Below are 72,089 nucleotides of genomic sequence, written 5' to 3'. Positions count from 1 at the left end.
GATAGGGTGGTGACCCGTGTTGTCATTATCCCGACGTCTCGATTTTTCCGTGTCCGTAAGTGGGATTTGGGGGCGTCACAGGTGGTATCAGAGCGGCTCGACTCTGGGTAAAATCACATGTCCTTTAGGTGTAGTACCAGAAAGTTTTTAAAGTTATGATTTGAAATTTATTTTAATTAAAGTTTGCTATTTGATTTGAATTTATTTGAGTTAACTTGTTTGTATTTATTTATTTATTTATGTTATTGCATGCTAGTATATTTTATTTTCTTGTTATGTGGTTTCGGCTTTGGTTTTGGTTTATATTGTTGGTTTTATTCGTTTCTTAAAGGGGGTCAAAGATTGTGTTGTGGCAGGAAGATGGTTAGGTCAAGAAAGTCTACTCAAGAGCCTCAGGACAATACGCCGAGAGATGATGCCATAGCCCAAACGCTAAGGCAAATGACTGAGTTCATGCAGTAGAATTTTAGGCCACAATAAGGAGGGCCTAGTGGAGTGGTGCAAGCTGGATGCACATATGAGCGCTTTCTAGCGCATAGAACTCCACCCTTCATGGGAGAAGAGGATCCACTTCGGGCTGGAAAGTGGGTTAAAGATTTAGATAGAACGTTTGAAGTATGTGGTTGCACTGGGACACAACAAGTACTTTATGCCAGTTATCTGTTGCAAGGCACGGCTTCTAAATGGTGGGATACAAAAAGAGTAATGTTGGAGTCAGAATTGGGATCTTTTGCCGCTGTGTCCTGGCAACGCTTTAAGAAAGAATTTAATGACCGATTCTTTCCCGCTTCCGTAAGGCGGCAAAAAGCAAGAGAGTTCACAAGTTTGGTCCAAGAGAGTATGATCATGGAACAGTACGCTCGAAGATTTATAGAGTTTGGGCGATTTGCTCCCCACCTCATCACCACGGAGGAGATGAAGGCCGAGCGTTTTCAGGAAGGTTTGCGACCAGATATACGCAAAATGGTAGTTTTTCATCGGATTACAACTTTTCAGGAATTAGTTGATTTGACCACTCTAGTAGAGCGTGAGGTTAGTTTGAATGTGGGCTCCCCTCTAGGTCAGAAGAGGCTGAACATTGATGGTGAAGGAAGCAGTTCTAGATCACCACAAAAGTTTATGCAGAGGACAGGAATCCGATCGTTGGCAGCCCCTGGTGTGTGTATGGGAGGCCGAGTTCCAGTTTGTGGCAAATATAATAAAGCTCACTGAGGCGAATGTCGTCTGGGTAGTAACCAATGTTTTGAATGCGGTCAGACGGGGCATTTTGCTCGTGAGTGCCCTAGTCGAGTTCAAGAAAGCCGTGGAGCTCGTCGCAGTGGTAGAACTAACCAGAGGCAATTAGTTAGGGCTCGAATGTACATAGTGACTCTTGGTACCGTTGGAGGCGAGGTTACGGAGACTCAGAATGCTGGAGTCATGGCAGGTATGGGTCTAATCTAATATTTCGTGATGAACGCTTTCTGTGGTTTGTTTTTTTTTTTTTATATTATCGAGGTTTGGAGAGAATGGCATGATCTTGGTGATCTTTTAGGAAAGTAGAATAATTGAGTTCTTTGGTTCCGTGGAGTCTATGAAATGGTCTATAACGTAGTAGGTTGTAAGTTCAACAAATTTCAAGGATAGATTTTACGAAATTTCAGCAAAGTTTTAAGGTTTTGCAATTTTTAAGAAATAATTGGTTATTATTTAAGACTTTAGATTTTGAAAGTTTCGGGAGTCGATTGTTTTATTATTAGATATAACTTCATTGGCCTAACGGATTTTGGGGAAAGGAGTTTTGCATAATTTAAGGTTGTAGGGTCGCAAATTTGAAGGACTGATTTTTAATGAGATTGAAGTTTTTAGTTTCGCAGGATTGGTGTGCTAGTATGATTTATTTTGGAGATTAATTATGCTGTAACATTAAAATGGGGTTACCCATTGGGATGATGGCTTGAAACAACTGTTGTGTTTATCTTGAGAATTAATTGTGACTTGAAGTCATAAGAATTTAAATTTGTGAGGCTATACTTTTCTTTGGAGATCAAGTATTCAGTTGGGAGAATTAGGGATATTGTTAAATTAACTTGAAAAGAGATTGTTAGGTCACCATGTGTGTTGTATGGAAAAAAAAAATCTTGGAAGTTGAAACTTATGCATCAACGGTGGATAGCATAATCATATGTATGAAATAATAAAGTATTAGGATCCATGAGTGTTGTTTAATAGTTTTTGATGGATTGAAGATTTAAACAGCATGTCTTGTCTTGAGAGTTATTTGTGAAGTGCTATCGAATGAATTAGTTGTACTAAAACTAGAGTTTTTGAGAGTACAAGTAGGTGGGTGAGTCACTAAGAGCGTTTCGATTATGTCTAGGTAAAGTCAATGGTAGTTTATAGTGAGTTAGTTATTACAAGATTAGATGTTATTCAAAATATAGGTAATGAGCTTGAAGTGTGGGATATCGGATAGAGGTTATAGGCGCTCTCGTTGGTTGGCCGGGAAGGACTTGAGCCTTTTGGATATGTTCCTTATTTTTAGAAGAGACAGGTGTATTTTGAGATGATGTTATGTGTTTTCAATTTGGAGCCTGGAGGTTGATTAGTACTGATTTCTATCATCAATCAATGAATGTATTTTTGCGGAATGTTGATTTTTTATTAAAGCAACAATGGCCAACTGAGGAAAGAGTGGAGATTTGTAGTTTTTGGAGGTATATTATTTTCTATGAAAATGTGGTAAAGGTTTTCTTGTGATTAGGTGTGGATTGAGCTTGTACTTGATGATGTTAATTTATGAGGATATAACCTTTATGTATTTTGACGAGTTATTAGAGTGCGCGCGAAAGCATGATTTTTGGAGATACTTAGAAATTCAAATTTTGTATTGATTTTGAGGAATTAGTAGTGATTCGAAATTTTAATGGGAGATTAATCTTTTGGTCGTGCAAATTTTGTTTATTGATGGTTAACTTTGGAAGTGGCTATTAGGTTATCAGGTTGGAATAGGATGAAAGTTTGGAAGTTAAAGCAGAGATGTCGTTGATATTAGCAATTTATGGTGTAAAGATTATAACTATTGGAATTTGTTCGGAGTTGTATCTTGTATCTTATTTTGGCGCTGATGTTTGACCTCACAAATTTCGAGGACGAAATTTTTTTTTAAGGGGGGAGGATGTGACATCCCGTTTTTCCGTGTATTTTCACTGAATGAGTATTTTAATTTAATTAATATATTGGTTCTTTTATTTTAAATTATTGTATTTTAATTGGTTTTATTTTAGTTTGATGTGATGTTTAATTTATTTTAGTTGTTTTATGGTTTTTAAAATTGTTTTCGTCGGATCAGTTTTTGGACTCCGGAAGTGAGGACTTGACTTCATTTTCTTTCTCCATCTTTTCTTTTTCCCTTTTTCCTTTTTTTTTTTCCTTTTCTTCTTTTCTTCTTTTTTTCTTTTCTTCTTCTTCTTTTTCCTTCTTCTCCCGCGCCAGCTGCTCTCTCTCTCTTTCTCTCCCATAGCCGTCCGATTGTGCAGCCCAGACCCGTCGCTCGCCGGCGACGTGGCCAACACCACCCACTCAGAAAAATCTCCCTCCGGCCGGCGCACCTCCCCACCAAAAATCAACCTCATCCGTGCCGCCATTAACCCCCTAGAGCCCATCTAAGCCGCACGGCTTTTGGCCATTTCTGGCGCCGTCGCTCCACCTCCGGCCATCACCTCTTCACCACTTCATCCCCTACCTCTTGCCGTCCTAACCCACCCATTTCCGACCTTGATCCGTTGCCGGAGCAGCTCCCACAAGCTCAACTCCGATTTGCTCCTTTTTTCGCTTCTACCGCCATTTCCACCGCCACCCACGACCAAAACTCACTTCCATTAATTTCATAAACATCTCTAGACCATTCTCTATCAATTCCAAGTCTTGATTTGTCCCCATTTGAAAGTGGGTATTTTATAACCCACGGCCACAGTGTATTTTATACTGTTACGTTGTTTTTTCTCCGCCGTTTGCAATGTTGTGATCCTTCAAAAAATACCTTATAGCGCTGTAAGTATTTTCCAAACTCTATTTTAGATTTAAATATATTTTTGCTCTTATAATAAATTATTGGACTGGTTAGTTGATTCCGGATTGAGTCCGAGGAGTTCGGGGGTCGGATGGATTGAGGACGGAGTTGCTTGGTTTTTGTTGTTTTTGTGATTGGTTGGATGTTTTGTATCTTGAGGTGTGCATTGCATATATATACATGTGTTGAAACTTGAAAACTGGGCTTTCAAGCGATAAATGTTTTTGATATATGTGAACGATTGGATTGACTGATTTGAGTCAGAGGCACATGTAGGGATGGTGGTAAACGGTGATAGAATCCCGCCTACGGTGCACGCGGCGTAGGGATGGTAGTAAGCAGAGACGGTGGTAGAATCCTGCCTGTGATTCCCGCTTACGGTGCACGTGTAGGGACGGTGGTGAGCAAGGATGGTGGTAGAGTCCCGCCTGCGATTCCCGCCTACAGTGCTCTGATAGCTTAGTTTTTGGGCCATTATCGGGGATAATGGTGAAGTTATGTTTAAAGGATATGTTCTGGGCCAAAATGAGATTTTGGCGTCATGGAAAAATGTGGTTTTATGGGATATGTGCAATTGCATTCTTTTATGCATATTGTTTGAGTTTAATGTGTTTTTATCTTGTGGCGTTTGGATCTTTACTTACCTGCGGCACCATTTTGGTACCATAGATTTTGATGCAGAGGTTGAGGAGGAGAAGGAGGCTGAGCCCAAGGAGGCGGCTCTGCCGGAGTATTGATTTGGAGTTTATGCCTTGTAGTTGGTTTTGAAACAATATTCGTAGCTTGTAATATTTTATTATGTATGTTTTGAACAGGTTTGTATTAAACATAGAAAAATTCTGGTACGTAGTTATATGACTTTATTTATCCGCTGCATGTTTTCTTTTGCACACTTGTTGTATGTACACACTCTTGGCACTTGGCGATAGGGTGGTGACCCGTGTTGTCATCATCCCGACATTTCGATTTTTCCATGTCCGTAAATGGGATTTGGGGGCGTCACATTGAATACTATACCAGATGTCGTGCCAGTCAAGGTACTGGAACAAAATATTTTGGTACCGATATCGTTTCGGAATAGTCAATATATGAATAAATTATGAATAAATACATATATATATATATATATATATATAAACTATAAATTGACTGATCTGAATTGGGGGTCAACAGATAAGCTTGTAGTGTGAAGAAATGAAAAAAAAAAAAGTAAAGGCTGAAATACCGGTCGGTATGGGCCAGTATGTAATCCGGTACAGGCCGAAATATCGGCTGGTACAATCGGTATTTGGACCAATACTAAATAGATACAATTTTTGTACCGAATCAGTGACCGGTACGGTATAGTACGAAATTAAAAACAGTGACCCTGATACCATGTTTATGAAGTTGAATTCAGGAACATCTCTAGTCATTTCTTATCTCTAGAACTTCATTAAATAGGAATACATAAATCTAATTAGAAAGGGGCTTTTCCCCTAGCACCGAAGGCCCAGAACACAAGTCTAAATGTGGGGAGTCCGACCCAGTTGGACAACCCCTCAGCCCATTAGAGGTCCTCGATCTTGAAGTTGAGATCGGACCATAGCTATAATCATGCTGGAAGTTTTCAAAATACAAGGAATGAGGGGATACATCACCCTGGCATTCCCCTACGATGCCTAGCCTTAGAGAGTACTGTATAGGAAGGTAGGCGAGAAACGCGAGAACCCCTTGATCTTTTGAAGGTAAGGGAGGAAGAGCTTGACAACATACACCTACAGAATAGAAGGGACATGGAGCCACGTCGCATTAAAAGAATCTAACTAAATGAATTGTGGAGAGGAAATATCCCCCTGACACAGGGTATGGGTTGCCCACCCCCCGAAACCTAATATTAAAGCCAATCCACATGTACGAAAAACTCTCTCGGATCCCTCTTCTCTTTTACACCAACTACTAAAGTGATACTAACTTAAGTATCAGAAACTTCCTAGTCTCCACCAAGGCCCCTGCCTCTCTGTGTTTTCTCTAAATATGCAGATCTAAGACCAAAAACTTGAGTCACTGGAGCCTAACTCAAAGGCGTACAAACATGCAGAACATGCAGAACGATCTGCGAAACCTCAAATGAAAGTATGAGGAAATGACGAGGAAAATGGACACATCATCAACAATAGACCAACTGCTCACTAGCACGGCTTGCCTTACATCAAGGAGGTGATGGTTATGCCCTTACCAACAAAGTTTCGGGTCTCCCCTTATGGAAATGAATAACGGGACAATGGATCCCCCCAAGCAGTTGGAAACCTTCAGGACTCACATAATCTTGCACGACTTCCCAAGGGAGGTGGCTTGTAGAGCTTTCCCACTAACATTGAAGGGCCAGTGAGAGTGTGGTTTTGGTCCCTGGTGCCTGGGTCCATAGACAGTTTCGAGGAACTAATCCACTTATTTCTCACGCAATTTATGGCAAGCAAAAGAAGAAGGTGCCCTATGACATACCTCCTCACCATTAAATAAGGAGAAGACGAGAGCCTAACATTGTACTTGTCTAAGTTCAATAAAGAGCGTATGACAACGAATGACCAGGAAAAGAAGATAGCTCTAATAGCACTCTTGGGAGGAGTATGGCCTCTGTCCCAATTCATTATTCTTCACTATGTCTAATTAGTTGGGTAGAAAGCCTTCCTTCAATTGAACCACATCCCACATGCACTTGTGTGTAGCCTTGTTGCTGTCACAACGTATGACAAACTGAGAGTATTTCTAAATGGGTATTGCTAGTGTTCCACCTAGTTTTGACAATTGGGCGTGCCCATTAGTATAAATGGTATATTTTAATTTTTTTTCTCATAATTCTTAAGCATTTTTAAAAAATAAAAAATATATTAATACACTAAAAATTACTTTTTTAACTATTAAGCAAAATAAAATTAAAAAAAAAAATTAAATACAGCAGCAATCAAAACAAGGGAGCAAACTCATGGAGTATACTAGTATTTTCCATTTTAAATTTTGCTAAAACACTCATGGGGCATACTAGCTTGGGATTATGTCGATCAAGTTACAGGCATTTTCCATATTTGGTCCGAACAACGTGAAATATTATTCTTATTTCAGATTCCTTGTAAGACAAGAGAAAGAGAGTAACATGAAACTGTAGCCATTCTTCTAGAAATTACATTTCACAAATTAAAAAAAAAAAAAAAAAAGAACTCATGATTATTAGTGAAATTGTTTGAGTTAATATGTTTTATTGGGTTTTGGAAAATGAATATTAAAAAAGTTGAATAAAAATATTATATAGTTAAAAAAATTTTGAATATAATTTTTTTTTGAATTTGAAAAAGTTGTATTATTTTTTATGTTTTGTTTCAAAGTTTAAAAATGTTGTAATGATTAAGTGTATATTTGGGATTGTGGTGAAAAATATAGTTTATAGCTTTAGGGTTTATAATTTATAGTTGAAGTAATAAGTTCTACTAATAAAAAGTTATTTATTATTTGATAACTATATATTTAAAGCATATTCAAACATACTACATTTATTTGGAAATAAATTAAAAAAAAATCCTTTTTGAAATAAAAATGACAATCATTTGATATTTTTAAAGATTATGATCATATCATTAAAAGTTTAAAAGTTATAATTATCTGAAAATTGCATGAGTATTTTCATCCAATGACAATCATTTCAAAATTTGAACTATATTTTGAATTATCCAAAAAAAGGCATTTAAGGAAAAGTGATGTTTTTATTTAAACGTACTTTTTAGCTTATTTGATATTAAAAGTACTTTAATATATAACATTCAAACAACCTAATTTTTTTTATTAAAGTTATTTTAATGCTATTTAAGTATTTTTTAATACTCCTAATACAATCCAAAACAGACTCTAAGTAATGATTCGATAAAAAAATTGAAGATTGAAAATTGAAAAATATTTTATATTTGAGTGATATGTAGAAAGAAAATATTTTTATATTCCCAAACAACGCCTATTTCTAAGGCTAGATTTGGATACAAAAAACATTTCATCTTATCTAATCATTACGATTTTTCCAAGATCTCATACAAAATATAATAAACAATTCAACATTTTCAAATCGTAAAATAACTTTATTATTTTCAAATAATATTTTATTCAAATTTAAACTTTATCTCAACCTATCTCATTTCAACTCACTATCCAAACCTCCAATAAATATTTGAATGCCATCTTGATTTTAGTGGTCTTTCATGCTTTTGCTCTCTGCTTTCCTCCTTACCTTATTAAAGGATTTTAATATAAAATTGTGATAATAATTTCCTGGTGCTTATTAATTTTACAATTATAAAATAAATTTGAACGGAAATTGTGATATGTTCAAGGTTCATGAAATAACTTCAAGAGTAATGGTACTCTCTCTTCTAATTTTTGTTCTTCCCACCCATAATTGTTAGAGAAATTATTTGCACTATAGAGTATAGTCCCTTACACATTATTTTATTATTATTATTTTTTTAAAAAAGTATAAATATGATACTCACATGAGAATCCTACATTTAAATGGTGCTCTACTATTTTTTAATTAGAGTACGTGAGATTTGTATAGAGAAAATCTACTTAGCATCCGGTCTACCTAATCTACACCGCACACCTAACATGAAGAACCCAGTTCAGGGGATCAACTCGAGTTCCTATAGTTCCACTTTCGCACGTTTCATCTCAACTTCATCTGCCCCTCTCTCACCAAAGCTCAAGCCTATCTCTCGCCTATTCTTGCCAAAGCAAGCTCCTCTCACCCAAGCCGCTCTTTGAGTCATCAAAGTTTCCCTCTCACCAAAACTCAATCCCCTTTCTTGCCCCTCCTTGCCAAAGTAAGCTCTTCTCTGAGTTGCCCAAGCCCCTCTTTGATTGTAGTCTGATTGTGTAATTTTTTTTCCTTTATTTTTTTTTAAATCTTGGGCTTTTTTAATTCTTGAGTGATTCTAGTGATTTTTGTGTGTGCCCATATTGTGTTTGATGGAATGATTACTTCACTAAATGGTTCATAGGAATCATTCCCTTCTGTATAAAGTGTATTCTTCTGCTTGATTATGAAGGAAATTGTGTTGCAGTCAAGTATATTATTCAGATGATTGGCAAACAAATAGTTCAAAGTTAGCTTTTGAAAGATCCATGTTTACTAAGATATTGAAGTCTAATGCTCGGGTAGAAGGTATGCTACAATAACATAACTAACATCTTTAAGAGTAGAACATGGTTTTTGCAATTAGTAAAATGCTTCTTACAACCAGCTTGTACAACCGGTGGGGAGTCTCCAAGTCATTAATGAAATGTAGTGTTTCATTTTTGCATTGCAATAAGTAGGAAGAAGAAAATCTAGCTAACACTGGCAGAATTTCATCTTCTTCTCCACGAAGCCATAGAAGGCCACTCACCCCTTCGTGTCTCCACGAACCCACGAAACCATAGCCACTCCCCTAGAGGCACTTCCACTGGTCGACTAAATCCGTTGAGGAAGAGAAAAAAGAAGATGATAGGTTGTCGGGCCGAGACCTGTAGCTGCTGTAGCCTAATCACAAAGGAGAAAACTTCAAGCTGGGGTGGTTTCGAGGGTTCGATCAATAGATTGCACCGCATTTTCGCGTGGCTGGTTCTACCTAGCAAAATTGTTACAATTATCATGGCATGAAGGTTAGCAAGTTTTGTTAAGGATATGTTGAGGGTCCAACCCATGTGTTGATGATGTCCATCCATATGATTGTGTTCCTCCCATGTGCTTCCATGTGAATTGGGCATTGCATTTCCAGTTGTATCCAACGCATATGTGGAGGGAGAGGAGCTCATCATCCCCTATAAATAGGAGAGGACGCCTGAAGTAAAACTCATCCCCAAGAAGAGAAGGAAGTGTGTGAGTGTGTGTAGTGCCATTTTAGATAGAGAGTGTTTGTAATTGTGTACAAACATATTGAATATATTGTTTCCACTCCAGTGGACGTAGGCAAATTGCCGAACCACTTAAATATTGTCTTTATCTATTTTGTATTTAATTTCTGGGTGGCTCTAGGCACAACCAAAAGGTTTTAAGGAAGCTGGAAAAGCAAATTGGGTTTGCAGTCTAAAGAAGTCTCTCTATGGCTTGAAGCAGTCGCATCGGCAATGGTATAAGCGTTTCGACCGCTTTATGATGGATCTGAAATACACTCGTTGCCAATACGATCACTGTGTGTATTTTAGAAAACTTGCAAATGGATCTTTCATTTATTTGCTTTTATATGTAGATGATATGTTAATTGCATGTAAAAGCAATGGGGAGATAAATCGCTTAAAAACTCAGTTAAGTCATGAGTTTGAAATGAAAGATCTGGGAGAAGTACGAAGAATACTGGGAATGGAGATCAGCAGAGATAGGGTGAAAGGTACAATTCACCTTACTCAGAAGCAGTATCTGAAGAGAATACTGCAACGTTTCAACATCGACTTGAAGACGAAACCGGTGAGTACTCCTATGGCCCCATATTTCAAGTTCAGTGCATTGCAGTCTCCTAAAGATGACAAAGAGCAGGACTACATGAGGAATGTCTCATATGCAAGTATTGTTGGAAGCTTAATGTATGCATGGTGTGTACACAACCTGATATCTCCCAGGTCGTTAGCTTAGTTAGTCGCTATATACATAATCCTGGAAAGGTTCATTGGCATGCGGCTAAGTGGATTCTACGGCATATTTTAGGAACCGTAGATATTGGTTTGAAGTTCGAGAAGAGTGAAGATAGTCTAGTAACTGGATATGTTGACTTAGACTATAGGTGATCTTGATAAACGCTGATCGACAATTGAATATGTGTTCACTATGGCTGGAGGACCAGTTAGTTGGCGATCAACTCTGCAGTCTACAATTGCACTATCATCCACTAAAACTGAGTACATGACTGTAACAGAAGCAGTGAAAGAAGCCATTTGATTACATGGATTGGTAACAGACTTGGGCTTTAAGCAACAAGAGGTTACCATTTACTATGACAGTCAAAGTACAATTCATTTGACCAAGAATCAAGTGTATCACTCTCGAACAAAACATATAGATGTCTGTTTCCACTTCGTACGTGAGATATTGGAAGAATGAGACATTTTACTTTAGAAGATTAGCACTGAAGATAATCCAGTAGATATGTTGACGAAAGTCGTCACTGGGATCAAGTTCCAACACTGTTTGGACTTGATTAATATCTCACACTGCTAAGCACCTACGGGTGCATTGGTGCCTTAGGGCGTATTTGATAGCAGAAATCTCTCATGGCAAACGAATATTTCGATAAAGGGGTGCAATCATTGGAAGGATACAACATGTAGTGTGACGCCCCCAAATTCCGTTTTGGATTGGACGGACATTTGAAGCGTCGAGACATGTAACACAAAGTTACCTGCCCCCATTCATGACATATAAGATGCAATGTTCCTAATATGCATCTAACATTATGCAATATTCGCAGCAGATAAATTATTTCTTTAGCAATACTATGCACCAAATTGAAAATATCCCAAATGCTTAAAGCATACTTGATATATAAAGACTCATTGAACAACTAAGATCATAACACTGGTCCAAAATGATTATGATCCAAAAAGTACTGGATATGCTTTCACGAATCCACTAATCGCATAGGTTTTAGCCTGTCAACATAGTTAGTGTTATCACTCACTGTGGTGCCAGAAATGCGATTTTAATTATTTGAGATAGTTAGAAGTGTCAGAATACATTATAGTCCACACCACTAGGCTTAATTGAATATTTAGGATTTTTCAGTACTAAGTTTATTACGTTTATTTTTGGAATGAATAGTAACCTCGGTAAATGTACTAAGCACAGTGTTTTCAAAATCACAGTGTGAAATGTCCAAATTAGGTTAGCGATATTTTCTTTGGACACTTGGCAAGATCTTAACCACACATAATGAATAGTATTAGATACTTGGCACAAAGAGAAACCATTAGATGGAATTGTGAAGGAAATCAAGGTGTGAGATCATGACACCTAAGCAAAATACACATTTGGAAAATATCTTAAGAATAGAGATTTAAAATACACATGGAAAGATTTTAGCTACCTTACTCTTCCAAGTCTACTCCACATTTGGAAAATATCTTAAACTGATTTTTGTAGATATTATTGGATAGAATATTTTGAGATAATTTTTTATAGATATTTTGGGTAGGAGAAAACTACACTCAACTCTCAACTCCAACCTTATCATCTTCCTTATCTCGTCCATAAGCATATCCAGCCATCACCCACGAACTTATCTTCATTTACATGTTCCTTTAAAAGAATATCAAACACTTTCTCTCGGACAGCTTTTAGGAGTTCTTTTGCATGCCTATTTCGAAGCTTTTTTCCTCGTGATCACGCTTGAGGTTTTATAAGAAACGCGGAGATCGAGGTAAGTTAGCTTTTAACTTACTAGCAGTCTACTGTGTATGTGTGCTAAGTAAAAGAACTACAGTGTATGTATGTGTGTTATCATATATGTCATGCCATGCCAAGTTATCACGTAATTGTCTATTATACAGAATTTATTCTGTCATCAATTTTTATCTGTTACATAATATATTCTGTTATGTATTACTGTACATTACAAGTACGTCATGCTAAGTATGCCATCTATTACATGTATATCAAGTCATGTAATATTTACTGTTGCAAGTATGTCATGTTAAATATGTTGTCTATTATATGTTATGCCATGTTACGAAATGTTTCTATTTCAAGTTGATCATGTATTTCAAGTTATGTTCAAGTCACATTATGTTACGTCAGGGCTTCAGTCCTTTCGTATTCCAGTCACGTTTCATCTTAATTACTTATGTATGGGGTCACAGCAATTGTGACACGTAGAATACATTATGTCACAACAACTGTGGAGTACGTATTTAGGCAGTTAAAGAATAAGTTTCCGTATAATACATGGGGCCACAACAACTGTGGAGTATGTATTTACACGTAGAATACATGGGGCCACAACAACTGTAGAGTATGTATTTTTCATGTTAAGTCAAGTTTGTGTAGAATACATGGGGCCACAACAACTATGGAGTATGTATTTTTTCATGTTAAGTCAAGTTTGTGTAAAATACATGGGGCCACAACAACTGTGGAGTATGTATTTACACGTAGAATACATGGGGCAAAAACAACTGTGGAGTATGTATTTTTTCATGTTAAGTCAAGTTTCTGTAAAATACATGGGGCCACAACAACTGTGGAGTATGTATTTTTTCATGTTAAGTGAAGTTTCAGAACAAGTTCATGATAAGTCAAGTTTCAGATCAAGTTCATGTCAAGTCAAGTTCAGTTCATGTTTCAATTTAAGTTATGTCAATTATGCTATGTTGTATGCTAATTTATGCTTTAATTACTTAAGAATTTGATTATGCATTTATGTTTTTACTGTCATCCATGCATCATTAGCCTGTGTGGAAGTTTTTTTGTTAACTTGCTGAGATTTGTAATCAAATCTCACTGTGGTAGTCCCAACTACCATTCCCCCCGAATGGTAGATTTTGTTATAGGACCTAAAGGAGAATCAGGAGCTGACCAACTAGACACAGTTGACTGAGCGACGATGCGACGTCAATGTTAATATAGTAGTTAACGTAAATTACTACTTGTACGATGGAGTTGCATCTCCAGTACTTTTTGGATCATAATCATTTTGGACTAGTGTTATGATCTTAGTTGTTCAATGAGTCTTTATATATCAAGTATGTTTTAAGCATTTGGGATATTTTCAATTTGGTGAATAGTATTGCTAAAGAAATAATTTATTCGCTGCGAATATTGCATAATGTTAGATGCATATTAGGAATATTGCATCTTATATGTCATGAACGGGGGCAGGTAACCTTGTGTTACATGTCTCGACGCTTCAAATGTCCGTCCAATCCCAAACGAAATTTGGGGGCGTCACATGTAGTATCCTAGTATGGCACACTTGGGTGGAGATGATGATTGTTGAGGGTCTACCCCATGTGTTGATGATGTCCACCCATATGATTGTGTTCCTCCCATGTGCTTCCATGTGAATTAGGCATTGCATTTCCAGTTGTATCCAGCATATATTTGGATGGAGAGGAGCTCATCCTCTCCTATAAATAGGAAAGGACATCTGAAGCCAAACTCATCCCCAACAAGAGAAGGAAGTGTGTGAGTGTATATAGTGCCATTTGAGATATAGAGTTGTTTTGAGAGTGTTTGTAATCGTGTACAAACACATTAAATATAGTGTTTCAGCTCCAATAAATGTAGGTAAGTTACCGAACCACTTAAATACTATCTCTATCTATTTTGTATTTAATTTCTGGACGGATTTAGACACAACAGGATATGTAGTGCAACTCTCTCCTTGTCAAATAAAAGTAAAAGTGCAATTTACACTAAAAGCACACCCAACGATCAAACTTGGTCGACATAATAGCAACATCCATACTAAAATATAAATTAATGAAATTTTTTTATTTATTCGTTTTATCATGTCATATGCTCATTTGTCTCCGCAGAATATTTTTAAGGATAGTTACTGCTGGACGTATTGTTAGTGTATTTTAATTTTTAAAAGTTTTTTTTAACATTCTTAATTATTACAAAAAAAATATATACAATTTAACTAATAATTATTTTTTTAATTATTAAGAAAAAAATTAAAATACTCAAATATTTTAAACTATAACTGTAACTTTGTAGGCATTTTCTTATTTTTAATAATTATTTTATAGAATAAAATTAGATCACATTCGGACTTTCTCATTTGTTTATCTAAAATATGTCATTTCATTTTATTTTATTATTACAATTTTCATAATAAATTATTTAATTTTTTTTAATTTTAAAATAAAATTAATATAAAAAATTATATTATAATAACATTTTATTAAAATTAAAAAAAAAATATCTCATCGTATAACCAAACGGACTGATATTTTTTAACAATCTCACCGTCTCATATACTCATACGTATAACCGGGCTGATATTTTTTAACAATCCATCACTGGCTGTACTTACAGGTTAACATGGTCAGATTCAATGGTACGGTAACGTAAAACAACCATGGTTACCTACTTACCTGAACCGAAATTGTCAGGAATGAGTGCTTGAGTCAGCGACGTGGCGCGTAGTGGACCTAACTGTGATTTACACACCAGATAACGTTAATGTAGCCGACAACCCTATTTTGTGGACGATAACTCTCCGTCCCACTCCTCCGTCCACGTGGACGGCTGATCTTCCTAGTTGACACTTGTACAGTAACACCGGGCGACGGCTTTGATAGTTTGATTATGAATAATTGAGAATTGTTGTCATTTTCTAAGTTCACAGGGGCTTAAGGGTAATTTTGTATGGGGAGTTGGAACATATGTAGGGATATTTGCCAGAGATTTTAGAGAGAAACTCTTTCTCTGCGCTCTCTCACGCCTCTCTCCCACACATGCACATAAAACTGTGAGAGAGAACTTTCCCAGTCACAGTCAGCCACTGTGACAGCGCTTTACCAGGAAAAAAAATCTTTCCCGAGAATTTAATCGGAGAGTTCGATTGCTGGGTGCCATTTTTTGGGCTCCGGCGTTGTTGTTTTAAAAGGTTTTGGGAGAAAAAGTTGTGGTTTCTAAGCGTGCTTGGGTCGCGGAGCGGAAATGCAAGATATCCATTCGATCGGAGGGGGCGGGAGGTTATTCGGAACTGTCACCGGAGGCGGTGGCGTAGTAGGAGGAGGAGTCGGGGACCGGAGGCGGCCGCATCATCACCACCATCACCACCCGCAACAGGGCCATCACCAGGCGGCGCTCAAATGTCCGCGTTGCGATTCGCTCAACACCAAGTTCTGCTACTACAACAACTACAACCTCTCCCAGCCCCGCCACTTTTGCAAGAATTGCCGCCGGTACTGGACTAAAGGCGGCGTCCTTCGAAACGTCCCGGTCGGCGGTGGTTGCCGTAAGGCCAAGCGTTCCAAGCCAAAGCCGGCTTCCTCCGACGCATCTACTCCGCAGCAGCAGCAGCAGCAGCAGCGACAGCGACAGCGCAAGACCAACTCGAATTCTAGTAGCGAGAGCTCCAGTCTCACTGCTACAAACACCAACACCGCCACGGAGGCGGTCTCAGCGGTGACCGAGGTGCCTTCTATAAGTTCATCTTCGAATCTGCTGAACCTCCACGACTCCAAGTTGTTCATTTCGAACCCGAGTTTCGAACCGGGGTTGCAGTTGGAACAAGGTCCCGACTGCGGGATATTCTCGGAGATCGGAAGCTTCACGAGCCTGATTACGGCGTCGAACGAGGCATTGCCGTTTGGGTTCAATTCTGTTTCGGACATCAATCCGTTTAGGTTGAGTCAACAAGGCCACGATCCTCAGGAGGTTCAAGAAAACCAACAACAGCAACAGTGGCAACAACAGAAGGTGATGATGGGTGCCGACGAGATCACGGGTGATCTGCTGGATCAGACGGTCCAGGTAGATCTATCATCCTTACAGCAAAATAGATCAAGTGGTGGAGGATTCGGATCGTTGGATTGGCAAGTGAGTGGGGATCAAGGTCTGTTCGATCTTCCTAACGCTGTTGATCAAACATACTGGAGTCAGAGTCAATGGACCGACCAAGACCACACAACTCTATATCTCCCGTAAATCTCTTTCTCGCTCTCTCTTTCTCTCTCTCTCTCACACGTTTAACTATTATGAAAAAAACAAAAATCAAACAAAATCAAAGAGAGGGCCATATGGAATTATGCATAGGACTGATTTTCTATGTAAATTGTTGATATCCTTTTTTAATTTCCCTTTTTTTTTTTCTTTCTGTTTCTGGGTTTATTTTGATGGAATTCAGAAGGTGTTTGATGTTTTGAGCTTGATCGCTTGTGTTGCTTTACTAACCCTATGTAATTTTGTAAGCGTACGGTTGTCAATGTATTCGAATGGAAATGATCGAAATATAGAGGAAATGGAGAGAGAAGAGGAGAGAGAGAGTGGTTTTGGTTTGCCATAAATATTAAATCCCAAGCTCTATCCACTCTAATCTTTTTATTAGTGGCTTAAATTATGGGCGATAACACAGGGCTTCGGAATGCGCCACGTCGTTGTTTTATAAAATCTGGGTGGAAGGAAGTGTGTACGGACGCATGAGTGGGTTAGGTTGGGTAAATTGTAATGGCCCACTATAGAAGATCAGCGAGAAAATCAGTCAGTGCCATGCGGAAGATCATCCATGCCGTCGACGGGGACGGGCATCTTGGTTTGAATGCGATGTTGGGGCCGGGGCCACGCGCGCGCATACGAGATTGGCCTGACAACTGAGAGAGGTCGGTTTGTCGTGGGGCGCGCGGGGGGCTCTATCACTGGGTGCGGCGACCCCACAAACAGTTGGTGGGTGACGATGGGAGTGCTACTCCGTCACTGGGAAGCTGATAAATGGGTGATGAAGACGTGCGTGATGAATTTGGACGGGACCTGGTCCTCGTGCCCGCCAACCTTCTGCCAGAGTAGGCGGGGGGGCTGCGGGGGCATCATGTGCTGGGAGGGAACTGTGTATCTGTAGCCCGCCCCTACCACCCGGGCGACCTAACACCATTACGCCAATTTGTCCATTGTTACAGCATAAGTACTAATTTAATAAAAAATTTCTAAAAATACAATTTTAAAAATTGATGTAATTAAATGTAATAAATTAGATTTACTTTATGATAAAAATAATATTACAATTGGTAATATTACAAAGTGATTTTGACGTGAAAAGTATGACTAATGACCATATTATGAAAAGTTCAAAATTCATATTCCATGCACAAAAATATTACAATCATGCACATGAGACGTCTGATTTATGAATCTCAACGAGCAAGGCAAAACAAGGTTATATTTATTTATTTTTATGGGAAATTGATTTCGTTCATTCATAGGAGAAAAGTTACATTCATAACCGAATATATATAGAAAATTTTTCAATTCCATTGGCACACAAATTATTTTATAACTAGTACAGTCTTTATAGATATATTGTCTAAAAGATAGCACTTTTGCCTAAACAGAGACTTATACACCACCCTTCATAGGAGCAGAGGATTCAACCTTTATGGACAAAACGTCTAAGAGAATCTTTTTTTTTTTTTTTAATGTGAAAATGAAAAATTAAAGTTTAAGTTCAAATCTATTCCAATAGACTTCGAAATTAGCCATAAAAGTCAAATTTGAACGATCTGGTTCGATGATTCGCCACTACCTTTCCAACGATCGGCCTAGGAAGCATCTTGTACTAGTTTTGTCTCACAACAGGTGTTGAAGAATTATAGATATTTCTTTTCAGTATTGAAAGAAATAAAATAAATTAAAAAGAAGAAGAAGAAGAAGAAGAAGAAGAAGAAAGGAGGGAAGGAGAGGGAGAAGAGTAGGGAATGAGGGATGGAGAGAGGAGAGGGGAAAATGAAGAGAAATGAAAGAATGAGAGAAAATGAGAAAGGAGAATGAGACTCCTATTCTTTTAGCGATTTGGAGAATTTCTGATAGAGAGTTTGAAAAGTGAAGGTTTGGAGGAGATAGAATATGTTATTGGAAAGAATATATAAGGATATCTTACATTGTTATCCAATTGTTCGGAAAGACAAAAATTTGATTAATTGTTATTTAATCAATTTTTCTTTTTCACTTGTTATTATCTAACTAAGTTCTTTATAATATATTTTTGGAAGAAAATTAAAGTCCTTGAGTCATATGACTCAATATGATTTGAAATACATTGGAGTAGCCTAGCTATATTTGTATCCAATACTCAATATTTTGTGAAAAGTAATTATATACATATAATCATTTTTACAACCTTTTATATAACTATATTTTAAATTGAAAATATTTTTATAAAACAATAATATTTTTATAAATTATTTTATAAAAATGTTGTTTATTTAAAATTGAATTATGTAAAGAGTCGAAAAATGAATTGTACGTGTATCATTTTTTTTATACGTGGGGAAAGCTCTACATATAGACGTAGAATCTATAATTTTCTAACACTTTTATGCTACTAATATATCAATATAAAACAAATATTATAGAGGTGTAAATAATCCCAAATACAGATAACAAAAAAAAAAAAACCATCTAAATTGTCTATTTTTCTTAATATATTAGCCTTTTTAATATGATTTAAAGATACATAGAAAGTGATTATTTGGGCATAAAGAGGAATGGGGAGTAGAAGACACATCAACGCTTATAATAAAGCGATTAAGGAGTAATTAAGGACAATATATCACGAAGTTGCAATCCGTTTCAATTGAGCATTACAACTAATAATCGGAGAAAATGGCGATAATGCAACTTTAAAATAAGAAATGAAACTTGCAGTCGTAAGTGTGTAAATATTACGTAATTATTTAAAAAAAATAAATAAATACGAGACCTATATAAAAAAAATTAATTTTTTAATAATAGATCATACTCTTTTCTAAAATGACTGCATAACACATGCACAATTCACGAATGCATATAACATTACTTTTTTCAAATAGATAGAACATTGTGTTGGACAACATTTAGTGGCCACGTGTACTCGAGGCAACATATGAGCCCCACTTGCCTTTTCTACAAGAAAAATTCTACACAGTAGCCCACACTTTTTCACACTACTAAAAAAATATGATTTTACTCTTTTACCCTCTTTTATTTTACACTTTAAAAATATTAGTATGTTGGGTGTGAGGCTGCTGTGTAGCATGCCTCTTTCTACAAAGATAGATGTGGCAGTATAATTATTTAGGAAATAATACACGTACAATCATTTTTATAATTATTTTATATTAATCAATCAATATGAGTATGCCACTATATATATATATATATTAAAAAGGAACTTATTTTACATTATTTTTCTATATTTTGGATTTTATAAATTAAGCAAAAAAATAGATAAAGAAGAAAAAATTATATAAATTTGATATGTTGTAGCAATTGTTTTTTGCTATTGTATGCATATACTTGAATTTCATGCACTTAATAATAATCACAAAAAAATATTTGAATTTGGGTACTTGTGTATATGTTGTAAGTTTTGTGAAAGATCTCTTTTCTTGGTATTGATTATAGGTGTTTTTTTTTTAAAAGTAGACTCTATTTTTTTTTTAAAAAAACTAACGCTTGCATACTTTACGATTTATGTAGTATTACTCTTATTAATTTTTTTAATCTTGGACGATACTTTCTGAGTTATTCGTGAAATTAATAGCTATTAGTAATTACTATAATTTATTATTAATTACTATAATTTATTTTTTTAATAATATCTTAACTTAAAAATGAAAAGAAACCATCTTTACATGAGATGCTTTGCATTATATGATAATTTTTTTAAGCATGTATTATTTACAATGCACGCTTTTTGTATGGTAATTTGAACATTCAATTATACATTAATCATTAAAAATTTATTTTCTAGATTTTCTTGAGGTTATATCCAATCCCGTAAATTAATAAGAAATTTCTGTGAATACATATCGTACAATTTAAACAAAGAATTACTCCAATCTATTGATGAGACTCCATCTACTAAGGGATAATTCCCAATGAAGTGATTGAAAGGTATATCTTATAAATGATTTAATAGTATGGAAAAATTTAGTTGTAAGCGATTCTGTACATTAATATGTGTACCTATTCAATGTGATTGATCAGAAAGTAGACTTTATTGAAAACAGTACTAATTTAAATTTTGAATATGAAGCCATCAATATTGGTATACAAGTTCACTTGTATGTAATAAAACTCAAATTATAACATTTTTTTCTTTTTGAAAAATAGTATAGAGTATTACGTAGGCTTTGTAGTTGAAAAATGATGTACATATAAATAACCATTTTCATAACTCTTTATATAACCTTATTTTAAATATTTTTATAAAATAACTTATAAAGTTACCATCATTGCATAGGAAATGCCCTCAATTTAAAATGTGATTATAGTTGTATCAATATTCTTTGAATTTTGTTATACATCAACTGGTGTGTTACTACACCGCATATAATAGGATCTTTTTTTTTTTTTTTGATAAATAAGGTAGGGGGTTTCGAATCCAAGTTGAAATTATTTGAAGAACCGGATCATATATCATCAGGTCATTAGACTCTTAACATTATAGTGAAACCTATTATAACTTTAAAAGAATCAAAATATTAATAATTTTTTAGCATAATTGATATAGAAAATTTTCACATCAATGAGTGTGTAAAAAATAAAATTTGTAAATAGATATTATCTTATTCTTTTTAATAAAAATCTAGTTACAATCATAATTTCATACTAATATCAATTTAATATAATTGATTAAAAAGTAAATTTTATTAAAAATAATATTATTTTAAATTTTAAATATAAAAAAATTAAGATTAATACGTAAATTTACTTTACGTAATAAAACTCTTTTAGTTTATCCCTCTTCTCCTCATCTGGGAAAACTCCTGCCGGGCTAGCCTTCAAATCTACAAGGAAATTACAGTAGCAGGCTAGGGTGAATGCCTTATTCAGTTGGGAGCCTATGCTTTGGGATGCTATCTTGCATGTGAATCTAGGCCTATCTAGGTCCTTAATTAATGGCATGAATCTTGATGAAGAAAGCTATTAAGATCAAGTTTGCGTAAAAGAGTTTGAATTTACCTTCTTTTTACTCATTGTCATAATAGTATATTTTCATAATTAAAGATGAATAAAGTAAATTGGGGCTCTTGTTCACGAGCAACATGGTCAGTATTTTCGTAGTCTTTATCTCGAGATAAGTAATATGAAATTCTATTCCTCAACTCGTATTGTGATAGGTTCTGATACAGTAAATAAATTTACGAATTTAATTCATCTTATAAAATATGTTTAATAAGATAGAGTTCTACGTTCATTGTATATAAACATGTCCAAGACCCTACCTATAAGTAACGTGAGATTTATACATCAACAATTTTCTCTTATATATATAAAGTGTCTGCCATAAGTCTCAAATAAATCATTTCTGCAAACGTGTGTGGTCTATTTTTATAATGTGTGGTCTATTTCTCTTATATTTTATAATGTGTGGTCTATTTTTTTGAAAAAAATGGATCGAGCAGAGATTGTTTACAATTATTATTATTATTCTAGCAGTATTATAAAATAAAATAATATATATTTTAAAATATTTAAACACATTAAAATAAATAAAAATTAAAATAATTAAAATTTCATTAATAAATTGTGTAGAAATTGCTAGCCCGTTGTGAGTTTATTTCTGATTGTTTGAAGTAGCAGGACAGTGAACACGGAATGCATAATTTTTCTCCATTTTCCTCAAGTGTTTTTTAACATTTTCCTTATTAGTAGTGAACATATTAAGATTTTTTTTTTTTTTTTTTCAAAAGAATTCTTCCCTCTAATTTTTCCTTATGTTTTATTAATATAAATTAACACATGCCATGTATTTCTTAATTGATTATTTGATAATAATCTTTTTGTATGTTTGGACTTTTTTATAATATGGTTTAAATACTCTAAAACTATATTTAACATTACCATTATTATTATTATTATTATTATTATTATATATATTTTTGATAAAGGGTTGGACGTTTGAAACAAGATTTTTTATTTGAAAAATTAGATTATATGTCATGCCATCAGATTCTTGATATATATATATATATATAAATGTTTTGAAACCTGAATTTAGATTCCAAATTTCTATCTCAAAAGATTTTTTTTTTTTACTTAGTGATTAAAAAAATATTTTTTAGTTATGTTACGATTTTTATAATAAAATATATTTAAAAATATTAAAAAAATGAATGAAAAAATTAATTTTTTTATTTTTTTTATTTTATCTTATTCTGTAGATTCTCGGGTCACATCCCTCAGGGATTTAGCACTACTTAATATATATATTTATATATATGTATGTATGTATGTATGTATATAGATAAAAGCGTAAACATTATACATAGCAACGTGACATTTCGTAAGATATTTGACAAAATTAAGAGGCAATGGACCATTTGGGATGTGGACCTAAACAATGTCGGCATTTTGATTGGGACTGACTCTTAAGTGCCTCCCAGTTTGGCGCATGATAGTGGTCCTTTTGGCAGTTGGCCCTTTAATTTGTGACGGTCGTGACGTACGCCATTATCATTTGTCACTAAGTCTTTTTATAGTTTCCAACTAAACCTTTTGACAACATAGACATGCTACATTAATATTTGGAAGCCTGATATTTTTTGTTTTACTATTAAAGAGATTTAGAGCTATATCGTTTGGATTGAGAAATATTTTTATATTATAATTTTTTTTAATTTTTATATAAAATATAATAAATAATTTAATTTAAAAATATAAATTTATTTTTTTCAAATTTTAAAATAATAATAATAATTAAAAATAATATTTTATTTAACTTTCAATTTTTATTTAAAACATTCTCATCTTACTATCCGAACAACCTCTTAAAATATTAAATATTATTCATAGTTAATATAATCTTTAATATCAAATATAGTGATGTGTTTACTATTATTATGATAGGTTTCTAGAATTAAAATGATTTGTATAATTCTAAACTGTATAAGTGTCAAATTTCGCGGACTTTTTTATAAAAATGAAAATAAATATGAGATTTATATAAAAAAAAATTTCTTTTTCACTCTTTTAAAGAAAGAAAGATAAATATGAAATCTACATAAAAGAATTCTTTTTAATGGTAAATGTCATATTTTTAAAAAAAATGGAATACATGAGACTTACAGATATTAAAACTGTATCATTACTCTTACTAAAAAGTATTTTAGATTGAAAATTATATATAGAATATCATGATCATGAGAATTGAGGGTAAAATAAAAGTTAGAAGGTAATGAAAACGATGATAAAGAGAGTATATTGGGAGGAATTGTCTTATAAGAAAGATAATTAAATTAATATATTTTTATTAGTTTAAATTTTTAGAAATGATAATTTAACAAAATTAAGAGTAGTGCCTTTAAGTAATATAAATTTAATGTGATATGTGTAACGTGTACCAATTTGGTGCTTGAGATATTTAGGAAACATTGTGCACCCCATTAGTTATTATTTCTCAGGACCACAGTGACTTGCTAGGAGGTCATCTTAGTAGACGGAGGGCAAGCAAGTCTAGTGCTTTGACAGAACTCGCTATTATTTTTTGAATAATGCTATGTATAATATTTTTTCTTATTTTATTTTTATCACATTGTGTTGATTTAACATTGCTTATCAACTATAAATTCGGCTTTTATTTTTTTAAATAATTGTTAAATTAGGTTAATTTGAATTCCTACAATCTCGGATCTTTACTTGTCTTACAATCCACATTACTTTGTTATTTACGTCTCTACTTCGCTTAGGAGGCTATTAAAGCCTCTTAAAAAATTCTACGCTCCAAAATCAAGAGATCTAAATGTTTTTTTAGGAACTTGTAGAGAGATGAGAGTTTTCTTTTGTACGTTCACTTTTTTACTTTTTTTTAATATAATGTACGTATAACTCTTATTTGAAGAGTTTTCTCATGAAGGTTAATTAACTTCCCTGAAGTTAAGTGGTAATGGTGATGAGTTAATTAATAACCTCTCCATCCATGTGAACACAACATAGATCATGGGGTTACCCACTACCAATATCTCCCACTTATTCATAATGTGTGCCATTAGGGGTGAAAATTTAAATCGGAAAACCAGCCAAGACCTGATCCGATGATCTTGGACCAATTCAGTTTCATGATTCCACAAGCCGAATAGAATTGATCCTGTGACGCCCCCAAATTTTGTTTAGGATCGGACAGACATTTGAAGCGTCGAGACATGCAACACAAGGTTATCTGCCCCCGTTCATGACATATAAGATGCAATATTCCTAACATGCATCTAATAATATGCAATATTCGCAGCGGATAAATTTTTTCTTTAGCAATACTATGCACCAAACTGAAAATATCCCAAATACTTAAAACATACTTCATATATAAAGATCCATTGAATAACTAAGATCACAACACTAATCCAAAATAGTTATGATCCAAAAAGTACTGGAGATGCAACTCCATCGTACAAGTAGTAATTTAACTACTATATTAATATTAACGACACACCGTCGTTCAGTCGACTGTGTCTAGTTGGTCAGCTCCTGATCCTCCTTCAGGTCCTGTAACAAGATCTACCATTCGGGAGAATGGTAGTTGGGACTACCACAGTGAGATTTGATTAAGTTAACAAAACAAACTTCCACACAGGCTAATGATGCATGGATGACAGTAAAAACATGAATGCATAATCAAATTCATAAATAATTGAAGCTAACTTGACGTACAATATAGCATAATTTACATAACTTAAATTGAAACATGAACTGAACTTGACTTGATATGAACTTGATCTGAAACTTGACTTAACATGAAAAATACATACTCCACAGTTGTTGTAGCCCCATGTATTCTACACGTCATAATGCAGTTAAATACATACTTCACAGTTGTTATGGCCCCATGTATTCTACGTGTCACAATACAGTTAAATACATATTTCATAGTTATTGTGGCCCCATGTATTCTACGTGTCACAATTGCTGTGTTTCACGTAGTGTATGCATCACAATTGGTGTGACCCCATACTTCATGTGCCACAGTTGTTGTGGACCCCACGGAACTGAATTTAATTCAAGATGAAATATGACTGGAATACGAAAAGACTGAAGTCCTGACGTAACATAACGTGACTTGAACATAACTTGAAAGACATGACCAACTTGAGATAGAAATATTTCATAACATGACATATAATAGACAACATATTTAATATGACATACTTGCAACAGTGAATATTACATGACTTGATATACATGCAATAGATGACATACTTAACACGGCGTACTTGTAATGTATAGCAATACATGACAGAATATATTATGTAACAGTTTTCATATATATGACAGAATATATTATGTAACAGATAAAAACTGATGACAGAATAAATTCTATGTAATAGACAATTATGTGATAACTTGGCATGGCATGACATATATGATAACACATATATATACACTGTAGTTCCTTTACTTAGCACACATACATAATAGACTGTTAGTAAGTTAAAAGCTAACTTACCTCGATCTCCGTGTTTCTAATAAAACCTTAAGTACGATCACGACGAACTGTAATTAGTGATTCTAAAAATTAGTACTAAATCACTAATAAATTAAAATATGGAAAAATACTAACTTAAAGAGTAAAATTTTCATTTTACTCTCTGCATGTAGGAAAATGACCGTTTAACCCATAACTTAAGGATTTTGTACACTAATTCCAAAAGTCACCAAAATTTACATACTTCATGTAAATTTTATCCTCAACTCAAATATCAATTTAGAAACATTTAAAACTAATCACAACTATTAAAACTCTATATGGCCGAAATTCTCATATGCTATTTCCATTGATTTTTGTTTCTAACTTGTTTTGATTAACCTTTTGATCTATAACTTATAAAGATGTGATATTCAAATCAAACCATCACATGATTTAAAAAGATGTCCTAAAACATATATAAGCTTCTAATTCAAGATCACATGGTTAAAAATTAACCAAAACATAAATTTAGCCAAGAACATCCACACTTTGGCTTATCTGAATATCTCTTTGCATAAAATTTCATATCTTTGAAACTAACATCAAATATCTTCAAAATAATAATATAACATGTATATAAGATTCTTAGGATCCTCCAATAAAATTATCAAAGTCATTGGAATAGGTTTAGACCACCAAAGAGTTAAACTTTCTCAAAACAGAAACTGTTTTTCCTCTTCCAGTTTCTAAGTTTCTAAATCTAAGAAAATATTTCATCAAAACCTTTAATCATGCAAAAATACTCAATCAATAATCATATATACATGTTAAAAATACTTCATAAAAATGTCGGACTAATATCTATCCATTAGCTTGGTCAGAAACTCCAAACTATAACATATTCTCTAGTTTATCTCCCAGAATGACCTTTCTATAGTTTACAAAATATTTGATTGACCAAATGATTTTCAAATGGGATAAATAAGATATCCACGTAAACGAGACTAAAAAAGGAACAACTTATATGAAGGAGACTTTATGATAAAATACTTATAAAAACTTCAAAATGGGCGTGCAAAAGAACTCCTAAAAGCTGTCCGAGAGAGAGTGTTTGATATTCTTTTAATGGAAAGTGTAAATGAAGATACGTTCGTGGGTGGTGGCTGGAGATACTTATGGATGAGATATGGAAGAGGATAAGGCTGGAGTTGAGTGTTGAGTGTAGGTTTTTCCTACCCAAAATATCTATAAAAGATCATCTCAAGATATTTCTATCCATTAATATCTACAAAAATCAGATTAAGATATTTTTATCTAATAATATTTATAAAAATCAGCTCAAGATATTTTTACCCAATAATATTCACGAAAATTAGTTTAAGATATGTATATATATATATATATATATATATTCTTTTTTATCTAATAATATCCACAAAATCAGTTTAGGCTATTTTCCAAAAGTGGAGAGTAGACTTGGAAGAGTAAGGTGGCTAAAATCTTTCTATGTGTCCAATTAAAACTTTTTAACTATCTCCAATAATCAAAAACACATTTCTGATACCATAGTGAGTAATAACATTAACTATACGATTAATAGATTCGTGAAAACTTATCGGGTCTTCACGAGATTCCTAAAGCCAATAGAAATTTCACCGTTAAATTTCTAGCCGGCTGTTACAGATCCTGTTCCGATTTTATATTTTTGGGACCGGACTAGACCAACTCGTATATATAATTAACTTTTAATATTTTATAAATATAATTTATATACAATTATATCTGAAATAATTTTATATTATAATTTATAACATAAAATTATAATATTAAACATGAACATTTGTTTGATCATGTGTTATTAATATAAAATATATATTAATTAAATTTTTGAACTTAATAAATTCTCAACATATTTCTTTAAATCCTTTTGATAAATACATAATACATTAGTAATACTAATATATATTAGTATGGTAATTACATTTCGCTTTAATTAATTGGTATACATTAGTATACCAATGTATATTAATACTAATACTATATTAAATCACTATAACTTATTAATATTAAATCACTTTTATATATTAATATTAATACTATACTATTACTCAGTGATTTAATATTAATACTTACTGAACCGGATCAGAATCGGTAAAACCGGAAGTACTGGTTTAGGAGAGTAATTGGCGCGGAATCGATTTTTGAAAATGTAAAACTGGTGTAACGGATTCAGTTCCAAAAATTGTACAAAATTGGACCGAACCAGACCAGTTGCACCCCTAGGTGCCATGTCCATTGACAATTTCTTCTTGATGTCTCAATCAATTATCCTTCATACAGAAAATGAAGCGAACAACTTGATGAGAAGGCAAATGGTAAGAGTAATATATTAAGTCACCATCATACTAATATAGTACATCACTCATAATATCTCGTTTATGCCCTAGATTATTTGATCTCACTAGGTAAAGTGTCCTTAATCCCTCATGAGTTTATAACTCAAAGTAATTCTTCACCTCATATTATATAATATGCTCATAATTATATCGATTCAAAACAACATAATCGCTCGGACTATGAGACATAAAATAATAAGAATCCAAATAATCTTCTCTAGACACTTATGTAAATTCAATTAAACTTGATTACTTTCCTAGACATGCTCGATAAGACCGTATCATTCATGGCCCAAAGAAAACATGCTAAAGTAAAACATTAAGTTTTTATTTCATAACATAATACTAGGTTCACGAGCATATGAATAGATCAATTGTTGATCCATTATGGCTCACATAGTGATAGAGCAAGGACTCATCCAATTAGTCTCCTATATGGCCGTCTATAATATATACAGTATGGAATGTATATTATGGCAAAACTTCCACTTAATTGGATTTATAACGTTCAAACACAGTTAGAATCTTAGTCTAGTTGCCACAAAGGCGCTTTAAGTTGAGTTTCTTAGCACAATTAATCATCTAGCACCTACCTAAGATCTCACTTTCCGCTTTAATCAGGTTTTATGAAGTTGTGCAAATACTTCATATACGACTCTTGTAAGTCTTATTTTAGCTAAGCTAAGGCAACATTCTTTAAATTTATCTTAAATGCTCCAAAAGCATTAAGATATTTATTAGCTCACTTTCCAAGCTCAAAAGTAATAAATTTGTCTCATTTTGCATGCTATTCAAGTGCCAAAATGATCATCCATGTGAGTGAATTGATCTTTGACTGGTGATATCTTTATAATATGTGTTTTTCACTTAGTATCAATTAATTAATAATATGAGATAAATATAATAATCTTATTGCAATAGATACTAAAAGTGTTAAATATATGAGGTATCCACAATACAACATATATCAAATCCAATGAAGTCCCAAACTCAAACTCCTTATAGAAGTTTGGAAAACATTCTAGTAGTAGCATTAGTAATAGGATCAACTACCATCTTGCTAATAGAGATATGTTGTAGGATGACTTGACATTGCGCAACAACATATCAAATGTAGCGAGAACGAATATCTATGTAGTTGGTTTTGTCGTCATATTTGGGATCCTTGGCATATGCCAGAGCTGCCATACAATCACTGTATATCTTAATGGTTTCATTTGTAAGAGCTATAACCTTTAGGCGCTGAAAAAATCTCCTCAATTAAATAGCCTATTGTATAGTTGTTGAACAAGCAACGTACTTTTGATTCCATCATGAACAAAGAAATGCACTTGCTACACCAAGAAATTGCTCCCCCACTAAGTATAAAAGCGTAACCCACTATGGATTTTTGCTCATCTTTGTCACTTGTCCAATCAACATCGCTATAACCCTTTAGTCTTATGTCTCCACCCTGATAGCAAAGAACGAGGTTTGCTGTCCCACGAAAGTATCAGAAAATTCTTTTAACTGCTTGCCAATAAATAGGTCCTGCGTTACTCTGATAACGATTGACTAATTCAACTGCAAAGCAAATGCTAGGTTGTATATACAACATAGCGTACAACAAACTTCTAATTTCACTTGCATAAGGAACTCTGCTAATTTCTTTCTTTTTTCTCATCATTCTTAGGGCAATATTCTAGGCTCAAAGTATAGTCATTCTCAATTGGAATGTCTATGGGCTTGGAAGTTGTACATACGAAATTGTTTTAGACTTTTTTTAATGTAAGTCTCTTGAGACAAACTAAGAAGCTTTTTTGATTGATCCCTCGAAATTTTAATCCCCAACACATAATTTGCTTCACCCATGTTCGTCATCTCAAAAGTAGAGGACAACCACTTTTTTTTTTTTTGGTGACAACTATCTCTATATCATTTCCAGCTAACAATATGTCATTCACATACAAAGATAAAAATTAAAAAAAACTCTTCATTGTTAATTTGACATACACACAATGGTCTTCTTCTTGCATCTCAAAGCTAATTGAACTAATAGCCTCATGAAACTTGAAGTACCATTGTCTGGAAGATTAATTAAGGCCATAAATGGAACCTTTCAGCTGCTATACTTTGGCTCTTGTCCCTTAACCTCAAACCATCAGGTTGATCCATATAAATCTTCTCGTCTAGTTCTCCATTGAGAAATGTAGTTTTGACATCCATTTGAAAATTTTTCAAATCTAGATATGCAACTATAGCTAGAATGATGCGAATAGAAGCAAATCTTACCACATGAGAGAATGTTTATTCATAATCTATACCCTCTCTTTGGGTATAGCTCTTTGTCATGAGTCAGACCTTATACTTTTCAATTGATCTATGTGTCTGGTGCTTAATTTTTAAAACTCATTTGTTTCCAATAGATTTTTGCCTAGGTAGAAGATCAATAAACCCCCAAACTTGATTTTTTTGCCATAGAACTCATTTCATCTCTCATAGTAGCCAACCATTTATTTAAAACAAGTGAACTTAGCGTTTCATCATAAGAAAAAGGTTCAACAAAGTCGCATGGAGCACACAAGAAAGATTCATGTTCAATCTCAAAACGACGACGAGGTATGGTTTCACGTTCGCTTGTACGAAATTGAGACTGTTGTGAGTCACTTTCTAATGGTACACTCCTACTATGAGCCAAGGCACTCATACTATCTTTTATGGTTTAAGAATATCATAATTCTCTATTCTTGCCAAAGGATAGTGTAACTCTTTCAAGTTTTTTGCATCTCAAAAAGTTCAAGATCATTTTTTGCTTTACCGATATTAGAAAAATCTTTCTCGATAAATGTGACATTACGTGACTCTATTGTTGTCATCCCTTCACTAGAATGTTCATCAAATATTACATAGCCCTTTGCGCTATCTGAATATCTTATGAAGATATGCTTATTTGCTCTAGGGCCAAATTTATCATATTTATGGAAAATGGTGTGAACATAACTTGCAGAACTCTAAGGCTGCAAATGTTTCAAATTGGTCCACAAAGAGGTCCAGCAAGATACACTAGAAATGAGTCCACAAAATTTCAAAAATATACCAATTATAATAATAATAATATTTTGTTATGATAATGTACTATATCTGACCATTTACGCAAAATTCTAAGGAACAACAATCATGAATACTCTTTGTGACAAGCGCACTATACACTCCAATGCCTTAGCAAAAAAGGAAAAAAAAGAGCATAATGAAACAAAAGCCACAAAGGGAATTGAGTGCATTCAGAACCTAAGGCAGGGAAAGCAAAGTCTCCAACGTCTGTGCTTTCTTAATTGAACCCTGTCAGCTCTTACCATTCTTACTGGGCTGCCATTCCACTCAGCAGGCAATCTGTTCATATGCAAGCGAAATTGTGAGCAACCAATCTCAATTATGGAGAGATAGAATAGAACAATGAGTATGTAAAAAGTTAGAATTTTACATGGGAAAAGCAAATGAACGGGAACTGGCTGTGCTGCTAGTTGACCGCTTAGATACACATAGCAGGGAATCATCGCTGTTGTTTATTGTGGGTGTAGATGAATTGAAATGATTACTGAGGCTCCCATCCTCCACCTCACTGTCGAAGATTGTCTTGATTGGGTGGCTGTTGTCAATCGCTTCAGTCGTCGAAGATGCCATCAAGTTTTCCGATACTGCTTCCTTGAATGGAGCCTGCAGGTCCTCAAAAACTTTAAAATCTAATACATTTTGTAAAAAGAACTCCAAAGATCTGTTTAGAATCTCCACTCTTTCATAATATTCATGCAGGGGACTCAACTTTAAGGATTGCCAACCTCTTCATTTGGTCACTGATTAGCGATGCAAATATCATTTGAGGCTTAACTATGGTTAATTCATCACAAACATCCTAATAGGCACATAACAAGTAAGAGTCTAACCCTTATTATATATGCTACTTTCGACTTTTTTTTTTAAAAAAAGTTATTATTATATATGGTACTTACATAGTCTCTCTTATTACTATGCTTTTGCAAGCTAAGTCATCCTAGGAATGTAGTTGGCATCATAAAAACAGAGGTGATTTGAAGTACAATTCCTACTGTATCAGCACCACAGAAAACTACATTGAGATAAAGACACATAGCATGTGCTTGTGTACACAAGCTCCACAATTCCAGCTGGCCCAAAGTAAAAAATATAAACACATATATAAGAATATTGAAATGTTTTTCAAGGATGACAAACTTTGTTCCTGGTAAAAGTGGAACAACTGGAGTATGCCATTTCACCAGATCATTTGGGTCAGGTGGTGGTGGGCATAAAGGTAAAACAGAGAACAAAAGAGAACTCAACTAAAAAGCCAAAATCAACAACTACAATTACGCTGCATCGGCAGGTTTATCTATGCAAGCTCTTACCAAATTAGATGGCCTTGGTCAGTTGGCGATTGTGCCCTTCTCAACTAGGGAAGGACTGTCCAAGACCGAAAGGAAACCAAAGCAAAACCAAAACCTACAAAAAATAACTTAACTTTGTTGAGTTCTCTATAACCATCTCCTTCTCCTCACCCGTAAACAATTTTGTCAACAATCATATCTTCAGTTACACAGAAATTTTCAATATCTTTGCTATTTCATGTTGAAACAAAGTTGAACGTGGTTTTTAAAGGTGATTCTAGTAAGTAATATATATCCAGTTATAAAAGTTCTTTATTCATGAAACAAATACTTAAAATTCTTTGTAATACGAAATAGGATCCTGTACCTTCTTTGGTAAAGGACAAGTTTCAAGGATTGGAATCTGCTTATCAAGTCTACGAAGGCCAGGCCAGATCATGAATTAAGATTGTAGAACAGGAAATGCAAGCACTGGTTTTTCTTAGGGGTGAACAAATCGACAATTGCAAAGCTGAATTCCAGCATTGCCAGACAGATACAAATTTTTAACTAACGTACGAATTTGAGAAAAACGGTAGGGAGAAATGGAATAATCACAAAAGTTTCATTAACGCATAGGTATGACTTGCCACTTGATGTCACTTCTAGTTTTACCCTCTATTATATTGATAACTTCTGCGAAGATGTAATAAATAGAGGGCAATTATCCTCAGTGGCATGCCACTTAGTGCTCAATCTCCTTGACTCTTCCGATTACATCAGAACAGAATAGAAAATCTTTGAATGAATCAAATGATTCCATCTTTTCGAAGCAACCAAGCTGTTGTCTTTACCAATATGAACTTGGATTTTGAACAATTTTCAACCTCATACGAATCACACAGCCAAAAAAGAAGATAGCCAAGATAACCATAGCTCATAATGAGGGTATCAACTTCAGGTGCATGAATAAATTGTTCTTTGAAGATTTTTTTTTTTTTTTTTCTTTTTAGAAAGATAATTTATGCTACATGCAAAAAGGTAAACAGTTTTAGGAGGGAATAAATGAGCAGAGGGAGTAGGAAATAGTTTACCTCTCTATCTAGAAGCAGAGTTTTAGAGATTATCTTCTTATGGGGCTGAACAGAAATCTCCTGTCCTGCATCAATATCTATTTCACCTTTCATCGTCAAGCCTTCACAACCATATTGCTTGATTACATCCTTATTGCAGTCCTGTTCGGTGCTATGTCTCGACCCATTTGTCCCAAATGAAGCTGTATCCAGAGTTTCTTCTGTTAATTCACTGCTGGTATCCACATCAGAATTGAGTATGCAAGAGAGAGTAGTATGGTCCAACTCATAAGTTTCTAGCAAACACTTGCCCTGAGAAGACACTCCACTGTCAATGCAAATGTCCTTAACAAACTGAAAACTGCTCTCATGAAAGAAAACATCCAGCTCTGGTAATTCATAATCCATTATATTCTCTCTAGTGTAAAGGTTTTCTCCTTCGTCACTCCCTTTCAAATCTTTAGGACAGTTAAAATATTGTGCTAGATGGTCCCTTTTATCATCTGAATCCTCCCAAGCTATTAAACTACTTACTTCTGGAGGGTTTCTGATTGGATCTTCATTTTGACTATCACCTGGAAGTAAATCTGAATCCACCTCATAGCCTTCCCTTCTTACCCCAGCGATAATTGAACTTTCAGATTTCAAGCTGGTCTTTTTTTCCATCTTTCCTCTCATCTCCTCAGTATTGTCATTGAATTTGAAGGAGCTTATAGGAAGCAGTTGAACAACATCGTATGTATTTATCACCTGGCAGGTACATATGTTCCCAATTATAAAAATGAATGGAAAAAGTTACTGTAGGATTTTTATCCACTTGTTTTTTCAAGTCATGAATGAATGGAATGGCATATGGGCATTAACAAAGATAGGAGTGAGAAACAACTTGTAGAGGATAAGGGCTAGTTTATAAACATCCAGACGAGGCCTAAAGGGCCCAAAGGAGCAATAATAAAGGAGGTGGGAATCTACAAATGCAATGTCCTCATATAGAAAGTGCTGTAAATATAAGCTTTGACCATACAATACAACCTTACAGAAAAATTGAAATTCCATATTATTAAAGTGCATTCATTGTTACAAAATGAGTGACGTGGTACCTTCGGCCCCATGTATGAAGACTACGTGAGGAACAATGCATCATTGTTCTCTTGGAGGTGCATGTATCAAATATGAATGTCAAGTCACGAGATCATTTCAATGTCACTTAAAAGAAAGATCAGGTACTTGCTAAGTTCCACTGTGAGTAAGCCAAAAGATATTTGAAGGGAGCTAGCTGAAGATCACTAACAGTGATCACTGGTCCAGTTTATCCAATCACATTTCACTGTGTCTTGATATGAAGGGCTAGCTCCTTCAATTGCAAATAAATATTTGCTGCATTTCAACAAAATAGAAAACAGTCCATCGTTATGAAATTTTCCGAGAATTGGAAACCAAACAAACCCACGGTTCACGAATTACAGGTACGCTTAATTGACAAGAAATAAGGCTCCTAAGCCGGTCGTAATAGTGTAGCAAAATTAAATCTTTGGGGAATGAAATAAAAAGTAATTATAAAACCTTTTTTTCAACTCTATCAAATTTGCTGCATAAATCCAACACGGTATTGTTCACCAAATTGAAGAAATACTTCATGGTGACTACATAAAACAGATATTCTAATATGAAAACTTCACATAATAACATTTTCTTCTTTCTTAATTAAGCTGTTACAGATTTTTTGCTTTCAATTCTAATTATTTGATTTCTTCCAACCTCATAATTTCAGCAAGCAGGTTTGGTTCAACATGCCAGGTGCAAAAAACACACAATGCGATCCAAAGGGGCTGAACCCCTTACTTCCACTCAATCAACAATAGCCTAGCTCATAATTAAATAATAATGCACTAACAACATACTACCTAGCACTAAAGTCAAAGAAAAAGCAAAGCAACAATGATGTTTGGCCAAGAAAATTGAGGGACACCACATACACAACCCTTTCAGTCATGGAGATGGTTCAATGCAACCAAAAAGCAACTCCCTTGGAGTTTGACCCCAATATTGCTGACCGAAATATAGTGTGCTCACCTGTATCATGATTACTACAAATTTCAAGAAAAAACTAAAAGTTTCATCCACAGTAGTAGTTATTAATGGGCATCCACCTAGTAGTTCTGTGAACATTTACTTTTTGCTGACAAACAAACCGAAAAAAGGGAACGGAAAGTAAAGTAATGTATTTATAGTTCTATGAAGTTTTCACCTGAAAAGGTAAAACTCCTCCATGTGAACTCCAGTTATTTTAATAGGAAGAGATGTTAACGGTTTTTGCTTTCCTGGGTTTACAAATTCTCTCTTTTCCATTCCACCTTTTATCAGCAATCAAACAGACCATATGAAAACAAAAAAAAAAACAGAAAGCTTTGCAAAACTAAAAAGCTAATATACACAGATAAACGCAGAAAGCAAAAGAAAAGGAAACCCAAATATTAAGAACATAAGAAATACATAAAGAAGCAAATGAATAAAATAATGCCTCAAAAACTTTGCAAAACTAAATAACCTATATCTTACCTTTGAGGCTCTGACTTGGTTCGGAAACGACTCAAACTTGTGTGCGGAATGCATTGCTGCAATACTCTCAGATTATATAAAAGGGAATTAAGGCCAACCCTTTTATTAAATAGTGACTTTCAGAGGGAGAACTTGGGGGGGGGGGGGGGGGGGGGGGGGGAGAGAGAGAGAGAGAGAGAGAGAGAGTCATGCAGCACGTTCATACTAGAAGATATAGGGGTGGAATGCATGAATGCAAGAAGCAACGGTTTGCTCAAAAAGCGGCAATAAATATAAATAGACAGTGTAATAAATGACCATAAAACAGGTACCCAAAGCCCCAAAGTCAGGTATTAGCTACTTCGCCCACTTTACACTTCTGGCAGACTTTCTTTCCAAACGTTTATACTTTGCGTATATCACCTGTGAAACACTTTCCGTTTGGCCTTTTATAGCCAAACAAAGAAAAAAACCATTATTTTTCTCTGCAAAATTTGTATGATTAAGATCATCATCAAAGAAGTCCTTTTATGATCGTGTTGCCTTTTGACCTTGTCATTGATAACAAAATTCAAAAGTACATTTTGCATATAATTCATCTGTCAATGTGTAAATGGCTTGAACATTTTTTCTTTGAACAATGTGTAAATGCAACTTTTTGATAGTTTAAGGTCAGGTTACGAATTGTCATAAATAAAACAATTATAGTGCATTTGTTTTTCAATCACAAAAATGATTCAATCGACGAACTCCAACAAATTCAATTGATTGATTCAAACCAATTTGAGTGATTCGAAGTTGTGTGTTTTTTTTTTCCAATTGTACTTCAAGAATCAAAGATGAGCTTCTTCTTTTTTTTTTTTTTTTTTTTTTTCTTTTTGTACATAAAATATAAAAAGAACTGAGCATTTATTAATTCTTTCATCGTTATATTTGATAAGAAAAGTAAAAAAAATTTAAGACAAAATACTCTAGATTGGTTACCAAAAACCAAACAATTTCATCTCATCTCATTTAATAATTACAACTTTTTCAAATTTCCATATAAAATATAATAAACAATTCAATTTTTTCAAATCCCAATACAAAATTAATATAAAAAAATTATATTATAATAATATTTTATTTATTACTATTTTTTTTTTTGAAATACTGATCTCATTAACCATGAAATAAAGGGGTACAATTCACAAAGGTCTAAAGTGACATAGATCCACTCGGCTACATCATCTCCTTGTGTACAACATGAAAAACATAGCTCGGGCATCTCTCAACCTCATAGACATCTTCTACCATCACTGCAGCCACCTTTGCAAGCTGGTGTGCTGCCATATTTGCCTCTCTACAGACATGGGAGGCTGTCCAGTTGACACTTGAATCCAATACTCTTTTAGCATCTTCAATCAGACACCCCCCTAAGCTCCAGTCCACTGCCTTGCTCAGTAAACCATCCACCACACGCTTTGCATCACCCTCTAAACAGACCTGTTGCAGCCCCAGGTCTCTGCAAAATTCAGCTGCAACCAACAAACCATAAGCCTCACCATCGAAAGGAGTCCCTCTTAAAGGTCTTTGAGCTCTAACAGTGCCAACTACTTGTCCTTGGTAGTCCCTGACTATCACACCTATCCCAACTCTTCCCTCATTTGCTCTAATTGCTGCGTCCCAATTGAGCTTATAGGAATTCTGCATTGGTTTGACCCACCTAAGTTCTGCTGATCCAACCTGTTTCCTTGTTCCTTTGTCTGTTAGAAGGGATTCTCTGAAGATGGATACTTCTTCTATGGCCTGTTGATACAGCCTAGTGGGATGGGTGAATCCTTTCCCATGATACAGCTCGTTTCTTCTAGACCAAATCCTTTTCAATACAACTGCAGTATCTTCAAGCTCAGTAGCATCTAAGTTCTTCACTAGCAAGGACCAGATATCTAAAAAGAGGTCACTATGGCAGGACATCTTCTGAATCTTTTTACAGCTTTGTTTCCACACATCCTGGGCCGCAACACAGCTCCACAAGGCATGACCAGATGTTTCAATGGCTTGGGAGCAGATAAGGCAGTTGCTGTCCTCTACAACCTTCCTTCTCTTTAGGTTAGCTAGAGTTGGCAGAGCCTCACTACATGCTCTCCACACGAACTGTTTGACACTTGGGGAGGTCTTTAACTTCCATATGCTCTTCCACACATGCTTGGCCTGAGCTTTTTTTGATGACTCCCCCTGGAGATCAGCCTCCATCTGCTTGTGAACATGGTACCCACTCTTCACTGAATACTGGCCATTGGTGGAGAAGTGCTAGATCATCCTGTCTTCCCTACCCCCAGCACTAATGGGGATTGCTTTTACAGCTTCATACTCTTTTACAGTGAACAGCTCCTGAATGAGAGGATACTTCCATATTTTTAGATCACTGTCTATAAGATCACTTACTTTTTCACACTCACAGCCCACTGGTCGACTAGAGCCAAGTCTTTTTGATGGAAAGGATGTTAACCACCAGTCCTTCCAAATGTTGATATTGTGCCCATTACCCACTCTCCACACAAGTCCCTCTCTTAGAATTTTCAGACCTGCACACACTCCCCTCCACGCAAAAGAAGGCCTTGCCCCCAGTGTTGCATCTAAGAGACCAGTTTTTGGGAAATATTTTTGCTTTAAGACCATGGCAACTAAGGAGGATGGGTTTTGTAAAATCCTCCATCCTTGCTTAGCAAGTAGAGCCAGGTTGAAGCTTCTGAAATCTCTAAATCCAAGACCACCAGCCTCTTTGCTGTAGCTGAGTTGGTTCCACCTTACCCACTGAATCTTTGAGGTATCCTCATTGTAACCCCACCAGAATTTTCTTATAAGTTGATTCAGCCTGTTTGTTATCGAGGTTGGCAGTAGGAATATCCCCATTGCATAAGAGGGAATGGCTTGTAAAACTGATTTTAAGAGGACTTCTTTCCCTGCATTTGACAGAAATTTATTTTTCCAGTTAACCATTCTTGCCCAAGTTCTGTCAATGAGTGTGTGAAAGGTTGCCACTTTCTGCCTTCCCACTACAGCTGGAAGTCCCAGGTACTTTTCTAAGTTGCTTGTTGCTTTAACACCTGCTTGCTGCAGTATCTGAGTTCTGCATGCTGTCTGTGTGTTCTTGCTGAAAAGGATTGAAGATTTTTCTTTGTTTAGGACTTGACCCGAGGCCTTTCCATAGACTTCAAGGACTTTGAGGACACATACTAGTTCCTTGGGTGTTGCTTGATAGAAGAGGATGCTATCATCTGCGAAAAAAAGATGATTAACTGTTATGGGGCCTCTTCCAACAGGTGCAGGGGTGATCTGTCCAGCTTGTTCAGCTCTTTTCAACATTGAGGAGAGAGCTTCTGCACACATGATGAAAATGTAAGGAGACACTGGATCTCCTTGTCTAAGACCCCTCGAAGGCTTGAATCTCCTTTGTGGCTCTCCATTAACTAAGATGGAATAGGAAACTGAATTAAGGCAGGACTAAATATAAATAGACAGTGTAATAAATGACCATAAAACAGGTACCCAAAGCCCCAAAGTCAGGTATTAGCTACTTTGCCCACTTTACACTTCTGGCAGACTTTCTTTCCAAACGTTTATACTTTGCATATATCACCTGTGAAACACTTTCCGTTTGGCCTTTTATAGCCAAACAAAGAAAAAAACCATTATTTTTCTCTGCAAAATTTGTATGATTAAGATCATCATCAAAGAAGTCCTTTTATGATCGTGTTGCCTTTTGACCTTGTCATTGATAACCAAATTCAAAAGTACATTTTGCATATAATTCATCTGTCAATGTGTAAATGGCTTGAACATTTTTTCTTTGAACAATGTGTAAATGCAACTTTTTGATAGTTTAAGGTCAGGTTACGAATTGTCATAAATAAAACAATTATAGTGCATTTATTTTTCAATCACAAAAATGATTCAATCGACGAACTCCAACAAATTCAATTGATTGATTCAAACCAATTTGAGTGATTCGAAGTTGTGTGTTTTTTTTTTCCAATTGTACTTCAAGAATCAAAGATGAGCTTCTTCTTTTCTTTTTTTTTTTTTTTCTTTTTTCTTTTTGTACTTAAAATATAAAAAGAACTGAGCATTTATTAATTCTTTCATCGTTATATTTGGTAAGAAAAGTAAAAAAAATTTAAGACAAAATACTCTAGATTGGTTACCAAAAACCAAACAATTTCATCTCATCTCATTTAATAATTACAACTTTTTCAAATTTCCATACAAAATATAATAAACAATTCAATTTTTTCAAATCCCAATACAAAATTAATATAAAAAAATTATATTATAATAATATTTTATTTATTACTATTTAAAACATCTCATCTGAACTATGTAACCAAACGAATTTTTTACTTTATTTGGACCTTTGGTTAGAAAAAAATTAGGAGATAAATGAGTATTTTTTTTTTTAAATATGTGGTTATATATACACAAAGAACTATGAGCATGTAATTAAAGGATATTTATTTTCTTCTTAAATAAGAATAAGGCAAAAAGAGATGATATTTAAGGGATAGATTAATTGCATTCTTATTATAGGTAATCAATAAGTTCATATTCTAAATTCGTTTGTAAATGATTTAAAATGCTTGAATTACTTAATGGTATATATGTGTTTTTATATTTTGTATTAACTTTGAAATATCCCATTGAAACTTATTTCGTGAAAAAAATTCCATGGGCAGTTATTTTTTTTATATTCTTTATATATTTTACTGATGCGATAGGCTGTATCACTTTTTTTTTAATATAAAATAACTGTTTTGGCCAATCATATCAGTAGAGTGTATAAACAATATGTAAAAGTGAGTGTATGTAACAAAACTCTTTCATAAATTACTTAATTTAACAAGTCAATTTCAAATTTAATTCCTGTTTTTTGAATCTTTTGGTAATTTAGGGTACAAATGCCTCGCCTGCCTGTGTCTCATAGATTTGGGTGGGAAATCTGTTCGTTAACACCAAGCAAGCGGATGGTTCTTTTATTTTTCTATATTTTTTTCAAACAAATGGGCAGAGCTGTTGATTAAGGAGATATTTGGAAACAATTTCCATCCACTCTTATATTATCTCATCTCATTTCATCTTATGTCTTTTCTAACTATCATTCAAATATAAAAACTTTCAAATTAATCATTAAAACTTTTTCAAAATTTCAAACAAAAAAAAATTCAACTTTTTCAAATTTCAAAATAAAAATAATGTTAAAAATTTATACTCTAACAATAGTTGAACTTATAATATTTTTTATTTAACTTTTTTTCTCTTCTTGTCTAAAACTCAATAAATAATTAATTAAAACTATTTCATTACTATTTATAAATTATCTTTTTACTATTTTCAAAATTCTCATTTCTATTTCATTTCCCAAGCATCCTCTACTTGGTAAGACTCATGCCCATTGCCAAATATCCGCCTCTCTCTCTCTCTCTCTCTCTCTCTCTCTCTCTCTCTCTCTCTCTCTCTCTCTCTCTCTCTCTCTCTCTCTCTCTCAAGTTACTTTGTGTCTTTCTTGCCACATTGTTGCCGCCAGCCTGTGGTTAGATTGGCTATCGTGGGTTTGCTAAGTGCCAACCCACGATCCAATGGCAATGTCGGTAATGAGCTAGAGTAGGAGTGTTAATTCGTGTTCGTGGGCCGCATTTGTATCATGCCAAATAATAAATAATCGATTATAAGAAGTAATCTGAACTGACTTATTTAATTAAATTAGTTAAGTCTTAAAACTCTAAACATGATCCATATAAATAACGAGTAATAAGACACAAATTACATAACTCATTTAATAAACAATTAGAATTGAATCAACATGGCACGACTCGTTTCATGCGAATGGGTTCAACTGACCCATCTAACATGCTTAACATAATTTCATATGAAATTAATAGGTAGAGTATTTAGCACTACAACAGATTGGCCTTTTCCCGGCGTTGTAAAATCGCCGGAAAATAGACATAAATCCCCGCTATAGTTATATTCCAGCGATTACCTAATCGCCGCCCATTCGTCGGTATTATTCTTCCACTTTACATATCGCACGGCGAATAAAGAAAATCGCCGTGAAAAAATGAATATTTAGCAGCGATTTTTGTATCGCTGTCATATACTTTCAATACCGTCAAATTCTATTCAGCGATTCATAAATCGCTGCAAAATTAATTAGCAGCGCTTCCATAGTCGCTGCCATATACTGTCCATGGTTACAAAACATATGGCAGCGATACATACATCGCTGGAAACTGAGTTTGCAGCGCTTTTGTAATCACTGCCAAATACGTAACCATTTACAAAATTATATGGCAGCGATAGAAAAATCGTTGCCAAAGAGTAAGGCAGCAGTTTTTTAATCGCTGCTATATAGTTTTACTGTTTCAACAATATATGGCAGCGATTATAAAATGGCTGCCATATGATTTTGCAGCGCTGACGTAATCGCTGCCATATGCGTTTCCATTTCCAAAATCATATGGCAGCGATAGAAAAATCGCTGCCAAATTATATAGCAGCGGTTCTTTAATCGCTGCTATATACGTTGCCTGGTTCAAAACTATATCCCAGCGATCCCAAAATCGCTGCTATATGATATGACAGCGCTGTCTTAATCGCTGCTAAATCCATTTCTACTTTTCAAATTATATGGCAGCGATAAAAAATTCGCTGCTATATGATATGGCAGCGGTTTGTTAATCGCTGCTATATAGTTTTCTGTTTCAATAGCATATGGCAGCGAGTTTTAAATGGTTTGCCAGCGACTAAAAATCGCTGCAATAGGATTTTCTGAAATGGGAATCTATCGTATTAAATGGTTTTTTAAAATTATTGACGGCGATTAAAAAATCGCTGGAGAAACCTGAAAATCGAATTTTATATAACCTAGTAACCCAATATTCTTAATGGGTTACTAGGTCTCATTTATACTTTCTCCATTCATCCAATAGCACCTGATAGACATGATCATTTAATTTTCCATACTTAAACAAAAATTTCGCTAACCATTTCTATTCAATTCAAAATTTACTCATATGCATCAAATGAATTGACCAACAATCATATAATATCTTGTTACATTGGGTGGTGCATTATACGAGTCATATCAATTACAAACTGAGCTACTAATTACTCAAAAGATAAATATCACTAGTATAAGTTATTTCTAGATGACTCTACTCTCACTAAAACCAACAACTACCAGTAAAACATCTCATATTAGTTCAGGACTTTTCACCAACAGTCCCATCCAATTTTCACAATATGACTTTTACAAAGAAAGGTGGTGAACACCAAGATAACGCCGCTCCCACAACTGTCAGCCCATAAAGGTGGTTGGCTATATCACCTGAAAATAACATGAGATATCCACAAGGGTTCAGAAATTGACAACAGTCCCATCAGAAATTGAGATAGTTTAAGAAAATATAAATGCAGTGGATTTAGTATTAATCATAGAGGCACAAGGTAAACTAACTAATTATGGCATGCTGTTGAAAGTGTATTAATTCTTGTATTTAATGAGATTTATTTGTTGTTAACGGTGAGACTAATAACTTACTAACATTTGTACATACAAATCTTACTGTAGTGGCGATTCAAGACTTGGACAGAAAGTGGCAAAAAAGTCAGAAGCCATAGAGTGCCATTCATCTCATCCTATAATAAGCGGTTTGAGGAAGAATCTCGGCCAAATAAGAAAATGATCCTAGCATTTGGATGACCAAGAAAAACCCTATTTTCATGTTGTTCTTTCCGATAGCTCGCTGCAGCATGCAATTACTAATTGATATGGGGGTTTCTATTGTATGCTAATATATATATTTACTCGGCTGTAATGTCGTAATTGCATTACAGTACTACAAGTTTCTCTAGTTTTTGTTTTGGATCACATTAAGGAAAAAGCAAAAATCCTTAAATCATGTACCTTAGCCAACTATTTTTTCCAAAACTTTTTATTCCCATCAATTCACCATCTTGCATGCGCCAGGTACAAAATGGGCGCAGCCGTACCATGAGTTGCTTAATATTCAAGCAGCCATGGATGGATGGATCTATGGTGCATGTGCAATATGCTTGAAGAAGCATGAGAATTTTAGCTACAACTACGTCCTGGGGACTCAATTTATACAATCTCGACCAAAAAATGATGAAACAAGACTCAATTTAAACAATCTCGGCCAAAAATCTGATGAAACAAGACTCAATTTAAATAAGCAAAATGTGTATTTATTTTGTTAACTCACTCAAGGGCAGAATCGTTGAAGAAAGGCATGAGCATGGAGATAGTAATGGTTGTCAAAATAACCCTGATTGTGTCCTGCTTAGGCAAACCATTTCCAACAGCATTATTCCATACATGATGAATTAATTGAGTGAGTTAAATGACCAATCAGTTTGGAAATTTGAACGATATATTTAAGCAAAACTGTGGGCAAAGTTCAGGCCTTATATCTAACCTAGAGTATCTGCCAACCTTGATGGGTCGATTCCCAACATCCCATGACTATTAGAATGAGATATGCTATGAATTCTCATTATCTATTCATTGTGATAACAGGGGTATTTATATACAATTCTATACAATGTTCTAGAATCAGAAAGGAATAAAAAACAGTTATGAAACTTGAGACAAAAAACAGAATATACAATTCTATACAATGCTACGGTGCCTCTGCAGTTGTTGCATTTGGTGCATCAATATCTTCTATATTAATACGCCCCCTCGAGTCCAAGGGCGTGTCAGCAACATTGAGACTCGTCTTGAGCTTACAGAATCTGTCTGTTACCAAGGGTTTGGTAAGTATGTCCGCAAGTTGATCTTTGGAGCTGATGAAGGAGATGTTGAGTGTTTTGGCAGCAATGCGATCTCGAACAAAATGGAAGTCAATATCCATGTGTTTTGTCTGTGAGTGATAGACAGGATTGGCAGCCAAGTAAGTGGCCCCAATATTGTCACACCACAGTGTTGGAGCTTGACTGAGTGGGAGACCAAGTTCAGAAATAAGTGTTTGTAGCCAGATGAGTTCAGCAGCTGCTGAAGCTACAGATTTGTACTCAGCTTCAGTACTTGACCTTGCAACTGTGTTTTGCTTCTTTGAGCTCCATGAGATGAGATGTTTTCCCAAGAAAGTGCAAAAGCCACCCGTAGATTTTCTATCATCAGGGCATCCAGCCCAGTCCGCATCGGAGTAAGCTTGTAATTTGAAAGATGATTGAGAAGAGAAGAATAGACCCTGATTTATTGTTGCTTTTAAGTAACGCAGTATGCGTTTCACAGCAACCCAATGTGGTACTTTTGGTGTGTGCATGAATTGACACACCTTATTAACAGCGTAAGAGATATCGGGTCTGGTGAGGGACAAGTATTGTAGGCCTCCAACAATACTTCTAAATAGAGTAGCATCCTCAAAGGTAGGTGAGTCAAATTTGGACAGCTTAAGATTTACTGCCATGGGTGAGGTAACTGGTTTGGCATGTAACATTTTACTCCTAGTGAGGAGATCCTTAATGTATTTACGCTGAGAGATTAATAGACCAGTGCTCAAATGAGTTATCTCTACACCAAGAAAGTATGATAAAGCACCTAAGTCTTTAACTGGGAATTCCAAGCTTAGGTCCGAAATAAACATATCAATGGCAGAGTCTTTAGAGGACGTGATTATAAAGTCATCAACATAAACAAGGACATATCTACGCAGATCACCCTGACTAAGCACAAAGAGTGAGGCATCAGCCTGAGATGCCCGAAAGCCATAATGAAGTAGCCAGGAACTGAGTTGGGCAAACCATGCCCTCGGTGCTTGTTTCAAGCCGTAAATAGCTTTTTGTAATTTACAAACATGTTGAGGATATTGAGAATCAATAAATCCTTGAGGCTGATGCATGTATACCTGATCAGTAAGGGTTCCATGTAGGAACGCATTTTGTATATCGATCTGACGCAAGGGCCAACCACGAGCAACGGCAACTGAGAGAATCAACCGAATAGTTGGTGCCTTGACTACAGGGCTGAATGTCTCGTGAAAATCGAGTCCAGACTGCTGGTGATACCCTTTAGCAACAAGCCGTGCTTTCCTTCGCTCCAGAGATCCATCGGCTTGAAGTTTTGTTCGATAAATCCATCTGCAACCAAGAACATTGAAGGAGGGGTTAGGAGGAACAAGGGTCCAGGTTTTGTTCTGTAAAAGTGCTTGATATTCCTGGGTCATGGCGTCTTGCCATTCAGGGTATTTGGAAGCAATGGTGAAGCTATTTGGTGTCTCGGGAACCACTGTGGTAGCAAGACAGTGCCTAGAGGGATACGGTACAGTACCGTCCGTTCGAATACGGGGTCGAGAGGAGTGGGTTTGAGCTCTTGTGATGATGGGTGAACGAGGAGGTATTAGAAGGGTGAGTGCAGGGGCTGTTCGAGAAGAAGCAGGAGGATTTTGAATTTGAGAAGAGGAAGTAGAGTTTGGCCGAGTTTGGATGTGTGAGTGGAGAGGTGGAATAGCAGAGGATGCTCGGGATGAGGAATTAGGGATTTGGGGTTGAGAAGACGATGGGAACATTTGGGAACTGGGCATCGGTGGGCTGTGAGATGAAGGAGGTATTTGGTTTGGGCCTGGGCCTAACAGAGAGGGCTGTAAAATGGGGAGGTTGGTATATGAGGGTTGCCGTGTTGAGAAGGATGTGGGCCGAGTGATTGAGTAGGGAAAAGTATCTTCATGAAATATAACATCACGGGAGAAGTATAGCCGATTTTTTTTTAAATCCAAGCATTTGTATCCTTTATGAACTGAGCTATACCCGAGAAAAAGGCATGATGTAGAACGAAAATTTAATTTATGTTGATTATAAGGACGTAAGTTGGGAAAGCACTCACACCCAAACACTTTTAGAAACTTGTAGTTGGGAACATGTTTATATACTTTGAAAAAGGGTGTTTGATTGGCAATTGTTGGTGAAGGTAAGAGATTAATGAGATAGACTGCTATCTCAAATGCATCGGCCCAATAAGAAAAAGGAAGAGAAGCTTGGGCTAAAAGGGCAAGCCCAGTTTCAACTATATGCTTGTGTTTTCGTTCCACAAGCCCATTTTGTTGATGAGTATGTGGACATGAAAACCTGTGATGAATTCCAAGTTTGTGACAGATTGGTGTGAGAGATTGAAATTCACCACCACCATCTGTTTGAAGTGTTATGAGTTTTGTATTTAAGAGACGTTCAACAAAAGGTAGAAAATTAGAAAAGACCTTAAGAACATCAGATTTGAGCTTTAATGGATAAAACCAAGTAAACCGAGTGTATTGATCAACAAAAGAGACATAATATTTGTAGCCTTGTCTAGAAACAAAATGGGCTGGGCCCCAAACATCAGCACAGACCAGTGCTAGTGGTTTATTTGAATGGGCCGAATTGGAAGGAAACGGCTGCTGATGGTTTTTGGCTAAAGGACATTCGGGGCACTGGAACTTGGAAACCGTGGGAGAAACTTGCAAACAGCTGGTGCGCAGGATTCTTGATAGAGTGGAGTGATGAGGATGGCCGAGTCTCCGATGCCATTGAGAGACAGAAGATTTCTCACCGATGTTGACAGATGGAGAAGGATGATTTGAGGAGGAGCTGGACTCCGAAGGGAAGACATAGAGGCCATTATGGATTGGTCCGGTGAGGAGGATCGTCCCCGTCGATGTGTCCTTCACAGAGAAAAAAGATTCATGAAATTCGAAGAAGCATGAATTATCCTTGCAAAATTTAGAAACAGAGATGAGATTTTTTGTGATTTTAGGAACATGAAGGAGGTTTTTAAGAAGAAATGAGGAAGAGGGAGAAGAGGATAAGAAAGAGTCACCCGTATTCTGAATGTAAAGGCCTGTACCATCTCCTACATGGATCTGTTCATTACCACAGTAAGGTTCGGAGGCAAGATTGAGGTTGTTGAGGGAATGGGTTATGTGATGGGTTGCACCCGAATCGGGATACCAGGTAGGGTCTGAGATGGAGCTCTGCTGGGTGAAATTTGTAGAGAAGGAAGAAGGTGCACTGTATTGATAGCCATGATCAAAACGGTGTTTGCATTGTAAGGCTATATGGCCGGCTTTTTGACACACTTGGCAGGTGGGGCGGGAACTATTTTGTGATGGAAAGGAGTTTGGTTGAGTAGCTGGGGAAAAGCTGCGACCGCCTCTGTTTGGGTAATTAAATCTGCCTCTCCCATTTCTTCCATTGCGACCACCTCGAGATGGAAAATGTCCTCGGTTGCCAGTGTGCACAAAATTGGCAGATGGTTGCAAAGAGGTAGAGCTCCGTGTACTGTGAGCAAGCCTGCTTTCATGGACAAGAAGCAACTGAAATAGTTCATGAGAAGAAATGGGTTCTACCCGTGTTGTAATAGAGGTGACTAATGTATCATATGTGTCACCAAGACCAGTGAGTAGATATGTAACAAAATCAGAATCAGAAATAGGAGTGCCAGAGGCAGCAAGTATGTCAGCAAGCGCTCTTACTTTACCAAAATAATCTGTGATGGAGAGGTCACCTCGAGTTAGATTAGCAAGTTGGAATTTAACTTGAAACCGTTTGGCTTGAGAGTGAGAAGCAAAAAGAGAGGAGAGGGATTTCCAAAGACCACGAGATGTTTGAGCAGAAAGAACATGTCCAAGAACAGAGTCTGAGAGGGATGAGAAAAGTATACTGAGTACCAGTTGATCATTTCGTCTCCAGGAGGCATAAGCCGGATTAGGTTGAGAGTCAACCTGTGGAGGGGGTGGTTGTAGTGAGCCATCAACGTATTGATAGAGGTCCTGACCTCTTAAATAGGCCGAGATCTGTACATTCCATAATGGATAGTTTTCATTTGTGAGCTTGGTGGTAACTAGATGTGAGAAGTTTGGAGAAGGAAGGGAAGAAGAAGAAGCCATGGATCAGAGGACTGTGAGTCGTGGGCTTACTGATACCATATTAGAATGAGATATGCTATGAATTCTCATTATCTATTCATTGTGATAACATGGGTATTTATATACAATTCTATACAATGTTCTAGAATCAGAAAGGAATAAAAAACAGTTATGAAACTTGAGACAAAAAACAGAATATACAATTCTATACAATGCTACGGTGCCTCTGCAGTTGTTGCATTTGGTGCATCAATATCTTCTATATTAATAATGACAATCTGGAAAATCACAATCCAGCTATTTTAGATTGGTTCTTAGAATAAATTAACCATTTTATGGAGGAGTCTCATATTGTGTACATTATAAAGCTTCAATATGCATGCAGCAGTTATACTAACTTTGGCTGGGGGGGAAAACCATTCGCAAGATGACTCACATACCAATATGTTAAGTCAGCAGCAAAATCAGCACTCAGCAATTAAGTTGAGATATTGGCATGACCATCTTTTTGTCCCCTTCCATTATGACAGGTGCACCACAACCAAAACTTAAGTTATACTACTGCAGTGAGGGTACTGTAACAGAACTTATTCACTTCTTGTATGCAATCAGTGTTAATGAAGCTTACCATCATTATTTGGGACATGTCGAAGAGCTTCATCATTCAGTCCCAATGCCCAGACTTTAAAACTGTAAAACACCAACAAAGGAAGTATTCATTGCCTAAATAGTTGATACATGAGACTCATCCAACGATCATTATCTGAAAGAACTAAACACTTGGCACGATACAACCTACAGCACACGCTTGAAACCTAAGGAAAAGTGTATAACCTGCTATGATTATAAATCTGATTCCACGGGGCTTCCTTAAATACTCTGCCACATTCTCATATTCTAGATAAGCATTAACTGTACTTAAATATAAACACACATTTTTTGCAGCCACATATTTAAAAAAGTTGTTCCAAGGCAACCTCTTGCCCCTATTTTGAATGAAGCCATTCAGATCCATAAACATGTTTTAGTAGTAAAACATACAATGATAAATAACAATAAAAGCGACATTAGAATTGGTTATAATGATTACCTTCACTCTATTCCCCATGTGCATAATGCATGGTAATTCAAACCAAATAAACAAGTTAGTCTAGTATCTAAAATATAGGGTGCTCATAACTAATTTTCAGGTCTGGTTTCTGTTAATATGTGGATATGTCCGAAGGAGACGAGATTAAGTTGACAAGTGACTTTAATGAGTACCATCTTAGCGATGGTGTTAGTAAATCTCTAACTGTCGTGGAATAGGTTTATTTTACTTTAAATAAACCTACAGCACTTGTTGGGTTTCTTCAGTCCTAAGATGGAGAAAGAAGCAAGATATTTGTGAAATAATAGAGGGGAAAAAACCTAAAACCTCTCTAATGCACAAATGGTTGATCTCTGTTGAATATCATTAACAGAGAGTATGGGAAAACCAGTGGCAACCTCAAGACATATAAATGCATACTTCCCTTCTTGTACATAATTTTGAATTTCAATTCTCTTTCATCTTGCAATGCCTTGTTGTTGCAAATGAAACATCCTCCTTTTGACCAAAACCCTATGGAAGCTACTAGTTCTGTTATTTAAGATAATATGTAATATAACTTACATTTATATATAACTGTATGATATACTTGAAGACAATAAATGAGATCTAGAAACATAATAGTATCAGCTGGGAGCTAAAAATGCAAATACAGAACTACCATTCCAGCTTATCTGATTCATTTGGAACTCTCTCCTCCAAACTCTGTTCAGTTTTGATTAAGTCTGAAATGGAAGATTGTACGCGTCCTCCTTGCTTCTCATCTCAACCTCTACATGAATAGAACTGGGTCTCATTACAAAACAGGTAGAGATCAATGAACAACTCCAAAATGCACATAAACTTTATGGTAACAAGCCCAACGAACTTATAAAAAGTAACTTTTCGTTTTCCCCCATTTACATGAAGAAACATACAACCAAACCCACTTACCATGCAGCATTTCCAACAGCTTCCCTCACACTTTCAAGCTTTTACAAAAGTGTTACTCCCTTTTTTTCATCATTTTGTTGGAACCATATGATGCAAGGTGTCAGCTTCGTAAAAAACAGATCTAATTTGTTCCAATTTCCCCTGCGAAATGTAGCAATAAAACACCACCACTTCAAACCTCAAAAGTTGAAACCCACAAACTGCACTAAGCAAAAATTAGGTGTTAAAAATTCAGAGGACAGAAATCATACCTCCATAACTCAAACTGTTAATTCCTTTCAGGTTATATTTATATAGATATAGTAATATCTATATATATTGAGATGGATATATTTATATAGATATATATATCTATATATATATATATGTATTGCCCAGTTGTGATATTGTCTAACAAAAAACCACCCAATCCAGTACAAAAAACCAAGGAGCATGTCACCCCCCTTATGGGTCGGGGGAATCGTTACACTGAGTCTGTCGATACGACTCAGTGAATGAAGGATTATCCTTAAAGAACTCCTGAAGCAATCTATCAGTCTGCATCTGATGCGCCCTAAGAGCCCGCATCTCTAACCTCATTTCATCCAGCTGACTCTTATACGCTTTAGCATCTTTCTTATGTTGTTCAGAGTCTTTCTTGTGTCTTTCAATCTCAGACAGGTAGCATTGCATCTTAAGTTGGTCACGTTGTCTACTTGACTCGGGAATGACCATCTCCCCGAGTCCTCACGCATATCCAGGTCGATGGCCAAGGACCTCCCTGAAGACAGTCGCTGCTGCCTCATCATTACGTTGCTCTGGTTCTAGGCCATCCAACCTACCTGTCATCTCCTTCTGCACATGCACAGAACAACGATTATTAACATAAGTTCTTCCTAACATATTACTCATTTATTATTGTCAAAAATAAACATTGTAGGGAGATGGACTGTATGTAATCTACTCACGTATGTTTCTTCTGTAGCATCTGTCACAAACTTGTTCTTCTTCTTCGACTAGCGCGTTTCTTTATAGAAGTCAACCAAATTTCCATTCTCAGCGTGCTACAGAAGATGAGCAACACGTATAAGAAGTTTTTCGAGGTAGAAACATAAGTTTATTGTTTAACAATGTGCATGGAATTACAAATAGCACATCGTGTTAATCAACCACTACCCAACTTTGTGGTAATTATATCACAAAAATGCAAAGGAAAATGGATTCACATGTAGAGGAACGTTTTTATAGAAAATATGGGTTTGGAATGCGATCAAGATTATTAAAATGAACATGGTCAGTTGGGAGGCATTCTCATACCTTTTGCTCAAGGATTTGGACGAATGATTTACGTCCTGATGTGTGATTAATTGCCTGCTTCTTCCTGTTCTCCCGGTTTTGAGATGAAATTTTCTGCAATGCACACGTTTTTTGGTTAGCTATGTTGAACAGCCACTATATTTGCCTCTTTAGACATACTAATGGAAGGATTTATTACAGAAATTTGAGTTGGTTAATATATACCTTAAATGCATCACTGCCTCACCTTCCACACAACTTGACCCATACAAGAGGGTCCACCAAGCTTGTCCCACTAGCTAACGCCTCTTCATGGCTTTCAAATGATTGGTAAATCTTGTGCAAATCGTGATGGAAGGAGTTGAAGCGCTTACGAAGTGCCTTTGTCACCGTCAATCGGTGGTTTTCCCGTTTCCAGTCGAGCACGAAGTCAGACTACAATTCAGAGCAAACTAGTATTAATATTACGATTATGAGACATATAAACCACTTCAAACTCATCATATGATATGGAATTGATATCACTTACCCGAACACAATCAATGAGCTCCTCTTTCATGGCTTCTGGGACATCGGTCCAGCGCGCATAACTCATGTCACAATATTATTTAACAATCCAGGATACTCGTGTCGTGAACATAGAAGCATGCTCACAACACGGGGCAGTCTCACCATCATTTATCTTTAAAAGTATTTTCCCGTACTTTCTCACCTTCTCAAACTCGATGCATCTAGCGGGCCCGCGAAATCGTTTTCTTTGTTGCTGCGTTACTTCAGGTTCTGTGGGGGCGTCCGCAACTGTATTGAAAAACTCACTAGATTAGTATATGTAATGTCAAAGAAACATAATTATAACAAACACATATTTTGTCAATGCATTCAATATATATCGAAAAAGTCAATATACCAGTTTGTGGTATACTGGCGTCCTCCAATCTCGCGTATTCTCTAGGAGGTGATTGTTCGCGCACTGGTGAGGCTTCCCGAGTAGGCGCTGGTGTGGGAATTGGGTTGGTAGATGGTGGGGGACTTGGGGGCTGTGTGGAGTCATCCGACGAGGATTGATTACACTCCTCTGGGCTGTGATATGAGGCAATTTTCGCTCCCCTTGGTCGGTTGTGGCGAGCCGAGTACGGTACATGGCGCCTAGCCCGAATACCTCGCAGCCTCCCTCCGCCTCTAGAACTGGGTCCGGCTCGGTCACCTGCGTGTGTATTATTACAAAATAATTTTAACAAACGTTAGGTCCATTCCGTGAAAAAATCTGAAAGTAATACGAGAGTGGTTCGAAATAAGATCAATTATCTACACTAACCCTTGCGTTAGTGTAGATAATTGATCTGAAAGTAATCAAGTATGTTAGTAGACTAACCCTTGCGTTATGATACACATATAATTACAAAGGCCATGAAGAGAAAGGTATAAATTATATACCTTGATAATTAATAGCGCTCCTCATGCCGCCAGCTTGAAGATGGGATTGCATGATAAATTGGTCTAGTAGGAGAAAGCAATTCCGACCAAAACTTTTCTGTGCAGTGGTTTTCCCTTAATGCGACGTAGTATTGTTTTCCCCTCACCTGAATAAGCATAATCATAGAAATACACATCATAAGTCAAACAATTTTAGAGCAAATAAGAATATAAAAACATCGAAGTGATATTCTACATATTAGTTCAGTCAAAGAAATAAAAAAGTATACTTAATGTGGATAAAAAAAAACGACTAATCACAAAAGGTATTGAATACTTAATGTCACAGAATCTGTGGTACCAACCTTAATGCAAAGAAGTTCCTGGCATACTTTATTAATCTGACCCAACATCATCGTCTGTGGATAGGTCCTCCTCATCTGAATATTCCCCCTCACTACACGCATCTTCAGAGCCAGAATTCATCATGTCATCATTAATAAAGTCTGATGAATCTATGCATTTACCATCCACATGCATGACTTCCCGTGCATCAATATGGCTAGGTGGTATATCAAGCCGATCCAGTGGAGTTGACACTGGATCAGAGTTATCACACTGCACTGGTTCATAATAATATGATGACTCATTTTCTTGATCGGCCTCATGGGTACTTGATTCGCCATCATTAATATCTGCGTTACTCCTCGACATGGACGAAATGTTGTATACATTCCTATTTGTATAGTTCTGCACAACACCCCAATTCCCTTTCACCCTTAAATCTCTTATGTAGAAACATTGATCAGCCTGACTTGCCAACACGAACGGTTCATCCTTATACCAAGTCCTGCTCAAGTTGACACTAATCATATGGTCATCCACCCGTACCCCTCGTTTTCGATCACCAACGTCAAACCAATCACAATCAAATAGGTACACCCGACGCCACTCCATGTAGCGTAACTCTATGATATTTTTAAGACAACCGTAAAAGTCTGCATTATTTGTGGCCTCGTCCCCAGTTACCAAAACCCCAGAATTTTGTGTACGCCGGCGAAGTTCACGACCCTTCGTATGAAACCGCTTTCCATTTATTATGCATGCATCATATGATGCAACCCAACGGTCAGGCCTGCAAGCCAACGCATAGAGATCAGCTGAGACATCAAGTGGGTTCTTGGTACGATGTTCCTGGATCTATAGCAATATTGTTGAAGATTTACAAGTTTTTATTATTTTCATAATTCCAAAACATGTCAAATAAATTTATGATGTCAACATAGATAAGTATGGAGGAGAACTTACACAGTGCTTGAACCAAGTTGCAAACTCGGTTTGATGCGTGCTCACGATGCTGTTTGGGTGTTGCACCTTACATTTCTCGTAGTGTTCCCTAAATTTGGAGCACATAATCGCAACACAGTTCAACAAGCGTTATGGGCATGCATATATAAAAACTTGTTAAGTTTGAGATGGAAGTAGATTTTGATCTAAAAGAGATTGATGCTTACTGTATATAGGGTCCAATCTCCGGACAATTGTTGAGCACATACCATATGGCTGCCTTAAAGAGTTTATCTTCTAATTGCACATTGGAAGCTATACCCAAAGGACGAACTTTCTGGTTAAAAACTCGGAATCCATCTATAGTTTCCTCTTCATCAGCATCAATGTTGCGGTCCGCTCGATTGAACTTCGTCTCAACATCTTGGAGGTATATGGAGCAAAATGTCAGGCATTCAGTGTGAATGTAGGCCTCGGCTATTGAACCTTCTGGTCGGGCCTTATTCTTAACATACCGCTTGAATTTGCCTAGATATCTCTCAAATGGGTACATCCACCTATATTGTACTGGACCTCCAAGTATAGCCTCATGGGGCAAATGGACAGCTAGATGGACCATGACATCGAAAAAGGAGGGAGGGAATATCATCTCCAGTTTGCATAAAATGGTGACTATATCAGTTTGGAGCTGGGATAGGCGATTCACATCCAGTGTGCGAGCGCACAACTCTTTGAAGAAAGTGCTAAGTTCAGTCAAAGTCAAGGCAATGTCACTTCTTAAAAACCCCCCTGCAGCAATTGGGAGTAGTCTTTGAAGGAAAATATGACAGTCGTGGCTTTTCAACCCAGTGATTTTGCTATCACGTGTAGAAACACAGTTCGAGATATTGGAAGAGAACCCGTCTGGAAATTTGATATCGCGTAGCCACTCACATAACTTCTTCCTTTGATCTCCATGTAATGTGTACAGTGCATGCGGCATTGTTACATGATCACCTTCACGCCTCAAATGTAATTCTTTTCTATAGCCCAATAACTCCAGGTCACGCCTTGAATTGATATTATCCTTAGTTTTTCCTGAACTGTTCATTAAAGTGAATAGGATGTTCTCGGCAATATTCTTCTCAATATGCATAACATCTAAATTATGCCAAAGTCGAAGTGTTGACCAGTAAGGTAACGTGTAGAATATGCTGCACTTTGTCCAATTCAGCTCTTCGGCAGTACGTTTTCTCTTACTAAGAGATTTGCCAAACGTCACATCCCCAATCATCTGCAATTGAGTTAGAATATCGTATCCTCCCAAATCCCTTGGTGGCATGCGATGATCTTCTTTACCGTTGAACAACCCTTTCCTCCTTCTCCACATGTGATCTGGCTGTAAGAAACGTCGGTGTCCCATATAACAATGTTTTCGGCCATATTTCAACCAATTGGAGTCCGTGTCAGCATTACAAGACGGACAAGCTAATTTTCCCTTTGTTGACCAGCTAGAGAGATTCCCGTAGGCAGGAAAGTCATTGATTGTCCACAACAATGCAGCATGCAGCGTAAACGTCTCCTTACTTGAGGCATCATATGTGGGTACCCCATATTCCCAGAGTTCAAGCAACTCATCCAACAACGGTTGCAAGTAAACATCGATTTCATTCCCTGGTGACCTTGGCCCTGGAATAATCAGAGATGTTATAAAGAATTGGTCTTTCATGCATGACCATGGCGGCAAGTTATACGGGACAAGGATCACAGGCCAAATGCTATGAGGTTTAGCCAAGTTGTTGAAGGGAGTGAAGCCGTCACTTGCTAGTCCGAGCCTAACATTACGAGGATCCGCAGCGAACCAACTATGATGTTCATCAAATTTCTTCCAAAACTCAGAGTCAGCCGGATGTCTCATACTACTATCTTCTATTGCCCGATGCTCTTTATGCCATCTCATATCACCTGCTATCTTCGCAGACATAAAAAGACGCTGCAATCTCGGTTTCAACGGAAAATGGCGCAACACTTTTTGAGGTATGACGCGTGATCCGTGTGTATTTGGCATCCACCTTGAAGCCTTACATACAGGGCATTCATTAAGCGTGGCATATTCCTTCCAGAATAAGATGCAGTCGTTGGGGCACGCATGGATTTTATGGTAATTGAAACCCAACCCGCGCTCCAAAGACTTTGACTCCTCATATGATTGTGGTAAGAGCGCATCAGGAAAGGAAGACCGCAACAGATCAAGGAGCATGTCAAATGATCTAATTGACCATCTACCGATTGATTTGATGTGTAATAACTTCACAATGAAAGACAACTTTGTAAATGTTGTACACCCGTCGAAAAGAGGACGTCGGGCATCCTCCAGTAGCTTGTCAAAAGACGTTGCTGGTGAATCTTCAGGAATTGGTGGCCTATTTGATGATCCAGTGTTCTCTTGTGGCACATCAACAAAGGTGCCTGCACGCATGTCATCCAACATCTGCTGCATGTCATCAATGTAATCATCTTCGGGTATATCCTCATTTGGGATATCGTCGTCACTGACGTATTGTGTTGTATCCTCCTCCCCATGAAATATCCATTGTGTGTAATTTGGATTGATCCCTTTCATGAACAAATGGGTTTCCACCTCAATTATAGGAAGCCACAGATTGTTAAGGCATGTACGGCAAGGACACCGAATGCGATCCTGTCCACTTGCATGAATTTGGGCTTGTGTCAGGAAATTTTTAACCCCTTCGGCGTATGCAGGTGATAATAGTCTATCGGGCTCATTCATCCAACTTTTGTCCATCTAAAAAAAGTGGGTGAGGAATAGAGTTAGACAAACAGAGCCCATGATTACCAGGTAGTTGATGAACTCACGTTTGACAAACATGGAAAAATGAAGGCAAAATATATGACCTTTGGGAACATCATGCAATTGCATGACGGGTATAGTACATGAAATTTGTGAATGAAGAAATGTAGAATTCATCCTTCATATGTCTAGTTCAAGGTATCTGTTGAAAGCCTTGCTCATATGAGAAAGGTGTGTATGTTACAAGTATCATAGAGTCCACAGTTGAGTTAGTGGAATGAGTGAGGAAATTTGAGTTGTACATTAGACATCAAGTAATAAGAGAAGCCTCTGATCACATGGTATCACAATCTTGATTGAGTGATTAAATTTAGTTACCAATTGGATCCCTAAACAAACATAGCGTGGACCTCATGAATGGAGTATAAATGTTTAACTTGAAGTCTAAGCATTTTCGGGGGATAACTGGTATATCAATCCATGATTTCTAGTATTCATTGGTTCGTTGTTGCATGACTCATGAGGATGGGCCTTCTTCCAGCTTCCTAGAGAACATCACCCACAAACACAATAGCTTTCAGCTATAAAAGATGGATGTAGCTGTCTAGCTGATGATCCTTAGCTTGCATAGACAAGGACAAAAAGCTTAAGCTTTAAGTACTTAGGGAGAACGGCCTATATATCTATATCTATACACTGCTGCATTATAGAAGGGGACCTCTCCTCCTCTTCTCCAGCGATAAATGTTCTTTTTACTTACTGGTTTTTACTTAAGCACTATTTTTAATGCTTTGTGCCCAGACTTTGGACTCTGATCACATCAAATAAAGCAAGCAAGTAAGCAAGCAAAGCAAAGGGGCAGTCATTGTCTGTGTAGACACGATTTTAAGTGCGTACAGCAGCCAGCAGGGCCAGCTGCCTGCCTCAGGCGCTCCAATACAACCATCGATCATGGGAACATTTATCTCTCCCCAAATCCCTATATCTATTCACATCAGTTCACTCAAGGTCTTAAGTAATTACTGCTACTAATGCTGCAACTTTCCTTCTGTTTTTAATGGAAATTAATTAATGAATGATCAAGTTGACAACCCTTTAATTAATTTCATCTAAAATTAATTTAAAGTGGATTATTATTAGAACCAAAATGATTATAAAAATAAATTTATAATCATATTAATATATGTTAAATGTCACAAATTATTTTTAAGACCACAAATTTATAGCAATTTGTAAATTTATTTATTTAGAATTATAACATTTTTATAATTATATGCTCAAATTATAGTTGACGTTTTAACAAAAAAGACAAAAAAAACCCCAATCTGGTCAACCCTTTAATTTCTTCTTGAGTTAGCTGGTCAATAACTCTTCCTTAAATACAAATGTCAAACTGCTCATGTGGCCCTTGGCCTGCCTCTCTTATCAGCACTAAAGGAAGGCTAGAGCCTAATGGTAGAGGCAAAACCCAAAGATTTGAAGTATTGGCAGAGAGAGATCCAGAGACCTGTACAAAAAGGGACATGACTCTTGCTTAAGGGTGACCTTCCTTAAAATCTAGATTTGTTGGGTTTCTCGTATAGGGTCAGTGGCCATCGATCCTTAAATCATCAATTTATTTATTTTTCTAATTCAGTTTAACTAATCTATTTCATATAGATAAACAAAAGTATATTGAGTCTTTTGTTTATTAATAAAAATAAATAAAATAAAATCTATATTTCCATTCAATTAAATTTTTATAACAAAAGACTCAATTTTGTTATCTGAGATCCCAAAACGAGTAAAAAGATAAATTAACTTTAAACAATCTAAAATACTAGGATATGATGTTCTATTCTTTTAATTTTTAAAAGTAAATTTGAATAATTCTATATAAAACACACACTAGTTATAACATATATATAACTAATATGTGATATTATAATCAACATATAAATAATCAGATCCCACATTGTACAAAGAATTCATAGGAAAAAAACAAGCTGTTTTAAACAGGCCATATATATAAGTGTAAACATAGAATTGGTCGTTAATGTTTTAGCTCTATATGTAAGAGTCAAAATATTGTTTTAAACATGGAAGACAAACAATACAAAAATAGTATTGAAATTTTGGATTATTCGCTTTATACATGGTAGTCTTTAAAACCAAAAAGTCCATACCAAGTCCACTGGTTTATGCATCTAGGAATTCAGCGATCTAAGTTCTTGTACTTTTCTACCACTCACAGCAAATCAAGACAGAAAGTAGGCCAAAAATACAAAATCATAGTTACCTATTTAGCAACAACAGTCGCGGCAGGATGTGCGTGATGTTAGACAGGCTATTGCTGCACAATGGCAATCTGCTGCAAATTCAAACCAAATGCAAATTGAAACACACAATTATTTCCAAGAAAGAGACAGGGCCTAAGCAACCAATTATTAAAACAATATTAGTAGTAAAACATATTATACTGCAGGTGTTTCGCAGTTGTTAAAAGTTAAGAAGTGTTATGACAGGTGATCCCTAATCTCAGAAAAAACTGCTGTGGGAAGTTTTACATTAAGTTCATTGCCTGCTTAATATTCTCAAAGAATTAAAAACAGATGATTATATAAGTACAAAAGAAATCAGGACAGAATTTATGGTCACCACACCCCCCCCCCCCCCCCAGAAAAAAAAAAAGGAAACCATAAAAATAACATGCTTGTACTCACTGTTTGTAAATTAGCAATCTTTTTGACAAATCTTTTTTTTTTTTTAAGACAATAAGAGGAAACATATTAAGGATCTGAAAGAATCTTTTTGTGACCTTCAAAGACATATCATCCTTCCTATGGCAACAGAACTAGTTTTCTTGACTAGTTTGCAGGCAATGGTTGCTCGTGGAGACCTTGGAGCGGAACTGCCAATCGAGGAAGTTCCTTTATTACAGGTGAATTGATGTTAGCGATATGCATCACACAGTTTTTCTCTAAACTTATTCATAAAGTTGCTCGACATAAATAGCTTTGATGTATGATCTATTCTTTTGGTGTGGGTATAAAATGTTTGGGATTCATAAGTCAAATAATCATATGCATGTTCAATTAAACAAGTTAAAGGAAGAACCCCCATACATCTTGATCCAAAAATGGAGTTGTCAGTTTTGCACTTTTACTTTAGTTTATAATAAGTATATAAGAGAATAAAAATTAACTTTTTTTTATACTTTATTTAATACATATTTAATACATGTGCACTAAATTTTAGCAAAGAGATTTACTTTAGCCCGGTAGTTTTTTACTCAAAACTCGTGAAATGTTGATACTGTAACTATTTACAGTATTACAAACTGCCATAGAGTACTTAAAGCAAGCGATATCTGCAAGTAATAAATGTGTAACCTACTCTTAACAAAAAAACACAAAAAATGCTATGCCATATTCGCCTATTTGATAAAAACTAAACTGTGGCTTCTAAATGCATGATGCAAAAGTGAGTACTCTTTTGCTGATCTAAGTTCTTATAAATGATTCAAAGACTCTTCTACATCATATTAGTGATCATGAACATAGAGCAATCAAAAGGGTAATTTGTCATCCGTTGTTCCAAAACTCATATGGCATCCAAAAATGTCTAGCTGGAAAAAACTCTGTTGAACATTTTCCAGCTAACTAACACATAGGTTTTTTATGTTTTTTGATAGATATTATGGATTTTATTCATAGTAAATAGGCATAGCCCAAGTACACGGGTAGTATACAAGAGAATAAACCTAAGTACAATCTAAAGCAGAAACAGAACTAAAGAAAAACATTACAAATGCTGATATCCCTTAAAAGATAACTCGCCCAAAAGTTTAAAGTGTTGAGGGAAGAGATAACCCTGATTTGTATGAAATATATGTAGTGAGGACCAAATGACCACACAGTAGAGATTTGATTTTGAAAATGTGAGAATTGTAATAGGAAAAGCAAACATTAGCTCAACAAGTAGTTTCTAATGCTTTGTTGAGCATACATCCCAGGGAAAACAATCAAATTAATTTGAGATGAAAAATCCATTCTAAGGTCATCATTTTGGCTGAGAAAGGGTCCCATGGAGTCCCCTAACTACAAATGTACTGGTTCCTCTAATCTTATGCTCGTGATATTAGAATGATTTTGAAGTTATTGATCATTGAGTTTTTATCAATTTCCTCATTGCCAACCACAATGAATGCTCTGTTTGTCAGTTTCCAACAATCTTATCTGAAGGGTATTGAAGTTTATGAAGAAGACTTGCTACCTTTCAGTAAGAATTCATTGGAGTTGATTGGTTAGAACTGTATATATTCTGTCATTTAGGTTAGCTAAATCCTATGTCATAATTACGATCTAGATGCAATGACTTTGGGACTGACAAATAATGAATGAACTCTCTTATTGAAGCTTTCTCCCCACAAGTTGTAATTTTACTTCCTGACCATGAACTGTTGGTGTGAGTCTATTACTCACGGACCAATATTGTCTTCTCACTTGAGGAAATAGAAGGAAAACCAGAATTGATCATTATGCAGTTTGAAATGGAAGCTTCCCAGTCAAGTATATATTTAGGTGTGCCTCTTATCACTTCTAATCTACTTCCTTGAGATCTACATCTCAAGTTCTCAACTCCTGGTCTACAGGATTACTCAATAGAGCTGGACTGCAGGGCTCTTTCATGTCTGGGAGTTTCAGTTCACTTAATTTAGCATGGAGATATATATTGTGTACTTTTGCTTGAAAAGGGTTATGAGGTGAAGTGATAAAACTTTTCATGGAAGGGGACAATGGATACGAAGACACTCACCAGGCTGTTTACTATCCTAAAAGGGAGGTTGTTTAGGATTAAGAAGATCAATGAATAGGTTTAGGCCATGAAAAGAACCGACGAGGGGTGAACAATTAAATAAACAGACGTAATGCCTTCCTATTATCACCAGAACTTTAAAGCTTAACCATGAATTTGGCACCAGATAAGCAGCCCCCCCCCCCCCCCCCCCCCAACAAAAAAACCCAAGAAAATAAAAACGTTAACATTTGACAGATCCTGTTTTAATGCTTATATAAAGGCTATACCTTGTATATAAGTTTTAGTGTATCATCAGTCTAAAGTTGTTGTAAGAAGGTAATTTTTTTTTTTTTGATAAATAAAAAGGTAAAAATATGTGGCTTTGATTGTTTGTATTATTACTGGCTCACATGAATACCTTGAGTATCTGTGTATTTATTGAAATTTTTAGTGTTCTCTCTCTCTCTCTCTCTCTCTCTCTCTCTCTCTCTCATCTTTTATTGGCTTCTTTGTACTAGATGTAGAGGTTGACTTGTTATTCCAATGATCTCTCAGTTTCTGATCATTGCATCGAAGTATGTAAAGTCTAGATCAAGCTTTGCTCTCCACATACTTTTCTTGTTGCCACGAAGCTGGCATAGTATGAATGCTTGAATTACCTGGTTTGTATAATCTGGTTTGTATAAGAATGTTTGAAGGCTTCAGAAAATGATTGAAGTTCATGAAAAGATTGGACTACAATAATGGTAAAAAGAACATTGGAAGTGGTCTCCCTATACCCAAAAAAAAGGCCCAAATCAGGGTTATCTCTTGAAAAATTAAAATCACATACCTATTTAAGTGAAAAAAAGAATACTTAACACAATACAAATTAAAAACTGTCTGAAGGCTAGGGAAAATGATCACCACAAACCAACAACATCAAACCAGCCCCACGGGGTACTATAACAGAAACAAACCAATAAAACACAAATCATCCATGCAACAAATAAAGTATAAACCATACAAAGGAACATATGAGAACTCAGAAATGTCAGGGACCGAAAAGTAAGAAACTGGAGAAGCACAGATTTCAAATAAAAACCCTAAGCAACTCGCTGCATAGGCCAAAAACTAAGAAACAGTTCAATTTAGTAATTTTCCATAATGATAAAATCAGATAAACTAAATACCAGAGAACAGCCCAGTAGCATTTAATTTAAAATCACTAAAGCCAGTTATATCTATCTTGGCAGGTCGGCTACCATTTGCATCATTATTGAACTGCAATTGGGGGTTTCAGAATGGAATATTGTTTCCATTTTACATTCAAGTCCAAATTTTAAAACTATAGTTCAATTAGGAAGCAAAAAATCAGTTGTCTAATACCGAACGAAAAGGATGGGGCTAAAAAATTATAACTTGAAGTGAACGTGGGTGTGTGGTGAGAAGCAGAGAAGGAGAAGGTGCTTACCAGTGGTCGGCAACTCAGAACTCCAACAACTTCACAAGCCGTGCAGCACCAACTTTCCCATTCAATCTTCGGTGGAGATAGAGAAGGGGAAACAACTAAATGCCCTAGGATTACAAAATCAGAGGGTTTTCACGAGTGAGAGAGAGAGAGAGATAGTGTGTGTGAGAGAGAGAGAGAGAGAGAGAGAGAGAGAGAGAGAGAGAGAGAGAGAGAGAGAGAGAGAGAGAGAGAGAGAGAGAGAGAGAGACTAAGAATGGAACCTGAAGCTTTCAGCCGTATGGACTCTGGTTCAACCTCCGTGGGAAGAAAATGGCGTGGGGGTGGTGTGGCTAAATCGCTGGAGATTTCCTTCGGCTGAAATAGGTAAGCATATGGCGTCGGTGGTCTTTTAAAGAAGGACAGAACGCATAGAGGCTGTGGAGAACGAAGGAGCAGGCCGTAGGGAATCGGGGGGTGGGTTTTGGTGGTTGCAGGGGGGGACGCGGGACGAGGATGAAAAATAAGACTTCGCGCCCACAGATAGAGGTAAAGTGACGTAGTTTAGGCGATGGGAAAAGTATATTGTAATATAGCAACGATTTTATAATCGTTGCAATAGTTATTATAAGCCCCGGCTAGTAAATGGTTTTATTAGATCATGAATTTCGCGGGGATTTTTAACTCACCGGCAAAACATACTTTTGCCAACGAAATATTTTGCGGCGATTATTAAATCGCCGGAATATCCCCGATTTCTTGTAGTGTAGTAGCCATATTATAGTTAATATCTCTAAAAAATAATAGTATGTACCAATGAAAAATGTCAATATTTTTTAGATATTAACAGTTAATAATTCCAATATTACAATTCTAATTATAACAAATATAAGCATATTGTATAGGCAATATTCAAATAAAATTTAAACGAGTTATATGAGTTAAGTTTAGATTAAATGAGTTAACTTGTTTATTAATTGTATTTTATCGGGAATATTTTTTTTGAGCCAAACTTCTTTATATCAAATCCAAACCTGCTTAATTTGTAATATATTTTTATTGGAGTTACAGATAACATCACATATTGCCGCCAAAACAGGAGGGAGAGCCCTCTCACAAAGTTCTTTGTTTTAGTTTCCTTATTCATATATCTTTTTTATTTTTTGAAGTAATACTCTTCAATCGGGTAACTTTATTTTTAGAAAAGAGTTCATTTCTTTTTTCTAATGATTTTCTTAATTTTCATTTTTTTAAAATCTATTTTTTAGTAGTTTTTGAATTTTTGTTCTTAGTTTTGAAATTCTATAGAGCTCCAAACTTTGACTCTGAATGCTGAACAATTAGGCTCTAATCGAAGCGAAGTCGGAGCTCTAGAGGTGCTCCACAACCCTACCAAAATGTATATATTCTAGAGAATGTGAATGAAATAAAATGGAAAAAATCATTATGTACTTTAAGAGTACATGACAAATTGTCCTACCATTAAAATTACTTATATAAATACTAATCTTTAATAATATGACATCCTATGATAAGATGTAAGTATTTCATGTCTATATTTCAAGACTATAAAATAACCCATTATAATTTCTCATCATTTTATGAACAGATTTTTCTTCTAAATTAGGTTAGATGATAATCTAACATGTGTCCATTGAGCATGATTGAAATAATCATTTAGTCCAATTTTAAGAAAAATCACCTTATGTCCCTTAAGAATGTGAGGAGAATATAATTTTTCATAAACATAAAAATGATAAATTTACATTTATTTAATTTATTTTACAACTCTATTTCAAATTTAGGATAATTATAAAGAATTGCGATTATTTTTAAGGAAAATGCTTGGAAGATTGAGAAAGGTGGTCCAAAATGATCAATATTGTATTGTTTTTACTAAATGGCTAAGGAAGTTATTTTTAGTGACTTTATGAATTCTTTTTAAATGCTTAAAGGTATTTAAAAAATGTTTGAAAAGAAAATAAAAGAAAAGTGCAATTGCACTTATGGTACAATGCAAGGTCACATTTCTCGATCTCCTAGCATTGTCTAGTTTTTAATAGAATTACATAATTATTTTTGTTAGTTATATATGTCTAGGAGCACGTGTCAAATTTGTGGATGAAATTTAGAAAATTTCCTAAAACTCTTGGAAATGATACCCTTCCTTCAAATTTTACAACTTTTATACCACTAGCTTATGTGTCAAATTCCATATCATTATTTTTAAATTCATTTCCACGTTCACCAACTCCTTCCCACTTGTCTTCCGTGAGCCATATCTTCCTCCTCCTCCTTCCTCAAACCCAAAACAAACTCATTTCAGCCCTCAATTCACAATCATCCCCCAAATTTCTCATCCTACTGCACCCATCAACCCAACCTGAGCCGGGATGCCCCTCTAGTCCTTCAAACCCCAAATCCCAAAATCCATCATGATTCACGTTCAAATAACTTCCTTCTAATTTTGCACATTACTTCTTTTACGACATTGTCGAGAAGACTGTCGTGTCTACCAACACAAGATGTCAGTTTATGCACACTTGAGTAAGGTACAATCATCTTTCTCTCTAGTCACTTGAGCCTAATCCCTTCTTTAATTTGATTCTCCAAAAGATTTTTTCTGCATTAGGATGGTTGTCATTCTTCTAGAAATCTGTGAGCACTAGTACTTTAACCAAGCCTCTTCCAAGAGGAAACTTCTTAGTTTCATATATGGTTCATTTCTAGAGGTATATTATGAGAAAAGTTATTGAATTTGAATTTAACTTTCAAGTTAGTTGTGCATCTTTTTCAATATGGTATGAAATTGGGCAATCACATCTTTTTCAATAGAGCTGTTGTATTATATTTTTTTACTCATGACACTACTGATCTACTATTATATTCGGATAATTCATATTTAACAATCGTCTTTGAAGCTTAAATCATAGAGTTCATGCTAAGCAACTATCATTAAATAAATTCAATGAATAAACTTTTTTTATGGAAACAGTGCTTGTGAAAACTTGAAATACCTAAAGATTTTTATATATTCATATTTGAAAGTTTCCTCTGCAAATGTTTGTTCTTCCTAGAATGCCTTTTTCGATTGGGTTAACATCTTCTAGATTACTAAAGCTCGTGTTTTGCACAAGGATATAAAGTATTCTACCATCTCGTGCTTAAATAGTCTTGTACGTGATGCTTGTGGTCTCGTATGAAAATGAGAGTTTATGCTTGCAAAGTTAGAAATAATAGGGGAGGGATCAATTGTGCCTAAAATATTGATCAATTACTAAAATAGTTATTGGTTAGCATTTTGGCCATATATCTTTAAAAGGGAGGAGCTACTTCATTAATTATGAAACAAGTAGCTTGATTGGAGTTTGTGATTGCCTACTGTCATGAAGTTTCTCGGATCTTCTTCTTCTTCTTCTTCTTCTTTTTTTTTTTTTTTTTTTTTTTGTGGGTTAGGAAATTTAAAAGCTGGATATTGGAATGTATCTATTTTTCTAAGACAAAATGATTTTTTTCCTTATGCCATTTGCATAATATCAAATAATATTAACCTTAATTTCTAATAAAGTAAGATCTTAAATTTGTATTCTTCGAATGATTTATTTGACTTGATAAGGTGCTGAATTTCCATTGACAAGGCCAATAACGAGAAACACTATGACTTGAAAATCCTTCAACCAAAACTACTTCCAATGCCATCTTATTGTGCAGGAACAATATAAGAGGATTACTAGATATAGGGCTCTATGCTTGTTGTCATCACTTTGGTTTGAATCCAAATAGATGTCAATTAAGGCTACCATGGAATGTTGTCATGTGATGTGCCATTATTAACTTGGTGAACAGTCATGTTGTGATAATGTATTCCATTTTGTAACAAATAAATTTGGTGACATTGAAATGAATTTGTAATGTGAGATTTTCTTCTTATTTGTAATGTTCATATTGCATAATGCTATTCACAGACCAAAAATCATGCTTAAAAGAGTTATAAATAGTGAAAGTTCAATTAATCATCAAACTTCAACCCAGAGAATTTGGGTGCTAAGTACACCTACTCTTCATAACTAGAACTATAGGCTCAAAATTTAATGATTAGTACATACATTTCAGATTGCACTTTTTTGTACATCCAAAATCAATTTTGGTAGTCCATCATTCTACCGGTACATCCAACTTATCACATAAAATTATAATTTCAAAATACAATTATGTTTTATGAACAATGATTCTAGTTGTAAGGAACCACCTAATGTGAAAGAGGATAGACCATTCTTGGAGTTCAGTGGAAGGCAAGAGATGAGAAATACTCAAGTGGTTTAAGAAAAGTGAAAGCAGGAGACGCAACGTATAGCCAGTCCAACATCTGGGTGAGTAATCACCTTGTAGAAGGAGCGGTTGACATGTCCCAGAGCGGGATGGAGGAGTGTCTCGACCATGGTAGACAAGCTAGAAAATTCAACTACTATGAAGATGAGAACGAGGAGTTGAAGAGACTGGTAAATTCGGACGAGACAAGAGTTGCCTGCTCAACTTTCAAGTACTAACCAACCCAAACATGGAAACTTTCCAAGATAACATGGAAGGGTTTGAAAATCATGTGACAGTACCATCATTTGACAAGTGGCTTTGCAATGAAAAGTGAAAGCTTGACGAGCCACATCGTTTGACGTAGCAGTATGACTCAAGCCATGCGCAAGGAAAGTCAAAGGACCAAGTGTACGGATCATGCTTGGCAATCTATACTATCATCTTGCAGTGTAACAGAGAATGATTAAAGAAAATTTTTACTGTAGATTTGGAGTCAGAGATTAGCCAGAAAGGACATCTGACAATCCCACCCTATTTAAAGGACCTAGACGTAGGACGAGGTCTCACTTTTGAGACTTTATTCACCAAAAAACTCGTGAAGTAGACTGCTTCAGGAAGCAATGGGTAGAGAGGCAACGAAAACACTTCCTACCTAGAAAGATATGTTTTAAGACATTGGGTAAGAGGCATTTCATTATCTTTGTAACTTCTTCCCCATTCTATAAGCATGAATAAATATTTCAATCATTATATTTATACCTATATTTATGCACTGATTTCCAATATTTTGAATCTTGAAATGTTTTCAACTATTTTCAATACATGACCCTAAATCCATGTGTGAAAACCCATTATCTCTGTGTAAAAATGTCTATCTCTATATGAGGAGTTAGGATTGTGAATCTATACTCATGGGACGGGACAGAGAGTTCCACAAACCATTCTGCGAAACGTTGCCACGTGCTTCCATGAGAAGGAAAATGCCTCGTAGGGATTGGGGTGGAATGGTGTTGTATTTGGCTACATTTGATAGTTGGGATTTGGGATCCCTCAACGTAGTATGTGGTGGTGTCCTCGAGTTGGTTGGCTAGGTAGAAGCATCCATGGTGCAACAAGTATTTATGTGCGAGAAGCCTGTGTGGCGAACACTTGCCTATATGGAGAAAATCTATGTGGTATGTTATTGGGAGTGAAATAGGTCGAATATTGGTTTTGAAAAATTTTATACGTATATTGGAGATAAATTATTCATAACCATATTATTAGTAATGTGTTTTATGTATTTTGTATAAAGAAATGGCAACGTCCCAAGAGAGTGATTCCTCGTCATGTTTGAGAATGCACGTTATTGTAAGTATGAGGGTGATTTCTCACTGCACATATATGTGTTTGTCCAATATTTTTATAAAATGTGTTCATGGTATCTTTGGTAGCGTTATATCTCATTAGTAATATTGTCATAGCCGCTTAACCTATCAATGATTTCATTTTCAAGACCATAGACTTTGATGCAGATTCAGATCTCGACATGATGTCCAAGGAAGAAGAGTCAATCTCGGCCAAGTCCTAATTATGGAAACTAGTACCCGCCTTAATACCAATACCCTCCATAGCAATCTTATGCCTTATGTTAGGATATAGAGTATTAAGTCTGGCGACTATTTGTAATCAGTCTACCACCTTATGGTGACTAACCTTATGTACTTTTAGATGATGTAATGCTTTGGGTTATAATGAAGGGTAATAAGTCACTTTATGGTAAAATTTAGTATTATGGTATTTAACTAGTACCGTTGTTACTGCAATGCATTCTGTTTAAAAATTTTGCTGCAATTTTTAAGTTAAACATCTTACATGTGTACTTTTTTCTAGAAAATTATACGCCTATTTTAATTTCCTCTTAGGTATTAACCTTTGGCCAGCATCCTTAACATCATGGGTCCTCTTCTAGACCTTCATAAGGAATTGAGAGCCACACTAGTCCACCCCACGTTTCCAACTAAACACAAGTTACATTATCATATAAAATACTTACATTCTCATTCTAAACAGTCAACTCTGTGTCTACACCCAAGATTAAATACTCCACCACTCCAACCAAAACATTTAGCATACAATTTACACCATTATACTACACATATAATGTATTTACAATCTCAAAATAAACATTTTCAAAATGCAACATCCACTAATCTTCTATAACATCTATTATGTATACTACCTCTAAACACTACTCTAGATTTTTTGTTCTACTATTTACCAAAAGAAACTTGACTACATCAAAAGGAATTCTCATTTAAGTATTGCAATAATCCTAAACCTGCATGAGAATTTGTATAATGAATTAATTATTATTTTTGCTCAACTATAGTAATTCTTCAAAAGGTGATACTTATGTTAATATTTATATCTCCACTTGTAGGAGAGTCATCTTGGTCCAAAAGATTATAGGTGTTACATGTGGTGGCTCACAAGCAAGAATAAGCATTGTTATCAACCTCCAAATTGCAGTTGACATGATAGAATGATAAGATAATATATTACATTGTTAAAGGTGTATGAAAATCAGGTGACACTTGAGTTTAAAAAAAACTCAAGGTCTATACTTGTTGACAATGTCCTTTGATTGGTTCTCTATTAAGTCATATATTAAGAAGTATTATGATACATTCTATGTACAATATAAATATACAAGAAATATACATTCTCGTACGTTTTGGCCCATTTGTTGTCTTCATTGATTTCTTCCTCCTGATCACTTTCTCTACTAAAAATTGTTTTCTTTTGGATGGTGACCTCTATTTTCCCCCTTACTACAAGAGGACTAAGAAATTTATCACTACCTTGCAGCACATATACTACCTCAAGAGAATGATGACACAACGGTCTAATTTTATTATGCTTTGACCTAGTTGAACCCATTCTAGCCTTAACTTATCCAATTACCCCATAAAATTCAAGTAATTTTTGTCACAATTTGATGCAGCCAAGGAAATTTCAATAAAGGACTTTTTCAAACTATCATATCTTTGTCCTTTGGAGGTACCAGTCAAATCATCACAGGTACTTCAAACAAGTGTGTACTTACGGTTTAGAGATTTTCTCTACTTGTTATTAATATATTTTGGAGGCAACATGTCCAAGTAGGAAATGTCCACATAAAATTTCATTAAACTCAAATAAGTTACAAGTGTATTTGACATCAAATTGTGACAATAACTGCGTAGCAATATAATAGACAACTAAACTCCTCTTGGACTTGTCTAAAGTTTGTTATTGTGTAGGCTACTCGAGATTGCTCGAAACTAATTTCAAGCAATCTTCGTCACAATTTGATGTATTGAAGTCAATTTCAAATAAGGA

General features: G+C 35.5%; 2 protein-coding genes and 1 long non-coding RNA gene across 4 annotated transcripts; 2 read left to right on the top strand and 1 right to left on the bottom strand.

The window, feature by feature from the left end:
- Positions 1-15,454: 15,454 nt before the first annotated feature.
- LOC122299648 (dof zinc finger protein DOF5.4-like) lies at positions 15,455-16,925 on the top strand. The gene has a single exon (XM_043110043.1). It carries the CDS (start codon positions 15,711-15,713, stop codon positions 16,701-16,703), a length of 993 nt encoding a protein of 330 aa, XP_042965977.1. The 5' UTR covers positions 15,455-15,710; the 3' UTR covers positions 16,704-16,925.
- Positions 16,926-31,609: 14,684 nt separating this feature from the next.
- On the bottom strand, positions 31,610-36,691 carry LOC122298602. 2 transcript variants are annotated; one of them, XM_043108423.1, is made up of 5 exons: positions 36,538-36,676; positions 35,079-35,355; positions 34,000-34,728; positions 32,008-32,240; positions 31,610-31,916 (listed from the first exon to the last, which is right to left on the bottom strand). In XM_043108423.1, the coding sequence occupies exons 2-5, from the start codon at positions 35,088-35,090 to the stop codon at positions 31,808-31,810; spliced, it is 1,083 nt and encodes a 360-aa protein (XP_042964357.1). In that variant the 5' UTR covers positions 35,091-35,355; positions 36,538-36,676; the 3' UTR covers positions 31,610-31,807. The 2 variants fall into 2 exon arrangements, with proteins under 2 accessions (XP_042964357.1, XP_042964356.1); XM_043108422.1 differs by lacking the exon at positions 35,079-35,355 and having other exon boundaries at positions 36,538-36,691.
- Positions 36,692-66,672: 29,981 nt separating this feature from the next.
- Positions 66,673-70,505, top strand: LOC122299054. Its single transcript, XR_006239565.1, has 2 exons — positions 66,673-66,967; positions 70,241-70,505. It is a non-coding gene; the product is annotated as an uncharacterized LOC122299054 (long non-coding RNA).
- Positions 70,506-72,089: the final 1,584 nt, after the last annotated feature.

Source organism: Carya illinoinensis, chromosome 16 (assembly GCF_018687715.1).
Source record: "Carya illinoinensis cultivar Pawnee chromosome 16, C.illinoinensisPawnee_v1, whole genome shotgun sequence".
Lineage (NCBI taxonomy): Eukaryota > Viridiplantae > Streptophyta > Magnoliopsida > Fagales > Juglandaceae > Carya > Carya illinoinensis.
Note: the sequence above shows the minus strand (reverse complement) of the source record. Positions and strands in the feature narration are given on the sequence as shown.

Excerpts from the sequence above, each read along its gene's own strand:
- LOC122299648 (XM_043110043.1), top strand. The coding sequence starts at position 15,711 with ATGCAAGATATCCATTCGATCGGAGGGGGCGGGAGGTTATTCGGAACT.
- LOC122298602 (XM_043108422.1), bottom strand. The coding sequence starts at position 36,591 with ATGCATTCCGCACACAAGTTTGAGTCGTTTCCGAACCAAGTCAGAGCC. Across the intron at positions 34,729-36,537 it reads ACCAAGTCAGAGCCTCAAAG|GTGATAAATACATACGATGT; the intron begins GTAAGATATAGG and ends TGTACCTGCCAG. Across the intron at positions 32,241-33,999 it reads CTCTGCTTCTAGATAGAGAG|GCTCCATTCAAGGAAGCAGT; the intron begins GTAAACTATTTC and ends GAGGACCTGCAG.